This window comes from Heterodontus francisci, chromosome 39 (genome assembly GCF_036365525.1).
Source record: "Heterodontus francisci isolate sHetFra1 chromosome 39, sHetFra1.hap1, whole genome shotgun sequence".
NCBI classification, from domain to species: Eukaryota; Metazoa; Chordata; class Chondrichthyes; order Heterodontiformes; family Heterodontidae; genus Heterodontus; species Heterodontus francisci.
Genome location: NC_090409.1, coordinates 10,240,874 through 10,312,962, shown reverse-complemented (window position 1 = coordinate 10,312,962; position 72,089 = coordinate 10,240,874).

Here is a 72,089-nt window from a genome sequence, read left to right as displayed (position 1 = left end):
CAGTAACACAGAGAAACACTAATAAACAGTAACAAAGTCATACACCGACACCAAGTCACAAAGACATACATTGATACCAAGTCACAAAGACATACACTGATACCCAGTAACACAGACATACACTGACACCAAGTGACAAAGAAATACACTGACACCAAGTAACAAAGACATACACTTATACCAAGTAACAAAGACAGACAATTACACGAAGTAACAAAGACATACACTTACACCAAGTATATTGAAATACACTGACACCAAGTAACAAAGACATACACTGATACCCAGTAACACAGACACACACTTACACCAAGTAACAAAGACATACATTGACACCAAGTCACAAAGACACACACTGACGCCCAGTAACAAAGACATGCACTGACACCAAGTCACAAAGACATACACTGATAACCAGTAACACAGACAGACACTTACTCCACGTAACACAGACATACACTGACACCAAGTAACAAAGACATACACTGATACCCTGTAACACAGACACACACTTACACCAAGTAACAAAGACATACACTGACACCCAGTAACAAAGACATACACTGACACCCAGTAACACAGACACACATGGACACCAAGTAACAAAGACACACACTTGCACCAAGTAACACAGACACACACTGACACCCAGTAACACAGACGCACACTTACACCAAGTAACACAGACATACACTGACACCAAGTAACAAAGACATACACTGATACCCAGTAACACAGACACACACTTCCACCAAGTAACACAGACATACACTGATACCCAGGAACACAGACACACACTTACACCAAGTAACACAGACACACACTTACACCAAGTAACAAAGACATACACTTACACCAAGTAACACAGGCATACACTTACACCAAGTAACAAATACATGCACTGATACCCAGTAACACAGACACACACTGACACCCAGTTAGAAACACACACTGGTCCCCAGTAACACAGACACACACTGACCCCCAGTAACACAGACATCCACTGACACCAAGTAATAAAGACACACACTTACACCAGGTAACACAGACACACACTGACACCCAGTAACACAGACACACAATTACACCAAGTAAGTCAGACATACACTGACACCCATTAAGAAAGACATACACTGACACCCAGTAACACAGACACACACTGACACCAAGTCACAAAGACATACACTGACACCAAGTCACAAAGACATACACTGATAAATAGTAACACAGACAGACACTTACTCCAAGTAACATAGACATACACTGGCACCAAGTAACAAAGACATACACTGATACCCTGTAACACAGACACACACTTACACCAAGCAACAAAGACAGACACTGATACCCAGTAACACAGACACACACTTACACCAAGTAACAAAGACATACACTGACACACATTAAGAAAGACATACACTGACACCCAGAAACACAGACACACACTTACATCAAGTAACACAGACATACACTGACACCAAGTAACAAACACATACACTGATACCCAGTAACACAGACAGACACTTACACCAAATATTTTGACATACACTGACACAAAGTAACAAAGATATACACTGATACCCAGTAACACAGACACACACTTACATCAAGTAACACAGACATACACTGACACCAAGTAACAAAGACGTGCACTGATACCCAGTAACACAGACACACACTTACACCGAGTAAAATGACAGACACTGATACCCAGTAACGCAGACACACACTTACACCAAGTAACAAAGACATACACTGACACCGAGTAACAAAGACATACGCTGACACCCAGTAACACAGACACACACGGACACCAAGTAACAAAGACACACACTTACACCAAGTAACACAGACACACACTGACACCCAGTAACACAACAAACACACTGACACCAAGTAACACAGACATACACTGACACCAAGTCACAAAGACATACACTGATACCCAGTCACAAAGACAGATACTGATGCCCAGTAACACAGATACACACTGACACCAAGTAACAAAGACATACACTGACGCCAAGTAACAAAGACATACACTTACACCAAGTAAACAAAGACACACACTTACACCTAGTAACACAGACATACACTGACACCAAGTAACAAAGACAGACAATTACACCAAGTAACAAAGACATACCCTTACATCAAGTATTTTGACATCCACTGACACCAGGTAACAAAGACATACACTGATACCCAGTAACACAGGCACATACTGACACCCAGTAAAAAATACATACACTGACACCAAGTCACAAAGACATACACTGATACCAAGTCACAAAGACATACACAGATGCCCAGTTGCACAGACACACACTGACACCAAGTAACAAAGACATACACTGACACCAAGTAACAAAGACATACACTTACACCAAATATTTTGACATACACTGACACCAAGTCACAAAGACATACACTGATACCAAGTCACAAAGACATACACAGATGCCCAGTTACACAGACACACACTGACACCCAGTAACAAAGACATGCACTGACACCAAGTCACAAAGACAAACAGTGATACCAAGTCACAAAGACATACACTTACACCAAGTAACAAAGACACACATTTACACCAAGTAACTCAGACATACACTGACACCAAGTCACAAAGACAGACAATTACACCAATTAACAAAGACACACACTTACTCCAAGTATTTTGACATACACTGACACCAAGTAACAAAGACATGCACTGATACCCAGTAACACAGACACACACTTACACCAAGTAACACAGACATACAATGACTCCAAGTAACACAGACTTGCACTGATACCCAGTAACACAGACACACACTTACACCAAGTCACAAAGACATACACTGATACCAAGTAACACAGGCACTCACTGGGGGGGGTGCACATTGGCGCAGTGGTTAGCACCGCAGCCTCACAAGTCCAGGGACCCGGTTTCGATTCTGGGTACTGCCTGTGCGGAGTTTGCAAGTTCTCCCTGTGTCAGCGTGGGTTTCCTCCCGGTGCTCCGGTTTCCTCCCACATGCCAAAGAACAGCAGGTTGATAGGTTAATTGGCCATAATAAATTCCCCCCAGTATAGGTAGGTGGTCGGGAAATATGTAGGGATAGGTGGGGATGTGATAGGAAAACGGGATTAGGGTAGGATTAGTATAAATGGGTTGTTGATGGTCGGCAAAGACTCGGTGGGCCGAAGGGCCTGTTTAAGTACTGTATCTCTAAACTAAACTAAATACTGACACCTAGTGTCACAGACACACACTGACACCCAGTAACACAAACAAACACACACTGACACCCAGTAACACAGAGAAACACTGATACACAGTAACAAAGACATGCACTGACACCAAGTAACACAGACACACACTGACACCCAGTAAAAAAGACATACAGTGACACCAAGTCACAAAGACATACACTGATACCAAGTCACAAAGTCATGCACTGATGCCCAGTAACAAAGACACACACCTTCACCAAGTAACACAGACATACACTGACACCAAGTAAAAAAGACAGGCAATTACACCAAGTAACAAAGACATACACTTACACCAAGTATTTTGACATACACTGACACCAAGTAACAAATACATACACTGATACCCAGTAACGCAGACACACACTTACACCCATTAAAAAGACATACACTGACACCAAGTAACAAAAACATACACTGACACCAAGTAACAAAGACAGACACTTACACCAAATATTTTGACATACACTGACACCAAGTAACAAAGATATACACTGATACCCAGTAACACAGACACACACTTACATCAAGTAAAACAGACATACACTGACACCAAGTAACAAAGACATGCACTGATACCCAGTAACACAGACATACACTGACACCAGGTAACAAAGACATGCACTGATACCCAGTAACACAGACACACACTTACACCGAGTAAAATGACAGACACTGATACCCAGTAACACAGACATACACTTACACCAAGTAACAAAGACATACACTGACACCCAGTAACAAAGACATACACTGACACCCAGTAACACAGACACACACGGACACCAAGTAACAAAGACACACACTTACACCAAGTAACACAGACACACACTGACACCCAGTAACACAACAAACACACTGACACCAAGTAACACAGACATACACTGACACCAAGTCACAAAGACATACAGTGATACCCAGTCACAAAGACAGATACTGATGCCCAGTAACACAGATACACACTGACACCAAGTAACAAAGACATACACTTCCACCAAGTATTTTGACATACACTGACACCAAGTAACAAAGACATACACTGATACCCAGTAACGCAGACACACACTTACACCCAGTAAAAAAGACATCCACTGACACCAAGTCACAAAGACATACACTGATACCAAGTCACAAAGTCATGCACTGATGCCCAGTAACAAAGACACACACTTACACCAAGTAACACAGACATACACTGACACCAAGTAAAAAAGACAGGCAATTACACCAAGTAACAAAGACATACACTTACACCAAGTATTTTGACATACACTGACACCAAGTAACAAATACATACACTGATACCCAGTAACGCAGACACACACTTACACCCAGTAAAAAGACATACACTGAAACCAAGTAACAAAAACATACACTGACACCAAGTAACAAAGACAGACACTTACACCAAATATTTTGACATACACTGACACCAAGTAACAAAGATATACACTGATACCCAGTAACACAGAAACACACTTACATCAAGTAAAACAGACATACACTGACACCAAGTAACAAAGACATGCACTGATACCCAGAAACACAGACATACACTGACACCAAGTAACAAAGACATGCACTGATACCCAGTAACACAGACACACACTTACACCGAGTAAAATGACAGACACTGATACCCAGTAACACAGACACACACTTACACCAAGTAACAAAGACATACACTGACACCCAGTAACAAAGACATTCACTGACACCCAGTAACACAGACACACACGGACACCAAGTAACAAAGACATACACTGACACCGAGTAACAAAGACATACGCTGACACCCAGTAACACAGACACACACGGACACCAAGTAACAAAGACACACACTTACACCAAGTAACACAGACACACACTGACACCCAGTAACACAACAAACACACTGACACCAAGTAACACAGACATACACTGACACCAAGTCACAAAGACATACACTGATACCCAGTCACAAAGACAGATACTGATGCCCAGTAACACAGATACACACTGACACCAAGTAACAAAGGCATACACTGACACCAAGTAACAAAGACATACACTTACACCAAGTAAACAAAGACACACACTTGCACCTAGTAACACAGACATACACTGACACCAAGTAACAAAGACAGACAATTACACCAAGTAACAAAGACATACCCTTACATCAAGAATTTTGACATCCACTGACACCAAGTAACAAAGACATACACTGATACCCAGTAACACAGGCACATACTGACACCCAGTAAAAAATACATACACTGACACCAAGTCACAAAGACATACACTGATACCAAGTCACAAAGACATACACAGATGCCCAGTTACACAGACACACACTGACACCAAGTAACAAAGACATACACTGACACCAAGTAACAAAGATATACACTGATACCCAGTAACACAGACACACACTTACATCAAGTAACACAGACATACACTGACAAAAAGTAACAAAGACATGCACTGATACCCAGTAACACAGACATACACTGACACAAGTAACAAAGACATGCACTGATACCCAGTAACACAGACACACACTTACACCGAGTAAAATGACAGACACTGATACCCAGTAACACAGACACACACATACACCAAGTAACAAAGACATACACTGACACCCAGTAACAAAGACATACAGTGACACCCAGTAACACCGACACACACTTACAACAAGTAACACAGACACACACTGACACCCAGTAACACAACAAACACACTGACACCAAGTAACACAGACATACACTGACACCAAGTCACAAAGACATACAGTGATACCCAGTCACAAAGACAGATACTGATGCCCAGTAACACAGATACACACTGACAACAAGTAACAAAGACATACACTTACACCAAGTATTTTGACTTACACTGACACCAAGTAACAAAGACATACACTGATACCCAGTAACGCAGACACACACTTACACCCAGTAAAAAAGACATCCACTGACACCAAGTCACAAAGACATACACTGATACCAAGTCACAAAGTCATGCACTGATGCCCAGTAACAAAGACACACACTTACACCAAGTAACACAGACATACACTGACACCAAGTAAAAAAGACAGGCAATTACACCAAGTAACAAAGACATACACTTACACCAAGTATTTTGACATACACTGACACCAAGTAACAAATACATACACTGATACCCAGTAACGCAGACACACACTTACACCCAGTAAAAAGACATACACTGACACCAAGTAACAAAAACATACACTGACACCAAGTAACAAAGACAGACACTTACACCAAATATTTTGACATACACTGACACCAAGTAACAAAGATATACACTGATACCCAGTAACACAGACACACACTTACATCAAGTAAAACAGACATACACTGACACCAAGTAACAAAGACATGCACAGATACCCAGTAACACAGACATACACTGACACCAAGTAACAAAGACATGCACTGATACCCAGTAACACAGACTCACACTTGCACCGAGTAAAATGACAGACACTGATACCCAGTAACACAGACACACACTTACACCAAGTAACAAAGACATACACTGACACCCAGTAACAAAGACATACACTGACACCCAGTAACACAGACACACACGGACACCAAGTAACAAAGACATACACTGACACCGAGTAACAAAGACATACGCTGACACCCAGTAACACAGACACACACGGACACCAAGTAACAAAGACACACACTTACACCAAGCAACACAGACACACACTGACACCCAGTAACACAACAAACACACTGACACCAAGTAACACAGACATACACTGACACCAAGTCACAAAGACATACACTGATACCCAGTCACAAAGACAGATACTGATGCCCAGTAACACAGATACACACTGACACCAAGTAACAAAGACATACACTGACACCAAGTAACAAAGACATACACTTACACCAAGTAAACAAAGACACACACTTACACCTAGTAACACAGACATACACTGACACCAAGTAACAAAGACACACACTTACACCAAGTAACAAAGACATACCCTTACATCAAGAATTTTGACATCCACTGACACCAAGTAACAAAGACATACACTGATACCCAGTAACACAGGCACATACTGACACCCAGTAAAAAATACATACACTGACACCAAGTCACAAAGACATACACTGATACCAAGTCACAAAGACATACACAGATGCCCAGTTACACAGACACACACTGACACCAAGTAACAAAGACATACACTGACACCAAGTAACAAAGATATACACTGATACCCAGTAACACAGACACACACTTACATCAAGTAACACAGACATACACTGACAAAAAGTAACAAAGACATGCACTGATACCCAGTAACACAGACATACACTGACACCAAGTAACAAAGACATGCACTGATACCCAGTAACACAGACACACATTTACACCGAGTAAAATGACAGACACTGATACCCAGTAACACAGGCACACACTTACACCAAGTAACAAAGGCATACACTGACACCCAGTAACAAAGACATACACTGACACCCAGTAACACAGACACACACGGACACCAAGTAACAAAGACACACACTTACACCAAGTAACACAGACACACACTGACACCCAGTAACACAACAAACACACTGACACCAAGTAACACAGACATACACTGACACCAAGTCACAAAGACATACACTGATACCCAGTCACAAAGACAGATACTGATGCCCAGTAACACAGATACACACTGACACCAAGTAACAAAGACATACACTGACACCAAGTAACAAAGACATACACTTACACCTAGTAAAAAAGACACACACTTACACCAAGTAACACAGACATACACTGACACCAAGTAACAAAGACAGACAATTACACCAAGTAACAAAGACATACCCTTACATCAAGTATTTTGACATCCACTGACACCAAGTAACAAAGACATACACTGATACCCAGTAACACAGGCACATACTGACACCCAGTAAAAAATACATACACTGACACCAAGTCACAAAGACATACACTGATACCAAGTCACAAAGACATACACTGATGCCCAGTTACACAGAAACACACTGACACCAAGTAACAAAGACATACACTGACACCAAGTAACAATGACACACACTTGCACCAAGTAACACAGACATACACTGACACCAAGTAAGAAAGACAGACAATTACACCAAGTAACAAAGACATACACTTACACCAAGTATTTTGACATACACTGACACCAAGTAACAAAGACATACACTGATACCCAGTAACACAGACACACACTTACACCAAGTAACACAGACATACAATGACTCCAAGTAACATAGACATACACTGACACCAAGTAAGAAAGACATACACTGATACCCAGTAACACAGGCACACACTGGGGGGTGCACATTGGCGCAGTGTTTAGCACCGCAGCCTCACAAGTCCAGGGACCCGGTTTCGATTCTGGGTACTGCCTGTGCGGAGTTTGCAAGTTCTCCCTGTGTCAGCGTGGGTTTCCTCCCGGTGCTCCGGTTTCATCCCACATGCCAAAGAACAGCAGGTTGATAGGTTAATTGGCTATCATAAATTCCCCCCAGTATAGGTAGGTGGTAGGGAAATATATAGGGATAGGTGGGGATGTGATAGGAATACGGGATTAGTGTAGGATTAGTATTAATGGGTTACTGATGGTCGGCAAAGACTCGGTGGGCCGAAGGGCCTGTTTAAGTGCTGTCTCTCGAAACTAAACTAAATACTGACACCTAGTGTCACAGACACACACTGACACCCAGTAACACAAACAAACACACACTGACACCCAGTAACACAGAGAAACACTGATACACAGTAACAAAGACATGCACTGACACCAAGTAACACAGACACACACTGACACCCAGTAAAAAAGACATACACTGACACCAAGTCACAAAGACATACACTGATACCAAGTCACAAAGCCATACACTGATGCCCAGTAAAAAAGACACACACTTACACCAAGTAACAAAGACATACACTTACACCAAGTATTTTGACATACACTGACACCAAGTAACAAAGACATACACTGATACCCAGTAACGCAGACACACACTTACACCCAGTAAAAAAGACATCCACTGACACCAAGTCACAAAGACATACACTGATACCAAGTCACAAAGTCATACACTGATGCCCAGTAACAAAGACACACACTGACAACAAGTAACAAAGACATACACTGACACCAAGTCACAAAGACATACATTGACGCCCAGTAACACAGACACACACTGACACCAAGTAACAAAGACATACACTGAAAACAAGTAAAAACGACAGGCAATTACACCAAGTAACAAAGACATACACTTACACCAAGTATTTTGACATACACTGACACCAAGTAACAAATACATACACTGATACCCAGTAACGCAGACACACACTTACACCCAGTAAAAAGACATACACTGACACCAAGTAACAAAAGCATACACTGACACCAAGTAACAAAGACAGACACTTACACCAAATATTTTGACATACACTGACACCAAGTAACAAAGATATACACTGATACCCAGTAACACAGACACACACTTACATCAAGTAAAACAGACATACACTGACACCAAGTAACAAAGACATGCACTGATACCCAGTAACACAGACATACACTGACACCAAGTAACAAAGACATGCACTGATACCCAGTAACACAGACACACACTTACACCGAGTAAAATGACAGACACTGATACCCAGTAACACAGACACACACTTACACCAAGTAACAAAGACATATACTGACACCCAGTAACAAAGACATACACTGACACCCAGTAACACAGACACACACGGACACCAAGTAACAAAGACACACACTTACACCAAGTAACACAGACACACACTGACACCCAGTAACACAACAAACACACTGACACCAAGTAACACAGACATACACTGACACCAAGTCACAAAGACATACACTGATACCCAGTCACAAAGACAGATACTGATGCCCAGTAACACAGATACACACTGACACCATGTAACAAAGACATACACTGACACCAAGAAACAAAGACATACACTTACACCAAGTAAACAAAGACACACACTTGCACCTAGTAACACAGACATACACTGACACCAGGTAACAAAGACAGACAATTACACCAAGTAACAAAGACATACCCTTACATCAAGAATTTTGACATCCACTGACACCAAGTAACAAAGACATACACTGATACCCAGTAACACAGGCACATACTGACACCCAGTAAAAAATACATACACTGACACCAAGTCACAAAGACATACACTGATACCAAGTCACAAAGACATACACAGATGCCCAGTTACACAGACACACACTGACACCAAGTAACAAAGACATACACTGACACCAAGTAACAAAGATATACACTGATACCCAGTAACACAGACACACACTTATATCAAGTAACACAGACATACACTGACAAAAAGTAACAAAGACATGCACTGATACCCAGTAACACAGACATACACTGACACCAAGTAACAAAGACATGCACTGATTCCCAGTAACACAGACACACACTTACACCGAGTAAAATGACAGACACTGATACCCAGTAACACAGACACACACTTACACCAAGTAACAAAGACATACACTGACACCCAGTAACAAAGACATACAGTGACACCCAGTAACACAGACACACACTTACAACAAGTAACACAGACACACACTGACACCCAGTAACACAACAAACACACTGACACCAAGTAACACAGACATACACTGACACCAAGTCACAAAGACATACAGTGATACCCAGTCACAAAGACAGATACTGATGCCCAGTAACACAGATACACACTGACACCAAGTAACAAAGGCATACACTTACACCAAGTATTTTGACATACACTGACACCAAGTAACAAAGACATACACTGATACCCAGTAACGCAGACACACACTTACACCCAGTAAAAAAGACATCCACTGACACCAAGTCACAAAGACATACACTGATACCAAGTCACAAAGTCATGCACTGATGCCCAGTAACAAAGACACACACTTACACCAAGTAACACAGACATACACTGACACCAAGTAAAAAAGACAGGCAATTACACCAAGTAACAAAGACATACACTTACACCAAGTATTTTGACATACACTGACACCAAGTAACAAATACATACACTGATACCCAGTAACGCAGACACACACTTACACCCAGTAAAAAGACATACACTGACACCAAGTAACAAAAACATACACTGACACCAAGTAACAAAGACAGACACTTACACCAAATATTTTGACATACACTGACACCAAGTAACAAAGATATACACTGATACCCAGTAACACAGACACACACTTACATCAAGTAAAACAGACATACACTGACACCAAGTAACAAAGACATGCACAGATACCCAGTAACACAGACATACACTGACACCAAGTAACAAAGACATGCACTGATACCCAGTAACACAGACTCACACTTGCACCGAGTAAAATGACAGACACTGATACCCAGTAACACAGACACACACTTACACCAAGTAACAAAGACATACATGACACCCAGTAACAAAGACATACACTGACACCCAGTAACACAGACACACACGGACACCAAGTAACAAAGACATACACTGACACCGAGTAACAAAGACATACGCTGACACCCAGTAACACAGACACACACGGACACCAAGTAACAAAGACACACACTTACACCAAGCAACACAGACACACACTGACACCCAGTAACACAACAAACACACTGACACCAAGTAACACAGACATACACTGACACCAAGTCACAAAGACATACACTGATACCCAGTCACAAAGACAGATACTGATGCCCAGTAACACAGATACACACTGACACCAAGTAACAAAGACATACACTGACACCAAGTAACAAAGACATACACTTACACCAAGTAAACAAAGACACACACTTACACCTAGTAACACAGACATACACTGACACCAAGTAACAAAGACAGACAATTACACCAAGTAACAAAGACATACCCTTACATCAAGAATTTTGACATCCACTGACACCAAGTAACAAAGACATACACTGATACCCAGTAACACAGGCACATACTGACACCCAGTAAAAAATACATACACTGACACCAAGTCACAAAGACATACACTGATACCAAGTCGCAAAGACATACACAGATGCCCAGTTACACAGACACACACTGACACCAAGTAACAAAGACATACACTGACACCAAGTAACAAAGATATACACTGATACCCAGTAACACAGACACACACTTACATCAAGTAACACAGACATACACTGACAAAAAGTAACAAAGACATGCACTGATACCCAGTAACACAGACATACACTGACACCAAGTAACAAAGACATGCACTGATACCCAGTAACACAGACACACATTTACACCGAGTAAAATGACAGACACTGATACCCAGTAACACAGGCACACACTTACACCAAGTAACAAAGGCATACACTGACACCCAGTAACAAAGACATACACTGACACCCAGTAACACAGACACACACGGACACCAAGTAACAAAGACACACACTTACACCAAGTAACACAGACACACACTGACACCCAGTAACACAACAAACACACTGACACCAAGTAACACAGACATACACTGACACCAAGTCACAAAGACATACACTGATACCCAGTCACAAAGACAGATACTGATGCCCAGTAACACAGATACACACTGACACCAAGTAACAAAGACATACACTGACACCAAGTAACAAAGACATACACTTACACCTAGTAAAAAAGACACACACTTACACCAAGTAACACAGACATACACTGACACCAAGTAACAAAGACAGACAATTACACCAAGTAACAAAGACATACCCTTACATCAAGTATTTTGACATCCACTGACACCAAGTAACAAAGACATACACTGATACCCAGTAACACATGCACATACTGACACCCAGTAAAAAATACATACACTGACACCAAGTCACAAAGACATACACTGATACCAAGTCACAAAGACATACACTGATGCCCAGTTACACAGAAACACACTGACACCAAGTAACAAAGACATACACTGACACCAAGTAACAAAGACACACACTTGCACCAAGTAACACAGACATACACTGACACCAAGTAAGAAAGACAGACAATTACACCAAGTAACAAAGACATACACTTACACCAAGTATTTTGACATACACTGACACCAAGTAACAAATACATACACTGATACCCAGTAACACAGACACACACTTACACCAAGTAACACAGACATACAATGACTCCAAGAAACATAGACATACACTGACACCAAGTAACAAAGACATACACTGATACCCAGTAACACAGGCACACACTGGGGGGTGCACATTGGCGCAGTGTTTAGCACCGCAGCCTCACAAGTCCAGGGACCCGGTTTCGATTCTGGGTACTGCCTGTGCGGAGTTTGCAAGTTCTCCCTGTGTCAGCGTGGGTTTCCTCCCGGTGCTCCGGTTTCATCCCACATGCCAAAGAACAGCAGGTTGATAGGTTAATTGGCCATCATAAATTCCCCCCAGTATAGGTAGGTGGTAGGGAAATATATAGGGATAGGTGGGGATGTGATAGGAATACGGGATTAGTGTAGGATTAGTATAAATGGGTTACTGATGGTCGGCAAAGACTCGGTGGGCCGAAGGGCCTGTTTAAGTGCTGTATCTCGAAACTAAACTAAATACTGACACCTAGTGTCACAGACACACACTGACACCCAGTAACACAAACAAACACACACTGACACCCAGTAACACAGAGAAACACTGATACACAGTAACAAAGACATGCACCGACACCAAGTAACACAGACACACACTGACACCCAGTAAAAAAGACATACACTGACACCAAGTCACAAAGACATACACTGATACCAAGTCACAAAGCCAGACACTGATGCCCAGTAAAAAAGACATACACTTACACCAAGTAACAAAGACATACACTTACACCAAGTATTTTGACATACACTGACACCAAGTAACAAAGACATACACTGATACCCAGTAACGCAGACACACACTTACACCCAGTAAAAAAGACATCCACTGACACCAAGTCACAAAGACATACACTGATACCAAGTCACAAAGTCATACACTGATGCCCAGTAACAAAGACACACACTGACAACAAGTAACAAAGACATACACTGACACCAAGTCACAAAGACATACATTGACGCCCAGTACCACAGACACACACTGACACCAAGTAACAAAGACATACACTGAAAACAAGTAAAAAAGACAGGCAATTACACCAAGTAACAAAGACATACACTTACACCAAGTATTTTGACATACACTGACACCAAGTAACAAATACATACACTGATACCGAGTAACGCAGACACACACTTACACCCAGTAAAAAGACATACACTGACACCAAGTAACAATAACATACACTGACACCAAGTAACAAAGACAGACACTTACACCAAATATTTTGACATACACTGACACCAAGTAACAAAGATATACACTGATACCCAGTAACACAGACACACACTTACATCAAGTAAAACAGACATACACTGACACCAAGTAACAAAGACATGCACTGATACCCAGTAACACAGACATACACTGACACCAAGTAACAAAGACATGCACTGATACCCAGTAACACAGACACACACTTACACCGAGTAAAATGACAGACACTGATACCCAGTAACACAGACACACACTTACACCAAGTAACAAAGACATATACTGACACCCAGTAACAAAGACATACACTGACACCCAGTAACACAGACACACACGGACACCAAGTAACAAAGACATACACTGACACCGAGTAACAAAGACATACGCTGACACCCAGTAACACAGACACACACGGACACCAAGTAACAAAGACACACACTTACACCAAGTAACACAGACACACACTGACACCCAGTAACACAACAAACACACTGACACCACGTAACACAGACATACACTGACACCAAGTCACAAAGACATACACTGATACCCAGTCACAAAGACAGATACTGATGCCCAGTAACACAGATACACACTGACACCAAGTAACAAAGACATACACTGACACCAAGTAACAAAGACATACACTTACACCAAGTAAACAAAGACACACACTTGCACCTAGTAACACAGACATACACTGACACCAAGTAACAAAGACAGACAATTACACCAAGTAACAAAGACATACCCTTACATCAAGAATTTTGACATCCACTGACACCAAGTAACAAAGACATACACTGATACCCAGTAACACAGGCACATACTGACACCCAGTAAAAAATACATACACTGACACCAAGTCACAAAGACATACACTGATACCAAGTCACAAAGACATACACAGATGCCCAGTTACACAGACACACACTGACACCAAGTAACAAAGACATACACTGACACCAAGTAACAAAGATATACACTGATACCCAGTAACACAGACACACACTTACATCAAGTAACACAGACATACACTGACAAAAAGTAACAAAGACATGCACTGATACCCAGTAACACAGACATACACTGACACCAAGTAACAAAGACATGCACTGATACCCAGTAACACAGACACACACTTACACCGATTAAAATGACAGACACTGATACCCAGTAACACAGACACACACTTACACCAAGTAACAAAGACATACACTGACACCCAGTAACAAAGACATACAGTGACACCCAGTAACACAGACACACACTTACAACAAGTAACACAGACACACACTGACACCCAGTAACACAACAAACACACTGACACCAAGTAACACAGACATACACTGACACCAAGTCACAAAGACATACAGTGATACCCAGTCACAAAGACAGATACTGATGCCCAGTAACACAGATACACACTGACACCAAGTAACAAAGGCATACACTTACACCAAGTATTTTGACATACACTGACACCAAGTAACAAAGACATACACTGATACCCAGTAACGCAGACACACACTTACACCCAGTAAAAAAGACATCCACTGACACCAAGTCACAAAGACATACACTGATACCAAGTCACAAAGTCATGCACTGATGCCCAGTAACAAAGACACACACTTACACCAAGTAACACAGACATACACTGACACCAAGTAAAAAAGACAGGCAATTACACCAAGTAACAAAGACATACACTTACACCAAGTATTTTGACATACACTGACACCAAGTAACAAATACATACACTGATACCCAGTAACGCAGACACACACTTACACCCAGTAAAAAGACATACACTGACACCAAGTAACAAAAACATACACTGACACCAAGTAACAAAGACAGACACTTACACCAAATATTTTGACATACACTGACACCAAGTAACAAAGATATACACTGATACCCAGTAACACAGACACACACTTACATCAAGTAAAACAGACATACACTGACACCAAGTAACAAAGACATGCACTGATACCCAGTAACACAGACATACACTGACACCAAGTAACAAAGACATGCACTGATACCCAGTAACACAGACTCACACTTACACCGAGTAAAATGACAGACACTGATACCCAGTAACACAGACACACACTTACACCAAGTAACAAAGACATACACTGACACCCAGTAACAAAGACATACACTGACACCCAGTAACACAGACACACACGGACACCAAGTAACAAAGACATACACTGACACCGAGTAACAAAGACATACGCTGACACCCAGTAACACAGACACACACGGACACCAAGTAACAAAGACACACACTTACACCAAGTAACACAGACACACACTGACACCCAGTAACACAACAAACACACTGACACCAAGTAACACAGACATACACTGACACCAAGTCACAAAGACATACACTGATACCCAGTCACAAAGACAGATACTGATGCCCAGTAACACAGATACACACTGACACCAAGTAACAAAGACATACACTGACACCAAGTAACAAAGACATACACTTACACCAAGTAAACAAAGACACACACTTACACCTAGTAACACAGACATACACTGACACCAAGTAACAAAGACAGACAATTACACCAAGTAACAAAGACATACCCTTACATCAAGAATTTTGACATCCACTGACACCAAGTAACAAAGACATACACTGATACCCAGTAACACAGGCACATACTGACACCCAGTAAAAAATACATACACTGACACCAAGTCACAAAGACATACACTGATACCAAGTCACAAAGACATACACAGATGCCCAGTTACACAGACACACACTGACACCAAGTAACAAAGACATACACTGACACCAAGTAACAAAGATATACACTGATACCCAGTAACACAGACACACACTTACATCAAGTAACACAGACATACACTGACAAAAAGTAACAAAGACATGCACTGATACCCAGTAACACAGACATACACTGACACCAAGTAACAAAGACATGCACTGATACCCAGTAACACAGACACACATTTACACCGAGTAAAATGACAGACACTGATACCCAGTAACACAGGCACACACTTACACCAAGTAACAAAGACATACACTGACACCCAGTAACAAAGACATACACTGACACCCAGTAACACAGACACACACGGACACCAAGTAACAAAGAAACACACTTACACCAAGTAACACAGACAAACACTGACACCCAGTAACACAACAAACACACTGACACCAAGTAACACAGACATACACTGACACCAAGTCACAAAGACATACACTGATACCCAGTCACAAAGACAGATACTGATGCCCAGTAACACAGATACACACTGACACCAAGTAACAAAGACAGACAATTACACCAAGTAACAAAGGCAGACCCTTACATCAAGTATTTTGACATCCACTGACACCAAGTAACAAAGACATACACTGATACCCAGTAACACAGGCACATATTGACACCCAGTAAAAAATACATACACTGACACCAAGTCACAAAGACATACACTGATACCAAGTCACAAAGACATACACTGATGCCCAGTTACACAGAAACACACTGACACCAAGTAACAAAGACATACACTGACACCAAGTAACAAAGACACACACTTACACCAAGTAACTCAGACATGCACTGACACCAAGTAAGAAAGACAGACAATTACACCAAGTAACAAAGACATACACTTACACCAAGTATTTTGACATACACTGACACCAAGTAACAAAGACATACACTGATACCCAGTAACACAGACACACACTTACACCAAGTAACACAGACATACAATGACTCCAAGTAACACAGACATACACTGACACCAAGTAACAAAGACATACACTGATACCCAGTAACACAGGCACACACTGGGGGGTGCACATTGGCGCAGTGTTTAGCACCGCAGCCTCACAAGTCCAGGGACCCGGTTTCGATTCTGGGTACTGCCTGTGCGGAGTTTGCAAGTTCTCCCTGTGTCAGCGTGGGTTTCCTCCCGGTGCTCCGGTTTCATCCCACATGCCAAAGACTTGCAGGTTGATAGGTTAATTGGCCATAATAAATTCCCCCAGTATAGGTAGGTGGTAGGGAAATATGTAGGGATAGGTGGGGATGTGATAGGAAAACGGGATTAGGGTAGGATTAGTATAAATGGGTTGTTGATGGTCGGCAAAGACTCGGTGGGCCGAAGGGCCTGTTTAAGTGCTGTATCTCTAAACTAAACTAAATACTGACACCTAGTGTCACAGACACACACTGACACCCAGTAACACAAACAAACACACACTGACACCCAGTAACACAGAGAAACACTGATACACAGTAACAAAGACATGCACTGACACGAAGTGACACAGACACACACTGACACCCAGTAAAAAAGACATACACTGACACCAAATCACAAAGACAAATTCTGATACCAAGTCACAAAGCCATACACTGATGCCCAGTAACAAAGACACACACTTACAACAAGTAACAAAGACATACACTTACACCAAGTATTTTGACATACACTGACAACAAGTAACAAAGACATACACTGATACCCAGTAACGCAGACACACACTTACACCCAGTAAAAAAGACATCCACTGACACCAAGTCACAAAGACATACACTGATACCAAGTCACAAAGTCATACACTGATGCCCAGTAACAAAGACACACACTGACAGCAAGTAACAAAGACATACACTGACACCAAGTCACAAAGACATACATTGACGCCCAGTAACACAGACACACACTGACACCAAGTAACAAAGACATACACTGACACCAAGTAACAAAGACAGACACTTAAACCAAATATTTTGACATACACTGACACCAAGTAACAAAGATATACACTGATACCCAGTAACACAGACACACACTTACATCAAGTAACACAGACATACACTGACACCAAGTAACAAAGACATGCACTGATACCCAGTAACACAGACATACACTGACACCAAGTAACAAAGACATGCACTGATACCCAGTAACACAGACAAACACTTACACCGAGTAAAATGACAGACACTGATACCCAGTAACGCAGACACACACTTACACCAAGTAACAAAGACATACACTGACACCGAGTAACAAAGACATACACTGACACCCAGTAACACAGACACACACGGACACCAAGTAACAAAGACACACACTTACACCAAGTAACTCAGACATGCACTGACACCAAGTAAGAAAGACAGACAATTACACCAAGTAACAAAGACATACACATACACCAAGTATTTTGACATACACTGACACCAAGTAACAAAGAAATACACTGATACCCAGTAACACAGACACACACTTACACCAAGTAACACAGACATACAATGACTCCAAGTAACACAGACATACACTGACACCAAGTAACAAAGACATACACTGATACCCAGTAACACAGGCACACACTGGGGGGTGCACATTGGGGCAGTGTTTAGCACCGCAGCCTCACAAGTCCAGGGACCCGGTTTCGATTCTGGGTACTGCCTGTGCGGAGTTTGCAAGTTCTCCCTGTGTCAGCGTGGGTTTCCTCCCGGTGCTCCGGTTTCATCCCACATGCCAAAGAACAGCAGGTTGATAGGTTAATTGGCCATCATAAATTCCCCCCAGTATAGGTAGGTGGTAGGGAAATATATAGGGATAGGTGGGGATGTGATAGGAATACGGGATTAGTGTAGGATTAGTATAAATGGGTTACTGATGGTCGGCAAAGACTCGGTGGGCCGAAGGGCCTGTTGAAGTGCTGTATCTCTAAACTAAACTAAATACTGACACCTAGTGTCACAGACACACACTGACACCCAGTAACACAAACAAACACACACTGACACCCAGTAACACAGAGAAACACTGATACACAGTAACAAAGACATGCACTGACACCAAGTAACACAGACACACACTGACACCCAGTAAAAAAGACATACACTGACACCAAATCACAAAGACATACACTGATACCAAATCACAAAGCCATACACTGATGCCCAGTAACAAAGACACACACTTACACCAAGTAACAAAGACATACACTTACACCAAGTATTTTGACATACACTGACACCAAGTAACAAAGACATACACTGATACCCAGTAACGCAGACACACACTTACACCCAGTAAAAAAGACATCCACTGACACCAAGTCACAAAGACATACACTGATACCAAGTCACAAAGTCATGCACTGATGCCCAGTAACAAAGACACACACTGACAGCAAGTAACAAAGACATACACTGACACCAAGTCACAAAGACATACATTGACGCCCAGTAACACAGACACACACTGACACCAAGTAACAAAGACATACACTGACACCAAGTAACAAAGACAGACACTTACACCAAATATTTTGACATACACTGACACCAAGTAACAAAGATATACTCTGATACCCAGTAACACAGACACACACTTACATCAAGTAACACAGACATACACTGACACCAAGTAACAAAGACATGCACTGATACCCAGTAACACAGACATACACTGACACCAAGTAACAAAGACATGCACTGATACCCAGTAACACAGACACACACTTACACCGAGTAAAATGACAGACACTGATACCCAGTAACGCAGACATACACTTACACCAAGTAACAAAGACATACACTGACACCGAGTAACAAAGACATACGCTGACACCCAGTAACACAGACACACACGGACACCAAGTAACAAAGACACACACTTACACCAAGTAACACAGACACACACTGACACCCAGTAACACAACAAACACACTGACACCAAGTAACACAGACATACACTGACACCAAGTCACAAAGACATACACTGATACCCAGTCACAAAGACAGATACTGATGCCCAGTAACACAGATACACACTGACACCAAGTAACAAAGACATACACTGACACCAAGTAACAAAGACATGCACTTACACCAAGTAAACAAAGACACACACTTACACCTAGTAACACAGACATACACTGACACCAAGTAACAAAGACAGACAATTACACCAAGTAACAAAGACATACCCTTACATCAAGTATTTTGACATCCACTGACATCAAGTAACAAAGACATACACTGATACCCAGTAACACAGGCACATACTGACACCCAGTAAAAAATACATACACTGACACCAAGTCACAAAGACATACACTGATACCAAGTCACAAAGACATACACAGATGCCCAGTTGCACAGACACACACTGACACCAAGTAACAAAGACATACACTGACACCAAGTAACAAAGACATACACTTACACCAAATATTTTGACATACACTGACACCAAGTCACAAAGACATACACTGATACCAAGTCACAAAGACATACACAGATGCCCAGTTACACAGACACACACTGACACCCAGTAACAAAGACATGCACTGACACCAAGTCACAAAGACAAACGGTGATACCAAGTCACAAAGACATACACTTACACCAAGTAACAAAGACACACATTTACACCAAGTAACTCAGACATACACTGACACCAAGTCACAAAGACAGACAATTACACCAAGTAACAAAGACATACACTTACACCAAGAATTTTGACATACACTGACACCAAGTAACAAAGACATGCACTGATACCCAGTAACACAGACATACACTGACACCAAGTAACAAAGACATGCACTGATACCCAGTAACACAGACACACACTTACACCGAGTAAAATGACAGACACTGATACCCAGTAACGCAGACACACACTTACACCAAGTAACAAAGACATACACTGACACCGAGTAACAAAGACATACGCTGACACCCAGTAACACAGACACACACGGACACCAAGTAACAAAGACACACACTTACACCAAGTAACACAGACACACACTGACACCCAGTAACACAACAAACACACTGACACCAAGTAACACAGACATACACTGACACCAAGTCACAAAGACATACACTGATACCCAGTCACAAAGACAGATACTGATGCCCAGTAACACAGATACACACTGACACCAAGTAACAAAGACATACACTGACACCAAGTAACAAAGACATGCACTTACACCAAGTAAACAAAGACACACACTTACACCTAGTAACACAGACATACACTGACACCAAGTAACAAAGACAGACAATTACACCAAGTAACAAAGACATACCCTTACATCAAGTATTTTGACATCCACTGACACCAAGTAACAAAGACATACCCTTACATCAAGTATTTTGACATCCACTGACATCAAGTAACAAAGACATACACTGATACCCAGTAACACAGGCACATACTGACACCCAGTAAAAAATACATACACTGACACCAAGTCACAAAGACATACACTGATACCAAGTCACAAAGACATACACAGATGCCCAGTTGCACAGACACACACTGACACCAAGTAACAAAGACATACACTGACACCAAGTAACAAAGACATACACTTACACCAAATATTTTGACATACACTGACACCAAGTCACAAAGACATACACTGATACCAAGTCACAAAGACATACAGCGATACCAAGTCACAAAGACATACACTTACACCAAGTAACAAAGACACACATTTACACCAAGTAACTCAGACATACACTGACACCAAGTCACAAAGACAGACAATTACACCAAGTAACAAAGACATACACTTACACCAAGTATTTTGACATACACTGACACCAAGTAACAAAGACATGCACTGATACCCAGTAACACAGACACACACTTACACCAAGTAACACAGACATACAATGACTCCAAGTAACACAGACTTGCACTGATACCCAGTAACACAGACACACACTTCCACCAAGTCACAAAGACATACACTGATACCAAGTAACACAGGCACACACTGGGGGGGGTGCACATTGGCGCAGTGGTTAGCACCGCAGCTTCACAAGTCCAGGGACCCGGTTTCGATTCTGGGTACTGCCTGTGCGGAGTTTGCAAGTTCTCCCTGTGTCAGCGTGGGTTTCCTCCCGGTGCTCCGGTTTCCTCCCACATGCCAAAGAACAGCAGGTTGATCGGTTAATTGGCCATAATAAATTCCCCCCAGTATAGGTAGGTGGTAGGGAAATATGTAGGGATAGGTGGGGATGTGATAGGAAAACGGGATTAGGGTAGGATTAGTATAAATGGGTTGTTGATGGTCGGCAAAGACTCGGTGGGCCGAAGGGCCTGTTTAAGTGCTGTATCTCTAAACTAAACTAAATACTGACACCTAGTGTCACAGACACACACTGACACCCAGTAACACAAACAAACACACACTGACTCCCAGTAACACAGAGAAACACTGATACACAGTAACAAAGACATGCACTGACACCAAGTAACACAGACACACACTGACACCCAGTAAAAAAGACATACACTGACACCAAGTCACAAAGACATACACTGATACCAAGTCACATAGTCATGCACTGATGCCCAGTAACAAAGACACACACTTACACCAAGTAACACAGACATACACTGACACCAAGTAAAAAAGACAGGCAATTACACCAAGTAACAAAGACATACACTTACACCAAGTATTTTGACATACACTGACACCAAGTAACAAATACATACACTGATACCCAGTAACGCAGACACACACTTACACCCAGTAAAAAGACATACACTGACACCAAGTAACAAAAACATACACTGACACCAAGTAACAAAGACAGACACTTACACCAAATATTTTGACATACACTGACACCAAGTAACAAAGATATACACTGATACCCAGTAACACAGACATACACTTACATCAAGTAAAACAGACATACACTGACACCAAGTAACAAAGACATGCACTGATACCCAGTAACACAGACATACACTGACACCAATTAACAAAGACATGCACTGATACCCAGTAACACAGACACACACTTACACCGAGTAAAATGACAGACACTGATACCCAGTAACACAGACACACACTTACACCAAGTAACAAAGACATACACTGACACCCAGTAACAAAGACATACACTGACACCTAGTAACACAGGCACATACTGACACCCAGTAAAAAATACATACACTGACACCAAGTCACAAAGACATACACTGATACCAAGTCACAAAGACATACACAGATGCCCAGTTGCACAGACACACACTGACACCAAGTAACAAAGACATACACTGACACCAAGTAACAAAGACATACACTTACACCAAATATTTTGACATACACTGACACCAAGTCACAAAGACATACACTGATACCAAGTCACAAAGACATACACAGATGCCCAGTTACAGAGACACACACTGACACCCAGTAACAAAGATTTGCACTGACACCAAGTCACAAAGACAAACAGTGATACCAAGTCACAAAGACATACACTTACACCAAGTAACAAAGACAGACAATTACACCAAGTAACAAAGACATACACTTACACCAAGTATTTTGACATACACTGACACCAAGTAACAAAGACATGCACTGATACCCAGTAACACAGACACACACTTACACCAAGTAACACAGACATACAATGACTCCAAGTAACACAGACTTGCACTGATACCCAGTAACACAGACACACACTTCCACCAAGTCACAAAGACATACACTGATACCAAGTAACACAGGCACACACTGGGGGGTGCACATTGGCGCAGTGGTTAGCACCGCAGCTTCACAAGTCCAGGGACCCGGTTTCGATTCTGGGTACTACCTGTGCGGAGTTTGCAAGTTCTCCCTGTGTCAGCGTGGGTTTCCTCCCGGTGCTCCGGTTTCCTCCCACATGCCAAAGAACAGCAGGTTGATCGGTTAATTGGCCATAATAAATTCCCCCCAGTATAGGTAGGTGGTAGGGAAATATGTAGGGATAGGTGGGGATGTGATAGGAAAACGGGATTAGGGTAGGATTAGTATAAATGGGTTGTTGATGGTCGGCAAAGACTCGGTGGGCCGAAGGGCCTGTTTAAGTGCTGTATCTCTAAACTAAACTAAATACTGACACCTAGTGTCACAGACACACACTGACACCCAGTAACACAAACAAACACACACTGACACCCAGTAACACAGAGAAACACTGATACACAGTAACAAAGACATGCACTGACACCAAGTAACACAGACACACACTGACACCCAGTAAAAAAGACATACACTGACACCAAGTCACAAAGACATACACTGATACCAAGTCACAAAGTCATGCACTGATGCCCAGTAACAAAGACACACACTTACACCAATGAACACAGACATACACTGACACCAAGTAAAAAAGACAGGCAATTACACCAAGTAACAAAGACATACACTTACACCAAGTATTTTGACATACACTGACACCAAGTAACAAATACATACACTGATACCCAGTAACGCAGACACACACTTACACCCAGTAAAAAGACATACACTGACACCAAGTAACAAAAACATACACTGACACCAAGTAACAAAGACAGACACTTACACCAAATATTTTGACATACACTGACACCAAGTAACAAAGATATACACTGATACCCAGTAACACAGACATACACTTACATCAAGTAAAACAGACATACACTGACACCAAGTAACAAAGACATGCACTGATACCCAGTAACACAGACATACACTGACACCAATTAACAAAGACATGCACTGATACCCAGTAACACAGACACACACTTACACCGAGTAAAATGACAGACACTGATACCCAGTAACACAGACACACACTTACACCAAGTAACAAAGACATACACTGACACCCAGTAACAAAGACATACACTGACACCCAGTAACACAGACACACACGGACACCAAGTAACAAAGACACACACTTACACCAAGTAACACAGACACACACTGACACCCAGTAACACAACAAACACACTGACACCAAGTAACACAGACATACACTGACACCAAGTCACAAAGACATACAGTGATACCCAGTGACAAAGACAGATACTGATGCCCAGTAACACAGATACACACTGACACCAAGTAACAAAGACATACACTGACACCAAGTAACAACGACATACACTTACACCAAGTAAACAAAGACACACACTTACACCTAGTAACACAGACATACACTGACACCAAGTAACAAAGACAGACAATTACACCAAGTAACAAAGACATACCCTTACATCAAGTATTTTGACATCCACTGACACCAAGTAACAAAGACATACACTGATACCAAGTCACAAAGACATACACAGATGCCCAGTTACACAGACACACACTGACACCAAGTAACAAAGACATACACTGACACCAAGTAACAAAGACATACACTTACACCAAATATTTTGACATACACTGACACCAAGTAACAAAGATATACACTGATACACAGTAACACAGACACACACTTACATCAAGTAACACAGAGATACACTGATACCAAGTCACAAAGACATACACTGATGCCCAGTTACACAGACACACACTGACACCAAGTAACAAAGACATACACTGACACCAAGTAACAAAGACACACACTTAGACCAAGTAACTCTGACATGCACTGACACCAAGTAAGAAAACAGACAATTACACGAAGTAACAAAGACATACACTTACACCAAGTATTTTGACATACACTGACACCAAGTAACAAAGACATACACTGATACCCAGTAACACAGACACACACTTACACCAAGTAACACAGACATACAATGACTCCAAGTAACACAGACATACACTGACACCAAGTAACAAAGACATACACTGATACCCAGTAACACAGGCACACACTGGGGGGTGCACATTGCCGCAGTGTTTAGCACCGCAGCCTCACAAGTCCAGGGACCCGGTTTCGATTCTGGGTACTGCCTGTGCGGAGTTTGCAAGTTCTCCCTGTGTCAGCGTGGGTTTCCTCCCGGTGCTCCGGTTTCATCCCACATGCCAAAGAACAGCAGGTTGATAGGTTAATTGGCCATCATAAATTCCCCCCAGTATAGGTAGGTGGTAGGGAAATATATAGGGATAGGTGGGGATGTGATAGGAATACGGGATTAGTGTCGGATTAGTATAAATGGGTTGTTGATGGTCGGCAAAGACTCGGTGGGCCGAAGGGCCTGTTTAAGTGCTGCAGCTCTAAACTAAACTAAATACTGACACCTAGTGTCACAGACACACACTGACACCCAGTAACACAAACAAACACACACTGACACCCAGTAACACAGAGAAACACTGATACACAGTAACAAAGACATGCACTGACACCATGTAACACAGACACACACTGACACCAAGTAAAAAAGACATACACTGACACCAAATCACAAAGACATACACTGATACCAAGTCACAAAGCCATACACTGATGCCCAGTAACAAAGACACACACTTACACCAAGTAACACAGACATCCACTGACACCAAGTAAAAAAGACAGGCAATTACACCAAGTAACAAAGACATACACTTACACCAAGTGTTTTGACATACACTGACACCAAGTAACAAAGACATACACTGATACCCAGTAACGCAGACACACACTTACACCCAGTAAAAAAGACATCCACTGACACCAAGTCACAAAGACATACACTGATACCAAGTCACAAAGTCATACACTGATGCCCAGTAACAAAGACACACACTGACAGCAAGTAACAAAGACATATACTGACACCAAGTCACAAAGACATACATTGACGCCCAGTAACACAGACACACACTGACACCAAGTAACAAAGATATACACTGACACCAAGTAACAAAGACAGACACTTACACCAAATATTTTGACAGACACTGACACCAAGTAACAAAGAGATACACTGATACCCAGTAACACAGACACACACTTACATCAAGTAACACAGACATACACTGACACCAAGGAACAAAGACATGCACTGATACCCAGTAACACAGACATACACTGACACCAAGTAACAAAGACATGCACTGATACCCAGTAACACAGACACACACTTACACCGAGTAAAATGACAGACACTGATACCCAGTAACACAGACACACACTTACACCAAGTAACAAAGACATACACTGACACCGAGTAACAAAGACATACGCTGACACCCAGTAACACAACAAACACACTGACACCAAGTAACACAGACATACACTGACACCAAGTAACAAAGACATACACTTACACCGAGTAACAAAGACATACGCTGACACCCAGTAACACAACAAACACACTGACACCAAGTAACACAGACATACACTGACACCAAGTAACAAAGACACACACTTACACCAAGTAACACAGACACACACTGACACCCAGTAACACAACAAACACACTGACACCAAGTAACACAGACATACACTGACACCAAGTAACAAAGACATACACTTACACCAAGTAAACAAAGACACACACTTACACCTAGTAACACAGACTTACACTGACACCAAGTAACAAAGACAGACAATTACACCAAGTAACAAAGACATACCCTTACATCAAGAATTTTGACATCCACTGACACCAAGTAACAAAGACATACACTGATACCCAGTAACACAGGCACATACTGACACCCAGTAAAAAATACATACACTGACACCAAGTCACAAAGACATACACTGATACCAAGTCACAAAGACATACACAGATGCCCAGTTACACAGACACACACTGACACCAAGTAACAAAGACATACACTGACACCAAGTAACAAAGATATACACTGATACCCAGTAACACAGACACACACTTACATCAAGTAACACAGACATACACTGACAAAAAGTAACAAAGACATGCACTGATACCCAGTAACACAGACATACACTGACACCAAGTAACAAAGACATGCACTGATACCCAGTAACACAGACACACATTTACACCGAGTAAAATGACAGACACTGATACCCAGTAACACAGGCACACACTTACACCAAGTAACAAAGACATACACTGACACCCAGTAACAAAGACATACACTGACACCCAGTAACACAGACACACACGGACACCAAGTAACAAAGACACACACTTACACCAAGTAACACAGACACACACTGACACCCAGTAACACAACAAACACACTGACACCAAGTAACACAGACATACACTGACACCAAGTCACAAAGACATACACTGATACCCAGTCACAAAGACAGATACTGATGCCCAGTAACACAGATACACACTGACACCAAGTAACAAAGACATACACTGACACCAAGTAACAAAGACATACACTTACACCAAGTAAAAAAGACACACACTTACACCAAGTAACACAGACATACACTGACACCAAGTAACAAAGACAGACAATTACACCAAGTAACAAAGACATACCCTTACATCAAGTATTTTGACATCCACTGACACCAAGTAACAAAGACATACACTGATACCCAGTAACACAGGCACATACTGACACCCAGTAAAAAATACATACACTGACACCAAGTCACAAAGACAAACACTGATACCAAGTCACAAAGACATACACTGATGCCCAGTTACACAGAAACACACTGACACCAAGTAACAAAGACATCCACTGACACCAAGTAACAAAGACACACACTTGCACCAAGTAACACAGACATACACTGACACCAAGTAAGAAAGACAGACAATTACACCAAGTAACAAAGACATACACTTACACCAAGTATTTTGACATACACTGACACCAAGTAACCAAGACATACACTGATACCCAGTAACACAGACACACACTTACACCAAGTAACACAGACATACAATAACTCCAAGTAACATAGACATACACTGACACCAAGTAACAAAGACATACACTGATACCCAGTAATACAGGCACACACTGGGGGGTGCACATTGGCGCAGTGTTTAGCACCGCAGCCTCACAAGTCCAGGGACCCGGTTTCGATTCTGGGTACTGCCTGTGCGGAGTTTGCAAGTTCTCCCTGTGTCAGCGTGGGTTTCCTCCCGGTGCTCCGGTTTCATCCCACATGCCAAAGAACAGCAGGTTGATAGGTTAATTGGCCATCATAAATTCCCCCCAGTATAGGTAGGTGGTAGGGAAATATATAGGGATAGGTGGGGATGTGATAGGAATACGGGATTAGTGTAGGATTAGTATAAATGGGTTACTGATGGTCGGCAAAGACTCGGTGGGCCGAAGGGCCTGTTTAAGTGCTGTATCTCGAAACTAAACTAAATACTGACACCTAGTGTCACAGACACACACTGACACCCAGTAACACAAACAAACACACACTGACACCCAGTAACACAGAGAAACACTGATACACAGTAACAAAGACATGCACTGACACCAAGTAACACAGACACACACTGACACCCAGTAAAAAAGACATACACTGACACCAAGACACAAAGACATACACTGATACCAAGTCACAAAGCCATACACTGATGCCCAGTAAAAAAGACACACACTTACACCAAGTAACAAAGACATACACTTACACCAAGTATTTTGACATACACTGACACAAAGTAACAAAGACATACACTGATACCCAGTAACGCAGACACACACTTACACCCAGTAAAAAAGACATCCACTGACACCAAGTCACAAAGACATACACTGATACCAAGTCACAAAGTCATACACTGATGCCAGTAACAAAGACACACACTGACAACAAGTAACAAAGACATACACTGACACCAAGTCACAAAGACATACATTGACGCCCAGTAACACAGACACACACTGACACCAAGTAACAAAGACATACACTGACACCAAGTAACAAAGACAGACACTTACACCAAATATTTTGACATACACTGACACCAAGTAACAAAGATATACACTGATACCCAGTAACACAGACACACACTTACATCAAGTAACACAGACATACACTGACACCAAGTAACAAAGACATGCACTGATACCCAGTAACACAGACATACACTGACACCAAGTAACAAAGACATGCACTGATACCCAGTAACACAGACACACACTTACACCGAGTATAATGACAGACACTGATACCCAGTAACGCAGACACACACTTACACCAAGTAACAAAGACATACACTGACACCGAGTAACAAAGACATACGCTGACACCCAGTAACACAGACACACACGGACACCAAGTAACAAAGACACACACTTACACCAAGTAACGCAGACACACACTGACACCCAGTAACACAACAAACACACTGACACCAAGTAACACAGACATACACTGACACCAAGTCACAAAGACATACACTGATACCCAGTCACAAAGACAGATACTGATGCCCAGTAACACAGATACACACTGACACCAAGTAACAAAGACATACACTGACACCAAGTAACAAAGACATACACTTACACCAAGTAAACAAAGACACACACTTACACCTAGTAACACAGACATACACTGACACCAAGTAACAAAGACAGACAATTACACCAAGTAACAAAGACATACCCTTACATAAGGTATTTTGACATCCACTGACACCAAGTAACAAAGACATACACTGATACCCAGTAACACAGGCACATACTGACACCCAGTAAAAAATACATACACTGACACCAAGTCACAAAGACATACACTGATACCAAGTCACAAAGACATACACAGATGCCCAGTTGCACAGACACACACTGACACCAAGTAACAAAGACATACACTGACACCAAGTAACAAAGACATACACTTACACCAAATATTTTGACATACACTGACACCAAGTCACAAAGACATACACTGATACCAAGTCACAAAGACATACACAGATGCCCAGTTACACAGACACACACTGACACCCAGTAACAAAGACATGCACTGACACCAAGTCACAAAGACAAACAGTGATACCAAGTCACAAAGACATACACTTACACCAAGTAACAAAGACACACATTTACACCAAGTAACTCAGACATACACTGACACCAAGTCACAAAGACAGACTATTACACCAAGTAACAAAGACATACACTTACACCAAGTATTTTGACATACACTGACACCAAGTAACAAAGACATGCACTGATACCCAGTAACACAGACACACACTTACACCAAGTAACACAGACATACAATGACTCCAAGTAACACAGACTTGCACTGATACCCAGTAACACAGACACACACTTACACCAAGTCACAAAGACATACACTGATACCAAGTAACACAGGCACACACTGGGGGGTGCACATTGGCGCAGTGGTTAGCACCGCAGCCTCACAAGTCCAGGGACCCGGTTTCGATTCTGGGTACTGCCTGTGCGGAGTTTGCAAATTCTCCCTGTGTCAGCGTGGGTTTCCTCCCGGTGCTCCGGTTTCCTCCCACATGCCAAAGAACAGCAGGTTGATAGGTTAATTGGCCATAATAAATTCCCCCCAGTATAGGTAGGTGGTAGGGAAATATGTAGGGATAGGTGGGGATGTGATAGGAAAACGGGATTAGGGTAGGATTAGTATAAATGGGTTGTTGATGGTCGGCAAAGACTCGGTGGGCCGAAGGGCCTGTTTAAGTGCTGTATCTCTAAACTAAACTAAATACTGACACCTAGTGTCACAGACACACACTGACACCCAGTAACACAAACAAACACACACTGACACCCAGTAACACAGAGAAACACTGATACACAGTAACAAAGACATGCACTGACACCAAGTAACACAGACACACACTGACACCCAGTAAAAAAGACATACACTGACACCAAGTCACAAAGACATACACTGATACCAAGTCACAAAGTCATGCACTGATGCCCAGTAACAAAGACACACACTTACACCAATGAACACAGACATACACTGACACCAAGTAATAAAGACAGGCAATTACACCAAGTAACAAAGACATACACTTACACCAAGTATTTTGACATACACTGACACCAAGTAACAAATACATACACTGATACCCAGTAACGCAGACACACACTTACAACCAGTAAAAAGACATACACTGACACCAAGTAACAAAAACATACACTGACACCAAGTAACAAAGACAGACACTTACACCAAATATTTTGACATACACTGACACCAAGTAACAAAGATATACACTGATACCCAGTAACACAGACACACACTTACATCAAGTAAAACAGACATGCACTGACACCAAGTAACAAATAAATGCACTGATACCCAGTAACGCAGACATACACTGACACCAAGTAACAAAGACATGCACTGATACCCAGTAACACAGACACACACTTACACCGAGTAAAATGACAGACACTGATACCCAGTAACACAGACACACACTTACACCAAGTAACAAAGACATACACTGACACCCAGTAACAAAGACATACACTGACACCCAGTAACACAGACACACACGGACACCAAGTAACAAAGACACACATTTACACCAAGTAACACAGACACACACTGATACCCAGTAACACAACAAACACAATGACACCAAGTAACACAGACATACACTGACACCAAGTCACAAAGACATACAGTGATACCCAGTCACAAAGACAGATACTGATGCCCAGTAACACAGATACACACTGACACCAAGTAACAAAGACATACACTGACACCAAGTAACAACGACATACACTTACACCAAGTAAACAAAGACACACACTTACACCTAGTAACACAGACATACACTGACACCAAGTATCAAAGACAGACAATTACACCAAGTAACAAAGACATACCCTTACATCAAGTATTTTGACATCCACTGACACCAAGTAACAAAGACATACACTGATACCAAGTCACAAAGACATACACAAATGCCCAGTTACACAGACACACACTGACACCAAGTAACAAAGACATACACTGACACCAAGTAACAAAGACATACACTTACACCAAATATTTTGACATACACTGACACCAAGTAACAAAGATATACACTGATACCCAGTAACACAGACACACACTTACATCAAGTAACACAGACATACACTGATACCAAGTCACAAAGACATACACTGATGCCCAGTTACACAGACACACACTGACACCAAGTAACAAAGACATACACTGACACCAAGTAACAAAGACACACACTTACACCAAGTAACTCAGACATGCACTGACACCAAGTAAGAAAACAGACAATTACACCAAGTAACAAAGACATACACTTACACCAAGTATTTTGACAGACACTGACACCGAGTAACAAAGACATGCACTGATACCCAGTAAAACAGGCACACACTTACACCAAGTAACACAGACATACAATGACTCCAATCACACAAACTTGCACTGATACCCAGTAACACAGACACACACTTACACCAAGTCACAAAGACATACACTGATACCAAGTCACAAAGGCATATACTGATGCCCAGTAACAAAGACATACACTGACACCAATTAACAAAGACATACACTTACCCCAAGTATTTTGACATACACTTACACCAAGTAACAAAGACACACAATGTTACCCAGTAACGCAGACACATACTTACACCCAGTAAAAAAGACATACACTGACACCAAGTCACAAAGACATACACTGATAACAAGTCACAAAGACATACACTGATGCCCAGTAACACAGACACACACTGACACCAAGTAACAAAGACATACACTGACACCAAGTAACAAAGACATACACTTACACCAAGTAACAAAGACACACACTTACACCAAGTAACACAGACATACACTGACACCAAGTAACAAAGACAGGCAATTCCACCAAGTAACAAAGACATACACTTACACCAAGTATTTTGACATCCACTGACACCAAGTAACAAAGACATGTACTGATACCGAGTAACGCAGACACACACACACCCAGTAAAAAAGACATGCACTGACACCAAGTCACAAAGACATACACTGATACCAAGTCACAGAGACATACACTGATGCCCAGTAGCACAGACACACACTTACACCAAGTAACACAGACATACAATGACGCCAAGTAACAAAGACATGCACTGATACCCAGTAACACAGACACACACTTACACCAAGTAAAAAAGACAGACAATGATACCCAGTAACACAGACACATACTTATTACAAGTAACAAAGACATACACTGACACCCAGTAACAAAGACAGACTCTGACACCCAGTAGCACAGACACACACGGACACCAAGTAACAAAGACACACACTTACACCAAGTTACACAGACACACACTGACACCCAGTAACACAAAAAACACAATGACACCAAGTAACAAAGACATACACTGACACCAAGTAACAAAGACATACAATGATACCCAGTAACACAAACAAACACTCACTGACACCCAGTCACACAGAGAAACACTGATGCAATGGCACCAAGTAACACAGACACACACTGAAACCCAGTAACAAAGACATACACTGATACCAAGTCACAAAGACATACACTGATACCCAGTAACACAAACAAACACACACTGACACCCAGTAACACAGACAAACACTGATACACAGTAACAAAGGCATAAACTGACACCAAGTAACACAGACACACACTGACATCCAGTAAAAAAGACATACACTGACACCAAGTAACAAAGACATACACTGATACCCAGGAACACAGATACACAGTGACACCCAGTAACACAGAGAAACACTGACACCAAGTAACAAAGACACACACTGACACCAAGTAACACAGACATACACTGACACCAAGTAACAAAGACATGCACTTACACCAAATATTTTGACATACACTGACACCAAGTCACAAAGACATACACTGATACCAAGTCACAAAGACATACACAGATGCCCAGTTACACAGACACACACTGACACCAAGTAACAAAGACACACATTTACACCAAGTAACTCAGACATACACTGACACCAAGTCACAAAGACAGACAATTACAGCAAGTAACAAAGACATACACTTACACCAAGTATTTTGACATACACTGACACCAAGTAACAAAGACATGCACTGATACCCAGTAACACAGACACACACTTACACCAAGTAACACAGACATACAATGACTCCAAGTAACACAGACTTGCACTGATACCCAGTAACACAGACACACACTTACACCAAGTCACAAAGACATACACTGATACCAAGTAACACAGGCACACATGGGGGGTGCACATTGGCGCAGTGGTTAGCACCGCAGCCTCACAAGTCCAGGGACCCGGTTTCGATTCTGGGTACTGCCTGTGCGGAGTTTGCAAATTCTCCCTGTGTCAGCGTGGGTTTCCTCCCGGTGCTCCGGTTTCCTCCCACATGCCAAAGAACAGCAGTTTGGTAGGTTAATTGGCCATAATAAATTCCCCCCAGTATAGGTAGGTGGTAGGGAAATATGTAGGGATAGGTGGGGATGTGATAGGAAAACGGGATTAGGGTAGGATTAGTATAAATGGGTTGTTGATGGTCGGCAAAGACTCGGTGGGCCGAAGGGCCTGTTTAAGTGCTGTATCTCTAAACTAAACTAAATACTGACACCTAGTGTCACAGACACACACTGACACCCAGTAACACAAACAAACACACACTGACACCCAGTAACACAGAGAAACACTGATACACAGTAACAAAGACATGCACTGACACCAAGTAACACAGACACACACTGACACCCAGTAAAAAAGACATACACTGACACCAAGTCACAAAGACATACACTGATACCAAGTCACAAAGTCATGCACTGATGCCCAGTAACAAAGACACACACTTACACCAATGAACACAGACATACACTGACACCAAGTAAAAAAGACAGGCAATTACACCAAGTAACAAAGACATACACTTACACCAAGTATTTTGACATACACTGACACCAAGTAACAAATACATACACTGATACCCAGTAACGCAGACACACACTTACAACCAGTAAAAAGACATACACTGACACCAAGTAACAAAGACAGACACTTACACCAAATATTTTGACATACACTGACACCAAGTAACAAAGATATACACTGATACCCAGTAACACAGACACACACTTACATCAAGTAAAACAGACATACACTGACACCAAGTAACAAAGACATGCACTGATACCCAGTAACACAGACATACACTGACACCAAGTAACAAAGACATGCACTGATACCCAGTAACACAGACACACACTTACACCGAGTAAAATGACAGACACTGATACCCAGTAACACAGACACACACTTACACCAAGTAACAAAGACATACACTGACACCCAGTAACAAAGACATACACTGACACCCAGTAACACAGACACACACGGACACCAAGTAACAAAGACACACACTTACACCAAGTAACACAGACACACACTGACACCCAGTAACACAACAAACACACTGACACCAAGTAACACAGACATACACTGACACCAAGTCACAAAGACATACAGTGATACCCAGTCACAAAGACAGATACTGATGCCCAGTAACACAGATGCACACTGACACCAAGTAACAAAGACATACACTGACACCAAGTAACAAAGACACACACTTACACCTAGTAACACAGACATACACTGACACCAAGTAACAAAGACAGACAATTACACCAAGTAACAAAGACATACCCTTACATCAAGTATTTTGACATCCACTGACACCAAGTAACAAAGACATACACTGATACCAAGTCACAAAGACATACACAAATGCCCAGTTACACAGACACACACTGACTCCAAGTAACAAAGACATACACTGACACCAAGTAACAAAGACATACACTTACACCAAATATTTTGACATACACTGACACCAAGTAACAAAGATACACACTGATACCCAGTAACACAGACACACACTTACATCAAGTAACACAGACATACACTGATACCAAGTCACAAAGACATACACTGATGCCCAGTTACACAGACACACACTGACACCAAGTAACAAAGACATACACTGACACCAAGTAACAAAGACACACACTTACACCAAGTAACTCAGACATGCACTGACACCAAGTAAGAAAACAGACAATTACACCAAGTAACAAAGACATACACTTACACCAAGTATTTTGACAGACACTGACACCAAGTAACAAAGACATGCACTGATACCCAGTAACACAGACACACACTTACACCAAGTAACACAGACATACAATGACTCCAAGTCACACAGACTTGCACTGATACCCAGTAACACAGACACACACTTACACCAAGTCACAAAGACATACACTGATACCAAGTCACAAAGGCATATACTGATGCCCAGTAACAAAGACATGCACTGACACCAAGTAACAAAGACATACACTTACCCCAAGTATTTTGACATACACTTACACCAAGTAACAAAGACACACAATGTTACCCAGTAACGCAGACACATACTTACACCCAGTAAAAAAGACATACACTGACACCAAGTCACAAAGACATACACTGATAACAAGTCACAAAGACATACACTGATGCCCAGTAACACAGGCACACACTGACACCAAGTAACAAAGACATACACTGACACCAAGTAACAAAGACATACACTTACACCAAGTAACAAAGACACACACTTACACCAAGTAACACAGACATACACTGACACCAAGTAACAAAGATAGGCAATTACACCAAGTAACAAAGACATACACTTACACCAAGTATTTTGACATCCACTGACACCAAGTAACAAAGACATGCACTGATACCGAGTAACGCAGACACACACACACCTAGTAAAAAAGACATGCACTGACACCAAGTCACAAAGACATACACTGATACCAAGTCACAGAGACATACACTGATGCCCAGTAGCACAGACACACACTTACACCAAGTAACACAGACATACAATGACGCCAAGTAACAAAGACATGCACTGATACCCAGTAACACAGACACACACTTACACCAAGTAAAAAAGACAGACAATGATACCCAGTAACACAGACACATACTTACTACAAGTAACAAAGACATACACTGACACCCAGTAACAAAGACAGACTCTGACACCCAGTAGCACAGACACACACGGACACCAAGTAACAAAGACACACACTTACACCAAGTTACACAGACACACACTGACACCCAGTAACACAAAAAACACAATGACACAAAGTAACAAAGACATACACTGACACCAAGTAACAAAGACATACAATGATACCCAGTAACACAAACAAACACTCACTGACACCCAGTCACACAGAGAAACACTGATGCAATGGCACCAAGTAACACAGACGCACACTGAAACCCAGTAACAAAGACATACACTGATACCAAGTCACAAAGACATACACTGATACCCAGTAACACAAACAAACACACACTGACACCCAGTAACACAGACAAACACTGATACACAGTAACAAAGGCATAAACTGACACCAAGTAACACAGACACACACTGACATCCAGTAAAAAAGACATACACTGACACCAAGTAACAAAGACATACACTGATACCCAGGAACACAGATACACAGTGACACCCAGTAACACAGAGAAACACTGACACCAAGTAACAAAGACATACACTGACACCAAGTAACACAGACATACACTGACACCAACTAACAAAGACATGCACTCATACCCAGTGACACAGACAAACAATTACAGCAAGTACACAGACATACACTGAGACCAAGTAACAAAGACATACACTTACACCAAATAACACAGACATGCACTGACACCAAGTAACAAAGATATACACTTACACCAACTAACAAAGACACACACTTACACCAAGTAACACAGACATACACTGACAACAATTAACATAGACATCAACTGATACCCAGCAACACAGACACACTCTTACACCAAGTAACAAGGACAGACACTGACATCCAGTAACACAGACACACACTTACACCAAGTCACAAAGACACACACTGATACCCAGTAACAAAGACATACACTGACACACAGTAACAAAGACACACACTGACACCAAGTAACAAAGACATACACTGATACCCAGTAACACAGACACACAATTACACCAAGTAACAAATACATGCACTGACACCAAGTAACAAAGACATCCACTGACACCAATTAACAAAGACATACACTGATACCCAGTAACACAGACACACACGTACTCCAAGTAAGAAAGACATACATTGAAACCAAGTAACAAAGACATACACTGATACCCAGTAACACAGACACACACTTACACCAAGTAACAAAGACATACACTAATACCCAGTAACACAGATACATAGTGACACCCATTAACACAGAGAAACACTGATAACAAGTAACAAAGACACACACTGACACCAAGTAACAAAGACATCCACTTATACCAAATACAAAGACAAACACTGACACGAAGCAACAAAGACATACAATGATACCCGGTATCACAGACACGCACTGACACCCAGTAACAAAGACATACATTGACACCAAGTAACAAAGACAGACACTGATACCCAGTAACACAGACACACACTTCCACCAAGTAGCAAAGACATACACTAATACCCAGGAACACATTCACACACTTACACCAAGTAGCAAAGACATACACTGATGCCCAGTAACACAGACACACACTTACACCAAGTAACAAAGACATACACTGACACAAAGTAACAAAGACATACACATACACCAAGTAACAATGACATACCCCGACACCAAGTAACAAAGACATACACTGATACCCAGTAACACAGACACACACTTACACCAAGTAACAATGACATACACTGATACCCAATCACACAGACACACACTTACACCAAGTAACAAAGACAGACACTGATATCCAGTAACACAGACACACACTGACACCCAGTAACACAGAGAAACACTTACTCCAAGTAACAAAGACATACACTGATACCCAGTAACACAGACACGCACTTACACCAAGTCACAAAGACATACACTGTCACCCAGTAACAAAGACTTGCACTGACACCCAGTAACACAGACACACACAGACACGAAGTAACAAAGACGTACACTGATACCCAGTAAAACACACACACACTTACACCAAGTAACAAAGACATACACTGACACCAAGTAACAAAGACAGACACTGATAACCAGTAACACAGACACACACTTACACCAAGTAACAAAGAAATACACTGATGCCCAGCAACACAGACAGACACTTACACCAAGTAACAAAGACAGTCACTGATACCCAGTAACCCAGACACACACTTACACCAAGTAACAAAGACATACACTGATGCCCAGCAACACAGACACACACTTACACCAAGTATCAAGGACATACACTGACACCATGTAGCAAAGACATACACTTACACGAAGTAACAAAGACATATACTGACACCAAGTAACAAAGACATACACATATACCAAGTAACAAAGACATACACTGACACCAAGTAACAAAGACATACAGTTACACCAAGTAACACAGACATACACTGACACCAAGTAACAAAGACATACACTGACACCAAGTAACGAAGTCATACACTGATAACCAGTAACACAGACACACACTTACACCAAGTAACACAGACACACACTTACACCAAGTAACAAAGACAGGCAATGACACCAAGTAACAAAGACATACACTGATGCACAGTAACACAGACACACACTTACACCAAGTAACAGAGACATACACTGACACCAAGTAACAAAGACATACACTTACACCAAGTAACAAAGACATGCACTGACCCCAAGTAACAAAGACAGACACTTACACCAAGTAACAAAGACATACACTGACACCAAGTAACAAAGACATACACTTGCACCAAGAAACACAGACATACACTGACACCAAGTAACAAAGACACACACATACACCAAGTACACAGACATACACTGACACCAAGTAACAAAGACATACACTGATACCCAGTAACACAGACACACACTTACACCAAGTAACAAAGACAGACACTGATACCCAGTAACACAGACACACACTAACTTTTTTTTTTCTTTCTTTTTGGGCCTCCTTATCTCGAGAGACAATGGATACGCGCCTGGAGGTGGTCAGTGGTTTGTGAAGCAGCGCCTGGAGTGGCTATAAAGGCCAATTCTGGAGTAACAGGCTCTTCCACAGGTGCTGCAGAGAAATTTGTTTGTTGGGGCTGTTGCACAGTTGGCTCTCCCCTTGCGCCTCTGTCTTTTTTCCTGCCAACTACTAAGTCTCTTCGACTCGCCACAATTTAGCCCTGTCTTTATGGCTGCCCGCCAGCTCTGGCGAATGCTGGCAACTGACTCCCACGACTTGTGATCAATGTCACACGATTTCATGTCGCGTTTGCAGACGTCTTTATAACGGAGACATGGACGGCCGGTGGGTCTGATACCAGTGGCGAGCTCGCTGTACAATGTGTCTTTGGGGATCCTGCCATCTTCCATGCGGCTCACATGGCCAAGCCATCTCAAGCGCCGCTGACTCAGTAGTGTGTATAAGCTGGGGATGTTAGCCGCTTCAAGGACTTCTGTGTTGGAGATATAGTCCTGCCACCTGATGCCAAGTATTCTCCGAAGGCAGCGAAGATGGAATGAATTGAGACGTCGCTCTTGGCTGGCATACGTTGTCCAGGCCTCGCTGCCGTAGAGCAAGGTACTGAGGACACAGGCCTGATACACTCGGACTTTTGTGTTCCGTGTCAGTGCGCCATTTTCCCACACTCTCTTGGCCAGTCTGGACATAGCAGTGGAAGCCTTACCCATGCGCTTGTTGATTTCTGCATCTAGAGACAGGTTACTGGTGATAGTTGAGCCTAGGTAGGTGAACTCTTGAACCACTTCCAGAGCGTGGTCGCCAATATTGATGGATGGAGCATTTCTGACATCCTGCCCCATGATGTTCGTTTTCTTGAGGCTGATGGTTAGGCCAAATTCATTGCAGGCAGACGCAAACCTGTCGATGAGACTCTGCAGGCATTCTTCAGTGTGAGATGTTAAAGCAGCATCGTCAGCAAAGAGGAGTTCTCTGATGAGGACTTTCCGTACTTTGGACTTCGCTCTTAGACGGGCAAGGTTGAACAACCTGCCCCCTGATCTTGTGTGGAGGAAAATTCCTTCTTCAGAGGATTTGAACGCATGTGAAAGCAGCAGGGAGAAGAAAATCCCAAAAAGTGTGGGTGCGAGAACACAGCCCTGTTTCACACCACTCAGGATAGGAAAGGGCTCTGATGAGGAGCCACCATGTTGAATTGTGCCTTTCATATTGTCATGGAATGAGGTGATGATACTTAGTAGCTTTGGTGGACATCCGATCTTTTCTAGTAGTCTGAAGAGACCACGTCTGCTGACGAGGTCAAAGGCTTTGGTGAGATCAATGAAAGCAATGTAGAGGGGCATCTGCTGTTCACGGCATTTCTCCTGTATCTGACGAAGGGAGAACAGCATGTCAATAGTCGATCTCTCTGCACGAAAGCCACACTGTGCCTCAGGGTAGACGCGCTCGGCCAGCTTCTGGAGCCTGTTCAGAGCGACTCGAGCAAAGACTTTCCCCACTATGCTGAGCAGGGAGATTCCACGGTAGTTGTTGCAGTCACCGTGGTCACCTTTGTTTTTATAGAGGGTGATGATGTTGGCATCGCGCATGTCCTGGGGTACTGCTCCCTCGTCCCAGCACAGGCATAGCAGTTCATGTAGTGCTGAGAGTATAGCAGGCTTGGCACTCTTGATTATTTCAGGGGTAATGCTGTCATTCCCAGGGGCTTTTCCGCTGGCTAGGGAATCAATGGCATCACTGAGTTCCGATTTGGTTGGCTGTATGTCCAGCTCATCCATGACTGGTAGAGGCTGGGCTGCATTGAGGGCAGTCTCAGTGACAGCATTCTCCCTGGAGTACAGTTCTAGGTAGTGCTCTACCCAGCGGTCCATCTGTTTGCGTTGGTCAGTGATTATGTCCCCCGATTTAGATTTGAGGGGGGTGATCTTCTTGATGGTTGGCCCAAGAGCTCTCTTCATGCCATCATACATTCCTCTGATGTTTCCGGTGTCTGAGGCCAGCTGAATATGACTGCATAGGTGTTGCCAGTAGTCGTTTGCGCAACGCCTAGCTGTTCTTTGTGCAGTACTTCTGGCTGCTTTAAGTGCTGCGGATGTTAAATCGCTGGGGGCTTTCTTGTAGTTCAAAAGTGCAATGCGCTTAGCGGCTATGACAGGTTCCAGCTCTTCATTATGAGATTGAAACCAGTCTGCATTTCTCTTCGCACTTTTGCCGTAGGTGGTCAAAGCTGACTCATAGATGGCGTCTCCGATGTGGGCCCACTTGGTCTCAGCATCCCCTGTGGGAGTGTTTTGAAGGGCTGTTACAAGTGAATTTAGAAATTTTTGTAACAGCTGTGGGTGAGAAATTCTGCTCGTGTTGATGCGCGGGTGGCCCTTCTGCTTGGAATGATGCAACTTCTTTGGTCTGAGTCTAACCTTGCTGCACACCAGGGAGTGGTCGGTCACCAAGTGACAAAGACATACACTGACACCCAGTAACAAAGACATACACTGACACCCAGTAACAAAGACACACACTTACACCAAGTAACACAGACACACACTGACACCAAGTAACAAAGACATACACAGACACCAAGTAACAAAGACAGACACTCATACCCAGTAAAACAGACACACACTTACACCAAGTAATAAAGACATACATTGATACCCAGCAACACAGACACACACTGACAGCAAGTAACAAAGACAGACACTGATACCCAGGAACACAGACATACACTTGCACCAGGTATAAAAGACATACACTGACACCAAGCAGCAACGACATACACTTACACCAAGTAACAAAGACATACACTGACACCAAGTAACAAAGACATACACTTACACCAAGTAACAAAGACATACACTGACACCAAGTAACAAAGACATACAATTACACCAAGTAACACAGACATACACTGACACCAAGTAACAAAGACATACACTTACACCAAGTAACAAAGACATACACTGATACCCAATAACACAGACAAACACTTACACCAAGTAACACAGACACACACAGACACCAAGTAACAAAGACGTACACTGATACCCAGTAACACACACACACACTTACACCAAGTAACAAAGACATACACTGACACCAAGTAACAAAGACAGACACTGATAACCAGTAACACAGGCACACACTTACACCAAGTAACAAAGAAATACACTGATGCCCAGCAACACAGACACAAACTTACACCAAGTATCAAGGACATACACTGACACCATGTTGCAAAGACATACACTTACACCAAGTAACAAAGACATACACTGACACCAAGTAACAAAGACATACACTTATACCAAGTAACAAAGACAAACACTGACACCAAGTAACAAAGACATACAGTTACACCAAGTAACACAGACCTACACTAACACCAAGTAACAAAGACATGCACTTACACTAAGTAACAAAGACATACACTGACACCAAGTAACGAAGTCATACACTGATAACCAGTAACACAGACACACACTTACACCAAGTAACACAGACACACACTTACACCAAGTAACAAAGACAGGCAATGACACCAAGTAACAAAGACATACACTGATACACAGTAACACAGACACACACTTACACCAAGTAACAAAGACATACACTGACACCAAGTAACAAAGACAGACACTGATAACCAGTAACACAGGCACACACTTACACCAAGTAACAAAGAAATACACTGATGCCCAGCAACACAGACACAAACTTACACCAAGTATCAAGGACATACACTGACACCATGTAGCAAAGACATACACTTACACCAAGTAACAAAGACATACACTGACACCAAGTAACAAATACATACACTGATACCCAGGAACACAGACACACACTTCCACCAAGTAACACAGACATACACTGACACCAAGTAACAAAGACATACACTGACACAAAGTAACAAAGAGACACACTGACACCAAGTAACACAGACACACTCTTACACCAAGTAACACAGACATACACTGACACCCAGTAACAAAGACACACACTTACACCAAGTAACAAAGACACACACTGACACCAAGTAACAAAGACATACACTGATACCCAGTAACACAGACACACACTTGCACCAAATCGCAAAGACATGCACTGACACCAAGTAACAAAGTCATACACTTACACCAATTAAAAAAGACATACACTGATACCAAGTAACAAAGACATACACTGATACCCAATAACACAGACAAACACTTACACCAAGTAACACAGACACACACAGACACCAAGTAACAAAGACGTACACTGATACCCAGTAACACACACACACACTTACACAAAGTAACAAAGACATACACTGACACCAAGTAACAAAGACAGACACTGATAACCAGTAACACAGGCACACACTTATACCAAGTAACAAAGAAATACACTGATGCCCAGCAACACAGACACAAACTTACACCAAGTATCAAGGACATACACTGACACCATGTAGCAAAGACATACACTTACACCAAGTAACAAAGACATACACTGACACCCAGTAACAAAGACATACACTTATACCAAGTAACAAAGACAGACACTGACACCAAGTAACAAAGACATACAGTTACACCAAGTAACACAGACCAACACTAACACCAAGTAACAAAGACATACACTTACACTAAGTAACAAAGACATACACTGTCACCAAGTAACGAAGTCATACACTGATAACCAGTAACACAGACACACACTTACACCAAGTAACACAGACACACACTCACACCAAGTAACAAAGACATACAATGACACCAAGTAACAAAGACAGACACTGATAACCAGTAACACAGGCACACACTTACACCAAGTAACAAAGAAATACACTGATGCCCAGCAACACAGACACAAACTTACACCAAGTATCAAGGACATACACTGACACCATGTAGCAAAGACATACACTTACACCAAGTAACAAAGACATACACTGACACCAAGTAACAAAGACATACACTTATACCAAGTAACAAAGACAGACACTGACACCAAGTAACAAAGACATACAGTTACACCAAGTAACACAGACCTACACTAACACCAAGTAACAAAGACATACACTTACACTAAGTAACAAAGACATACACTGACACCAAGTAACGAAGTCATACACTGATAAACAGTAACACAGACACACACTTACACCAAGTAACACAGACACACACTTACACCAAGTAACAAAGACAGGCAATGACACCAAGTAACAAAGACACACACTGATACACAGTAACACAGACACACACTTACACCAAGTAACAGAGACATACACTGACACCAAGTAACAAATACATACACTTACACCAAGTAACAAAGACATACACTGATACCCAGTAACACAGACACACACTTACACCAAGTAACAAAGACAGACACTAATACCCAGTAACACAGACACACACTAACACCAAGTGACAAAGACATACACTGACACCCAGTAACAAAGACATACACTGACACCCAGTAACAAAGACACACACTTACACCAAGTAACAAAGACACACACTGACACCAAGTAACAAAGACATACACAGACACCAAGTAACAAAGACAGACACTCATACCCAGTAAAACAGACACACACTTACACCAAGTAATAAAGACATACACTGATACCCAGCAACACAGACACACACTTACACCAAGTAACAAAGACAGACACTGATACCCAGGAACACAGACATACACTTACACCAAGTATCAAAGACATACACTGACACCAAGCAGCAAAGACATACACTTACACCAAGCAACAAAGACATACACTGACACCAAGTAACAAAGACATACACTTACACCAAGTAACAAAGACATACACTGACACCAAGTAACAAAGGCATACAATTACACCAAGTAACAAAGACATACACTGACACCAAGTAACAAAGACATACACTGATACCCAGTTACACAGACGCACACTTCCACCAAGTAACACAGACATAAACTGACACCAAGTAACAAAGACATACACTGACACCAAGTAACAAAGACATACACTGACACAAAGTAACAAAGAGATACTCTGACACCGAGTAACAAAGACATACACTGATACCCAGTAACACAGACACACACTTCCACCAAGGAACACAGACACACACAGACACCAAGTAACAAAGACGTACACTGATACCCAGTAACACACACAAACACACTTACACCAAGTAACACAGACATACACTGACACCAAGTAACACAGACACACTCTTACACCAAGTAACACAGACATACACTGACACCAAGTAACAAAGACATACACTGACACCAAGTAACAAAGACATACGCTGATACTCATATCACAGGCCCACACTTACACCAAGTAACAGAGACATACACTGACACCAAGTAACAAAGATATACACTTCCACCAAGTAACAAAGACATGCACTGACACCAAGTAACAAAGACATACACTGACACCCAGGAACACAGATACACACTGACACCCAGCAACACAGAGAAAAACTTACTCCAAGTAACAAAGACATACACTGATACCCAGTAACACAGAAACGCACTTACACCAAGTCACATTGACATACACTGACACCCAGTAACAAAGACATGCACTGACACCCAGTAACAGAGACAAACACTGACACCAAGTAACAAAGACATACAATGATACCCAGTAACACAGACACACACTTACACCACGTAACAAAGACATACACTGACACCAATTAACAAAGACATACACTGATACCCAGTAACACAGACACACACTTACACCAAGTAACAAAGACATACACTGACACAAAGTAACAAAGACATACAATTACACAAATTAAAAAAGAATACACTGACACCAAGTAACAAAGACATACACTGATACCCAATAACACAGACACACACTTACACCAAGTAACACAGACACACACAGACACCAAGTAGCAAAGACGTACACTGATACCCAGTAACACACACACACACTTACACCAAGTAACAAAGACATACACTGACACCAAGTAACAAAGACATACACTGATACCCAGTAACACAGACACACACTTCCACCAAGTAACACAGACATACACTTACACCAAGTAACAAAGACATACACTGACACCAAGTAACAGAGACATACACTGACACAAAGTAACAAAGAGATACACTGACACCAAGTAACACAGACACACTCTTACACCAAGTAACACAGACATACACTGACACCCAGTAACAAAGACACACACTTACACCAAGTAACAAAGACACACACTGACACCAAGTAACAAAGACATACACTGACACCAATTAACAAAGACATACACTGATACCCAGTAACACAGACACACACTTGCACCAAATCGCAAAGACATGCACTGACACCAAGTAACAAAGTCATACACTTACACCAATTAAAAAAGGCATACACTGATACCAAGTAACAAAGACATACACTGATACCCAATAACACAGACAAACACTTACACCAAGTAACACAGACACACAGAGACACCAAGTAACAAAGACGTACACTGACACCAAGTAACAAAGACAGACACTGATAACCAGTAACACAGACACACACTTACACCAAGTAACAAATAAATACACTGATGCCCAGCAACACAGACACACACTTACACCAAGTAACAAAGACAGACACTGATACCCAGTAACACAGACACACACTTACACCAAGTAACAAAGACATACACTGATGCCCAGCAACACAGACACACACTTACACCAAGTATCAAGGACATACACTGACACCATGTAGCAAAGACATACACTTACACCAAGTAACAAAGACATACACTTATACCAAGTAACAAAGACATACACTGACACCAAGTAACAAAGACATACAGTTACACAAAGTAACACAGACCGACACTGACACCAAGTAACAAAGACATACACTTACACCAAGTAACAAAGACATACACTGACACCAAGTAACGAAGTCATACACTGATAACTAGTAACACAGACACACACTTACACCAAGTAACACAGACACACACTTACACCAAGTAACAAAGACAGGCAATGACACCAAGTAACAAAGACATACACTGATACACAGTAACACAGACACACACTTACACCAAGTAACAGAGACATACACTGACACCAAGTAACAAAGACATACACTTACACCAAGTAACAAAGACATGCACTGACCCCAAGTAACAAAGACAGACACTTACACCAAGTTAGAAAGACATACACTGACACCAAGTAACAAAGACATACACTAACACCAAGAAAGACAGATATACACTGACACCAAGTAACAAAGACACACACATACACCAAGTACACAGACATACACTGACACCCAGTAACACAGACACACACTTACACCAAGTAACAAAGACAGACACTAATACCCAGTAACACAGATACACACTAACACCAAGTGACAAAGACATACACTGACACCCAGTAACAAAGACATACACTGACACCCAGTAACAAAGACACACACTTACACCAAGTAACAAAGACACACACTGACACCAAGTAACAAAGACATACACTGACACCAAGTAACAAAGACAGACACTCATACCCAGTAAAACAGACACACACTTACACCAAGTAATAAAGACATACACTGATACCCAGCAACACAGACACACACTTACACCAAGTAACAAAGACAGACACTAATACCCAGGAACACAGACATACACTTACACCAAGTATCAAAGACATACACTGACACCAAGCAGCAAAGACATACACTTACACCAAGTAACAAAGACATACACTGACACCAAGTAACAAAGACATACACTTACACCAAGTAACAAAGACATACACTGACATCAAGTAACAAAGGCATACAATTACACCAGGTAACACAGACATACACTGACACCAAGGAACAAAGACATACACTTACACCGAGTAACAAAGACATACACTGACAGCAAGTAACAAAGACATACACTGATACCCAGTAACACAGACACACACTTCCACCAAGTAACACAGACATACACTGACACCAAGTAACAAAGACATACACTGACACCAAGTATCAAAGAGATACACTGACACCGAGTAACTCAGACACACTCTTACACCAAGTAACGCAGACATACACTGATAACCAGTAACACAGACACACACTTACACCAAGTAACAAATAAATACACTGATGCCCAGCAACACAGACACACACTTACACCAAGTAACAAAGACAGACACTGATACCCAGTAACACAGACACACACTTACACCAAGTAACAAAGACATACACTGATGCCCAGCAACACAGACACACACTTACACCAAGTATCAAGGACATACACTGACACCATGTAGCAAAGACATACACTTACACCAAGTAACAAAGACATACACTTATACCAAGTAACAAAGACATACACTGACACCAAGTAACAAAGACATACAGTTACACAAAGTAACACAGACCGACACTGACACCAAGTAACAAAGACATACACTTACACCAAGTAACAAAGACATACACTGACACCAAGTAACGAAGTCATACACTGATAACTAGTAACACAGACACACACTTACACCAAGTAACACAGACACACACTTACACCAAGTAACAAAGACAGGCAATGACACCAAGTAACAAAGACATACACTGATACACAGTAACACAGACACACACTTACACCAAGTAACAGAGACATACACTGACACCAAGTAACAAAGACATACACTTACACCAAGTAACAAAGACATGCACTGACCCCAAGTAACAAAGACAGACACTTACACCAAGTTAGAAAGACATACACTGACACCAAGTAACAAAGACATACACTAACACCAAGAAACACAGATATACACTGACACCAAGTAACAAAGACACACACATACACCAAGTACACAGACATACACTGACACCCAGTAACACAGACACACACTTACACCAAGTAACAAAGACAGACACTAATACCCAGTAACACAGATACACACTAACACCAAGTGACAAAGACATACACTGACACCCAGTAACAAAGACATACACTGACACCCAGTAACAAAGACACACACTTACACCAAGTAACAAAGACACACACTGACACCAAGTAACAAAGACATACACTGACACCAAGTAACAAAGACAGACACTCATACCCAGTAAAACAGACACACACTTACACCAAGTAATTAAGACATACACTGATACCCAGCAACACAGACACACACTTACACCAAGTAACAAAGACAGACACTAATACCCAGGAACACAGACATACACTTACACCAAGTATCAAAGACATACACTGACACCAAGCAGCAAAGACATACACTTACACCAAGTAACAAAGACATACACTGACACCAAGTAACAAAGACATACACTTACACCAAGTAACAAAGACATACACTGACATCAAGTAACAAAGGCATACAATTACACCAAGTAACACAGACATACACTGACACCAAGGAACAAAGACATACACTTACACCGAGTAACAAAGACATACACTGACAGCAAGTAACAAAGACATACACTGATACCCAGTAACACAGACACACACTTCCACCAAGTAACACAGACATACACTGACACCAAGTAACAAAGACATACACTGACACCAAGTATCAAAGAGATACACTGACACCGAGTAACACAGACACACTCTTACACCAAGTAACGCAGACATACACTGACACCAAGTAACAAAGACATACACTGACACCAAGTAACAAAGACATACGCTTCCACCAAGTAACAAAGACATGCACTGACACCAAGTAACAAAGACAGACAATTACACCAAGTAACAAAGACATCCACTGATACCCAGTAACACAGACACACACTTACACCAAGTAACACAGACATACAATGACACCAAGTAACAAAGACATACACTGACACCCAGTAACACAGACACTCACGGACACCAAGTAACAAAGACACACACTTCCACCAAGTAACAAAGACACACACTGACACCCATTAACACAAACAAACACACTGAAATCCAGTAACACAGCATACACTGCGGGGGGATGGGGCGGGGGGGCACATTGGCGCATTGGTTAGCACCGCAGCCTCACAGCTCCAGGGACCCGGGTTCGATTCTGGGTACTGCCTGTGCGGAATTTGCAAGTTGTCCCTGTGTCTGCATGTGTTTCCTCCCGGTGCTCCGGTTTCCTCCCACATGCCAAAGACTTGCAGGTTGATTGGTTAATTGGCCATCATAAATTGCCCCTAGTATAGGTACGTGGCAGCGAAATATATAGGGATAGGTGGGGATGTGATAGGAATACGGGATTAGTGTAGGATTAGTATAAATGGGTTGCTGATGGTCGGCACAGACTCGGTGGGCCGAAGGGCCTGTTGAAGTGCTGTATCTCGAAACTAAACTAAATACTGACACCTAGTGTCACAGACACACACTGACGCCCAGTCCCACAAACAAACACACACTGACACCCAGTAACAAAGACATGCACTGACACCAAGTCACAAAGACATACAGTGGTACCAAGTCACAAACATATACACTTACACGAAGTAACAAAGACACACACTTACACCAAGTAACACAGACATACACTTACACCAAGTATTTTGACATACACTGACACCAAGTAACAAAGACATACACTGATACCCAGTAACGCAGACACACACTTACACCCAGTAAAAAAGACAAACCCTGACACCAAGTCACAAAGACATACACTGATACCAAGTCACAAAGACATACACTGATACCAAGTCACAAAGACATACACTGATGCCCAGGAACAAAGACGCACACTGTCAACAAGTAACAAAGACATACACTGACACCAAGTAACAAAGACATACACTTACACCAAGTAACAAAGACACACACTTACACCAAGTAACACAGACATACACTGACACCAAGTAACAAAGACATACAATTACACCAAGTAACAAAGACATACACTTACACCAAGTATTTTGACATACAGTGACACCAAGTAACAAAGACATACACTGATACCAAGTCACAAAGACTTACACTTACACCAAGTAACAAAGACACACACTTACACCAAGTAACACAGACAGACAATTACACCAAGTAACAAAGACATACACTTACACCAAGTATTTTGACATACACTGACACCAAGTAACACAGACATACAATGACACCAAGTAACAAAGACATACACTGACACCCAGTAACACAGACACTCACGGACACCAAGTAACAAAGACACACACTTCCACCAAGTAACAAAGACACACACTGACACCCATTAACACAAACAGACACACTGAAACCCAGTAACACAGCACAAACTGCGGGGGCGTTGGGGGGGGGGGGGCGCACATTGGCGCATTGGTTTGCACCGCAGCCTCACAGCTCCAGGGACCCGGCTTCGATTCTGGGTACTGCCTGTGCGGAATTTGCAAGTTGTCCCTGTGTCTGCGTGGGTTTCCTCCCGGTGCTCCGGTTTCCTCCCACATGCCAAAGACTTGCAGGTTGATTGGTTAATTGGCCATCATAAATTGCCCCTAGTATAGGTACGTGGCAGCGAAATATATAGGGATAGGTGGGGATGTGATAGGAATACGGGATTAGTGTAGGATTAGTATAAATGGGTTGTTGATGGTCGGCACAGACTCGGTGGGCCGAAGGGCCTGTTTCAGTGCTGTATCTCGAAACTAAACTAAATACTGACACCTAGTGTCACAGACACACACTGACAATCAGTACCACAAACAACACACACTGACACCCAGTAACAAAGACATGCACTGACACCAAGTCACAAAGACAAACAGTGATACCAAGTCACAAAGACATACATTACACCAAGTAACAAAGACACACACTTACACCAAGTAACACAGACATACACTGACACCAAGTAACAAAGACAGACAATTACACCAAGTAACAAAGACATACACTTACACCAAGTATTTTGACATACAGTTACACCAAGTAACAAAGACATACACTGATACCAAGTCACAAAGACATACACTGATGCCCAGTAACAAAGACACACACTTACACCATGTAACACAGACATACACTGACACCAAGTAACAAAGACATACAATTACACCAAGTAACAAAGACATACACTTACACCAAGTATTTTGACATACAGTGACACCAAGTAACAAAGACATACACTGATACCAAGTCACAAAGACATACACTGATGCCCAGTAACAAAGACACACACTTACACCATGTAACACAGACATACACTGACACCAAGTAACAAAGACAGACAATTACACCAAGTAACACAGACATACACTGACACCAAGTAACAAAGACAGACAATTACACCAAGTAACAAAGACATACACTTACAACAAGTAACAAAGACATACACTTACACCAAGTAACAAAGACACACACTTACACCAAGTAACAAAGACATACACTGAAACCAAGTAACAAATACAGACAGTTACACCAAGTAACAAAGACATACACTTGCACCAAGTATTTTGACATACACTGACACCAAGTAACAAAGAAATACACTGATACCCAGTAACACAGACACACACTTACACCAAGTAACACAGACATACAATGACACCAAGTAACAAAGATCTGCACTGATACCCAGCAACACAGACACACACTTACACCAAGAAAAAAGACAGACACTGATACCCAGTAACACAGACACAAACTTACACCAAGTAACAAAGACATACACTGAAACCCAATAACGAAGACATACTCTGACACTCAGTAACACAGACACACACTTACACCAAGTAACACAGACATACAATGACACCAAGTAACAAAGACATACACTGACACCCAGTAACACAGACACTCACGGACACCAAGTAACAAAGACACACACTTCCACCAAGTAACAAAGACACACACTGACACCCATTAACACAAACAAACACACTGAAATCCAGTAACACAGCATACACTGCGGGGGGATGGGGGGGGGGGGCACATTGGCGCATTGGTTAGCACCGCAGCCTCACAGCTCCAGGGACCCGGGTTCGATTCTGGGTACTGCCTGTGCGGAATTTGCAAGTTGTCCCTGTGTCTGCATGTGTTTCCTCCCGGTGCTCCGGTTTCCTCCCACATGCCAAAGACTTGCAGGTTGATTGGTTAATTGGCCATCATAAATTGCCCCTAGTATAGGTACGTGGCAGCGAAATATATAGGGATAGGTGGGGATGTGATATGAATACGGGATTAGTGTAGGATTAGTATAAATGGGTTGCTGATGGTCGGCACAGACTCGGTGGGCCGAAGGGCCTGTTGAAGTGCTGTATCTCGAAACTAAACTAAATACTGACACCTAGTGTCACAGACACACACTGACGCCCAGTCCCACAAACAAACACACACTGACACCCAGTAACAAAGACATGCACTGACACCAAGTCACAAAGACATACAGTGGTACCAAGTCACAAACATATACACTTACACGAAGTAACAAAGACACACACTTACACCAAGTAACACAGACATACACTTACACCAAGTATTTTGACATACACTGACACCAAGTAACAAAGACATACACTGATACCCAGTAACGCAGACACACACTTACACCCAGTAAAAAAGACAAACCCTGACACCAAGTCACAAAGACATACACTGATACCAAGTCACAAAGACATACACTGATACCAAGTCACAAAGACATACACTGATGCCCAGGAACAAAGACGCACACTGTCAACAAGTAACAAAGACATACACTGACACCAAGTAACAAAGACATACACTTACACCAAGTAACAAAGACACACACTTACACCAAGTAACACAGACATACACTGACACCAAGTAACAAAGACATACAATTACACCAAGTAACAAAGACATACACTTACACCAAGTATTTTGACATACAGTGACACCAAGTAACAAAGACATACACTGATACCAAGTCACAAAGACTTACACTTACACCAAGTAACAAAGACACACACTTACACCAAGTAACACAGACAGACAATTACACCAAGTAACAAAGACATACACTTACACCAAGTATTTTGACATACACTGACACCAAGTAACACAGACATACAATGACACCAAGTAACAAAGACATACACTGACACCCAGTAACACAGACACTCACGGACACCAAGTAACAAAGACACACACTTCCACCAAGTAACAAAGACACACACTGACACCCATTAACACAAACAGACACACTGAAACCCAGTAACACAGCACAAACTGCGGGGGCGTTGGGGGGGGGGGCGCACATTGGCGCATTGGTTTGCACCGCAGCCTCACAGCTCCAGGGACCCGGCTTCGATTCTGGGTACTGCCTGTGCGGAATTTGCAAGTTGTCCCTGTGTCTGCGTGGGTTTCCTCCCGGTGCTCCGGTTTCCTCCCACATGCCAAAGACTTGCAGGTTGATTGGTTAATTGGCCATCATAAATTGCCCCTAGTATAGGTACGTGGCAGCGAAATATATAGGGATAGGTGGGGATGTGATAGGAATACGGGATTAGTGTAGGATTAGTATAAATGGGTTGTTGATGGTCGGCACAGACTCGGTGGGCCGAAGGGCCTGTTTCAGTGCTGTATCTCGAAACTAAACTAAATACTGACACCTAGTGTCACAGACACACACTGACAATCAGTACCACAAACAACACACACTGACACCCAGTAACAAAGACATGCACTGACACCAAGTCACAAAGACAAACAGTGATACCAAGTCACAAAGACATACATTACACCAAGTAACAAAGACACACACTTACACCAAGTAACACAGACATACACTGACACCAAGTAACAAAGACAGACAATTACACCAAGTAACAAAGACATACACTTACACCAAGTATTTTGACATACAGTTACACCAAGTAACAAAGACATACACTGATACCAAGTCACAAAGACATACACTGATGCCCAGTAACAAAGACACACACTTACACCATGTAACACAGACATACACTGACACCAAGTAACAAAGACATACAATTACACCAAGTAACAAAGACATACACTTACACCAAGTATTTTGACATACAGTGACACCAAGTAACAAAGACATACACTGATACCAAGTCACAAAGACATACACTGATGCCCAGTAACAAAGACACACACTTACACCATGTAACACAGACATACACTGACACCAAGTAACAAAGACAGACAATTACACCAAGTAACACAGACATACACTGACACCAAGTAACAAAGACAGACAATTACACCAAGTAACAAAGACATACACTTACAACAAGTAACAAAGACATACACTTACACCAAGTAACAAAGACACACACTTACACCAAGTAACAAAGACATACACTGAAACCAAGTAACAAATACAGACAGTTACACCAAGTAACAAAGACATACACTTGCACCAAGTATTTTGACATACACTGACACCAAGTAACAAAGAAATACACTGATACCCAGTAACACAGACACACACTTACACCAAGTAACACAGACATACAATGACACCAAGTAACAAAGATCTGCACTGATACCCAGCAACACAGACACACACTTACACCAAGAAAAAAGACAGACACTGATACCCAGTAACACAGACACAAACTTACACCAAGTAACAAAGACATACACTGAAACCCACTAACGAAGACATACTCTGACACTCAGTAACACAGACACACACGGACACCAAGTGACAAGGACACACACTTACACCAAGTAACACAGACACACACTGACACCCAGTAACACAAACAAACACACTGACACCAAATAACACAGACACACACTGACACCAAGTAACAAAGACATACACTGATACCAAGTAACACAGACATTCACTGACACCAAGGAACAAAGACAGACAATTACACCAAGTAACAAAGACATACACTTACACCAAGTATTTTGACATACACTGACACCAAGTAACAAAGACATACACTGATACCCAGTAACGCAGACACACACTTACACCCAGTAAAAAAGACATACAATGACACCAAGTCACAAAGACATACACTGATACCAAGTCATACACTGATGCCCAGTAACAAAGACACACACTGACACCAAGTAACAAAGTCATCCACTGACACCAAGTAACAAAGACACACACTTACACCAAGTAACACAGACATACACTGACACCAAGTAACAAAGACATACAATTACACCAAGTAACAAAGACATACACTTACACCAAGTATTTTGACATACAGTGACACCAAATAACAAAGACATACACTGATACCAAGTCACAAAGAAATACACTGATGCCCAGTAACAAAGACACACACGGACACCAAGTGACAAGGACACACACTTACACCAAGTAACGCAGACACACACTTACACCCAGGAAAAAGACATACACTGACACCAAGTCACAAAGACATACACTGATACCAAGTCACAAAGATATACATTGATGCACAGTAACACAGACACACACTGACACCAAGTAACAAAGACATACACTGACAGCAAGTAACAAAGACATACACTTACACCAAGTAACAAAGACACACACTTACACCAAGTAACACAGACATACACTGACACCAAGTAACAAATACAGACAATTACACCAGGTAACAAAGACATACACTTACACCAAGTATTTTGACAGACACTGACACCAAGTAACAAAGACATACACTGATACCCACTAACACAGACAAACACTTACACCAAGTAACACAGACATACAATGACACCAAGTAACAAAGATCTGCACTGATACCCAGCAACACAGACACTCACTTACACCAAGAAAAAAGACAGACACTGATACCCAGTAACACAGACACACACTTACACCAAGTAACAAAGACATACACTGAAACCCAGTAACAAAGACATACTCTGACACTCAGTAACACAGACACACACGGACACCAAGTGACAAGGACACACACTTGCACCAAGTAACACAAACACACACTGACACCCAGTAACACAAACAAACACACTGACACCAAATGACACAGACACACACTGACACCAAGTAACAAAGACATACACTGATACCCAGTAACACAGGCACACAATGGGTGGGGGGGGGGGCACATTGGCGCAGTGGTTAGCACCGCAGCCTCTCAGCTCCAGGGACCCTGGTTCGATTCTCGGTACTGCCTGTGCGGAGTTTGCAAGTTCTCCCTGTGTCTGCATGGTTTTCCTCCCGGTGCTCCGGTTTCCTCCCACATGCCAAAGACTTGCAGGTTGATAAGTTAATTGGCCATCATAAATTGCCCCGAGCATAGGTAGGTGGTCGGGAAATATATAGGGATAGATGGGGATGTGAGAGAAATACGGGATTAGTGTAGGATTAGTATAAATGGGTTGTTGATGGTCGGCACAGACTCGGTGCGCCGAAGGGCCTGTTTCAGTGCTGGATCTCGAAACTAAACTAAATACTGACACCTAGTGTCAAGGACACACACTGACACCCAGTAACACAAACAAACATACACTGACACCAAGTCACACAGACACAAACTGACACCCAGTAAAAAAGACATACACTGACACAAAGTCACAAAGACATACACTGTTACCAAGTCACAAAGACGTACACTGATGCCCAGTAACAAACACACAAACTTACACCAAGTAACACAGACATGCACTGACACCAAGTGTTTTGACATACACTGACACCAAGTAACAAAGACATACACTGATACCCAGTAACGCAGACACACACTTACACCCAGTAACACAGACACACACTGACACCAAGGAACAAAGACATACACTGACACCAAGTAACAAAGACATACAATTACACCAAGTAACAAAGACACACACTTACACCAAGTATTTTGACATACAGTTACACCAAGTAACAAAGACATACACTGATACCAAGTCACAAAGACATACACTGATGCCCAGTAACAAAGACACACACTTACACCATGTAACACAGACATACACTGACACCAAGTAACAAAGACAGACAATTACACCAAGTAACACAGACATACACTGACACCAAGTAACAAAGACAGACAATTACACCAAGTAACAAAGACATACACTTACAACAAGTAACAAAGACATACAATTACACCAAGTAACAAAGACATACACTTACACCAAGTATTTTGACATACAGTGACACCAAGTAACAAAGACATACACTGATACCAAGTCACAAAGACATACACTGATGCCCAGTAACAAAGACACACACTTACACCATGTAACACAGACATACACTGACACCAAGTAACAAAGACAGACAATTACACCAAGTAACACAGACATACACTGACACCAAGTAACAAAGACAGACAATTGCACCAAGTAACAAAGACATACACTTACAACAAGTAACAAAGACATACACTTACACCAAGTAACAAAGACACACACTTACACCAAGTAACAAAGACATACACTGACACCAAGTAACAAATACAGACAGTTACACCAAGTAACAAAGACATACACTTGCACCAAGTATTTTGACATACACTGACACCAAGTAACAAAGAAATACACTGATACCCAGTAACACAGACACACACTTACACCAAGTAACACAGACATACAATGACACCAAGTAACAAAGATCTGCACTGATACCCAGCAACACAGACACACACTTACACCAAGAAAAAAGACAGACACTGATACCCAGTAACACAGACACACACTTACACCAAGTAACAAAGACATACACTGAAACCCACTAACGAAGACATACTCTGACACTCAGTAACACAGACACACACGGACACCAAGTGACAAGGACACACACTTACACCAAGTAACACAGACACACACTGACACCCAGTAACACAAACAAACACACTGACACCAAATAACACAGACACACACTGACACCAAGTAACAAAGACATACACTGATACCAAGTAACACAGACATTCACTGACACCAAGGAACAAAGACAGACAATTACACCAAGTAACAAAGACATACACTTACACCAAGTATTTTGACATACACTGACACCAAGTAACAAAGACATACACTGATACCCAGTAACGCAGACACACAATTACACCCAGTAAAAAAGACATACAATGACACCAAGTCACAAAGACATACACTGATACCAAGTCATACACTGATGCCCAGTAACAAAGACACACACTGACACCAAGTAACAAAGTCATCCACTGACACCAAGTAACAAAGACACACACTTACACCAAGTAACACAGACATACACTGACACCAAGTAACAAAGACATACACTGACACCCAGTAACAAAGACATGCACTGACACCCAGTAACACAGACACACACGGACACCAAGTAAAAAAGACGCACACTTACACCAAGTAACACAGACACACACTGACACCCTGTAACACAGACGCACACTTACACCAAGTAACACAGATATACACTGACACCAAGTAAAATAGACGCACACTTACACCAAGTAACACAGACACACACTGACACCAAGTAACAAAGACATACACTGACACCAAGTAACAAAGACAGAAAATTACACCAAGTAACAAAGACATAAATTAACACCAAGTATTTTGACATAAAATGACACCAAGTAACAAAGACATACACTGATACCAAGTCACAAAGACACACACTGACACCCAGGAACAAAGACATAAACTGACACCAAGTCACAAAGACATACACTGATACCCAGTAACACAGACACACACTTACACCAAGTAACACAGACATACACTGACACCCAGTAACACAGACACACACTTACACCAAGTAACAAAGAAATACACTGACACCCAGTAACAAAGACATACACTGATACCAAGTAACATTGACACACACTGACACCCAGTAACAAAGACATACACTGACACCAAGTCACAAAGACATACACTGATACCCAGTAACACAGACACACACTGACACCAAGTAACAAAGACGTACACTGACACCAAGTAACAAAGACATACACTGACACCAAGTAACAAAGACAGAAAATTACACCAAGTCACAAAGACATACATTAACACGAAGTATTTTGACATACACTGACACCAAGTAACAAAGACATACACTGATACCCAGGAACACAGACACACACTTACACCAAGTAACAAAGACATACACTGATACCAAGTCACAAAGACACACACTGACACCCAGTAACAAAGACATACACTGACAGCAAGTCACAAAGACATACACTGATACCCAGTAACACAGACACACACTTACACCAAGTAACACAGACATACACTGACACCAAGTAACAAAGACATGCACTGATACCCATTAACACAGACACACACTTACACCAAGTAACAAAGACATACACTGATACCCAGTAACACAGACACACACTGACACCAAGTAACAAAGACATACACTGACACCCAGTAACAAAGACATGCACTGACACCCAGTAACACAGACACACACGGGCACCAAGTAAAAAAGACGCACACTTACACCAAGTAACACAGACACACACTGACACCCTGTAACACAGACACACACGTACACCAAGTAACACAGATTTTCACTGACACCAAGTAACAAATACATCCACTGATACCCAGTAACACAGACACACACTTTCACCAAGTAACACAGACATACACTGACACTAAGTAACAAAGACATACACTGATACCCAGTAACACAGACACACAGTTACACCAAGTAACACAGACACACATTAACACCAAGTATTTTGACATACACTGTCACCAAGTAACAAAGACATACACTGATACCCAGTAACACAGACACACACTTACACCAAGTAACAAAGACATACACTGATACCAAGTCACAAAGACACACACTGACACCCAGTAACACAGACAGACACTTACACCAAGTAACAAAGACATACACTGACACCCAGTAACAAAGACATGCACTGACACCCAGTAACACAGACACACACGGACACCAAGGAAAAAAGACGCACACTTACACCAAGTAACACAGACACACACTGACACCCTGTAACACAGACACACACTTACACCAAGAAACACAGATATACACTGACACCAAGTAACAAAGACATCCACTGATAACCAGTAACACAGACACACACTTTCACCAAGTAACACAGACATACACTGATACCCAGGAACACAGACACACAGTTACACCAAGTAACACAGACACACACTTACACCAAGTAACAAAGACATACACTGACAGCCAGTAACACAAACAAACACACACTGTCACCCAGTAACCCAGAGAAACACGAAAAACAGTAACCAAGACATACACTGACGCCAAGTAACATTGACGCACACTGACACCCAGTAACAAAGACATACACTGACACCAAGTCACAAAGACATACACTGATAGCAAGTCACAAAGACATGCACTGATACCCAGTAACACAGACACACACTGACACCAAGTAACAAAGACATACACTGACACCAAGTAACAAATACATACACTTACACCAAGTAACAAAGACAGAAAATTACACCAAGTAACAAAGACATAGATTAACACCAAGTATTTTGACATACACTGACACCAAGTAACAAAGACATACACTGATACCCAGTAACACAGACACACACTTACACCAAGTAACAAAGACATACACTGATACCAAGTCACAAAGACACACACTGACACCCAGTAACAAAGACATAAACTGACACCAAGTCACAAAGACATACACTGATACCCAGTAACACAGACACACACATACACCAAGTAACACAGACATACACTGACACACAGTAACACAGACACACACTTACATCAAGTAACAAAGAAATACACTGACACCCAGTAACAAAGACATACACTGATACCAAGTAACATTGACACACACTGACACCCAGTAACAAAGACATACACTGACACCAAGTCACAAAGACATACACTGATAGCAAGTCACAAAGACATACACTGATACCCAGTAACACAGACACACACTGACACCAAGTAACAAAGACATACACTGACACCAAGTAACAAAGACATACACTTCCACCAAGTATTTTGACATACACTGACACCAAGTAACAAAGACATACACTGATACCCAGGAACACAGACACACACTTACACCAAGTAACAAAGACATACACTGATACCAAGTCACAAAGACACACACTGACACCCAGTAACAAAGACATAAACTGACACCAAGTCACAAAGGCATACACTGATACCCAGTAACACAGACTCACACTTACACCAAGTAACACAGACATACACTGACACCCAGTAACACAGACACACACTGACACCAAGTAACAAAGACATACACTGACACCCAGTAACAAAGACATACACTGACACCCATTAACACAGACACACACTTACACCAAGTAACACAGACATACACTGACACCAAGTAACACAGACATACACTGAAAGCAAGTAACAAAGACATACACTGATACCCAGTAACACAGGCACACACTGTGGGGGGGGGGGGGTGGGGAGAGGGGGGTGTGGCTCGTTGGCGCAGTGGTTAGCACCGCAGCCTCACAGCTCCAGGGACCCAGGTTCGATTCTGGGTACTGCCTGTGCGGAGTTTGCAAGTTCTCCCTGTGTCTGCGTGGTTTTCCTCCGGGTGCTCCGGTTTCCTCCCACATGCCAAAGACTTGCAGGTTGATAGGTTAATTGGCCATCATAAATTGCCCCTAGTATAGGTAGGTGGGAGGGAAATATATAGGGACAGGAGGGGATGTGATAGTAATACGGGATTAGTGTAGGATTAGTATAAATGGGTGGTTGATGGTCGGCACAGACTCGGTGGGCTGAAGGGCCTGTTAAAGTGCTGCATCTCTAAACTAAACCAAATACTGACAACTCGTGTCACAGATACACAATGACACCCAGTAACACAAACAAACACACACTGGCACCCAGTAACACAGAGAAACACTAATAAACAGTAACAAAGATATACAGTGACACCAAGTCACAAACACATACACTGACACCAAGTAACAAAGAAGTACACTTACACAAAGTAACACAGACATATACTGACACCAAGTAACAAAGACATACCCTGACACCAAGTAACAAAGACTTACACTTACACCAAGTAACAAAGACATACACTTACACCAAGTATTTTGACATGCACTGACACCAAGTAACAAAGACATACACTGATACCCAGTAACAAAGACACACATTTACACCAAGTAACAAAGACATACACGGACACCAAGTCACATAGACACACACTGACACCCAGTAACAAAGACATACACTGACAGCAAGTCACAAAGACATACACTGATACCCAGTAACACAGACACACACTTACACCAAGTAACACAGACATACACTGATACCCAGTAACATAGACACACACTTACACCAAGTAACAAAGACATGCACTGACACCCAGTAACAAAGACATACACTGACACCCAGTAACACAGACACACACGGACACCAAGTAACAAAGACACACACTTACACCAAGTAACAAAGACACACACTGACACCCAGTAACACAGACACACACTTACACCAAGTAACACAGACAGACACTGACACCAAGTAGCAATGAAATACACTGATAACCAGTAACACCGACACACACTTACACTAAGTAACACAGACATGCACTGACACCAAGTAACAAATACATACACTGATACCCAGGAACACAGACGCACACTTACACCAAGTAACACAGACACACACTTGCACCAAGTAACAAAGACATACACTTACACCAAGTAACACAGTCATACACTGACACCAAGTAATAAAGACATACAATTACACCAAGTAACAAAGAAACACACTTACACCAAGTAACACTGATATACACTGACACCAAGTCACAAAGACTTGCACTGACACCCAGTTCCACAGACACACACGGACACCAAGTAACAAAGACGCACACTTACACCAAGTAACACAGACACACGCTGACACCCAGTAACACAGACACACACTTACAACAAGTAACACAGATATACACTGACACCAAGTAACAAAGACATCCACTGATACCCAGTAACACAGACACACAATTTCACCAAGTAACACAGACACACACTTACACCAAGTAACAAAGACAAACACTGACACCCAGTAACACAAACAATCACACACTGACACCAAGTAACACAGAGAAACACTAATAAACAGTAACCAAGACAAGCACTGTCACCAACTAACACAGACACACATGACACCCAGTAACAAAGACATACACTGACACCAAGTCACAAAGACATACACTGATACCAAGTCACAAAGACCTACACTGATACCCAGTAACACAGACACACACTGACACCAAGTAACAAAGACATACACTGACACCAAGTAACAAAGACATACACTTACACCAAGTAACAAAGACAGAAAATTACACCATGTAACAAAGACATACACTTACACCAAGTATTTTGACATACACTGAGACCAAGTAACAAAGACATACACTGCTGCCCAGTAACACAGACACACACTTACACCATGTAACAAAGCCGTACACTGACACCAAGTCACAAAGACACACACTGACACCCAGTAACAAAGACATAAACTGACACCAAGTCACAAAGACATACACTGATACCCATTAACACAGACACACACTTACACCAAGTAACACAGACATACACTGACACCAAGTAACACAGACACACACTTACACCAAGTAACAATGACATACACTGACACCCAGTAACAAAGACATACACTGACACCCAGAAACACAGACACACACTTACACCAAATAACAAAGACACTCACTTACACCAAGTAACACAGACACACACTGACACCCAGTAACACAGACACACACTTACACCAAGTAACACAGACATACACTGACACCAAGTAACAAATACATGCACTGACACCCAGTAACACAGGCATACACGGACACCAAGTAACAAAGATATACACTGACACCAAGTCACAAAGACATCCACTGATACCCAGACACACACACACACATTTTTCACCAAGTAACACAGACAAACACTGACACCAAGTAACAAAGACAAACACTGATACCCAGGAACACAGACACACACTTACACCAAGTAACACAGACACACACTTACACCAAGTAACAAAGACATACACTGATACCAAGTCACAAAGACACACACTGACACCCAGTAACACAGACAGACACTTACACCAAGTAACAAAGACATACACTGACACCCAGTAACAAAGACATGCACTGACACCCAGTAACACAGACACACACGGACACCAAGGAAAAAAGACGCACACTTACACCAAGTAACACAGACACACACTGACACCCTGTAACACAGACACACACTTACACCAAGAAACACAGATATACACTGACACCAAGTAACAAAGACATCCACTGATAACCAGTAACACAGACACACACTTTCACCAAGTAACACAGACATACACTGATACTCAGGAACACAGACACACAGTTAAACCAAGTAACACAGACACACACTTACACCAAGTAACAAAGACATACACTGACAGCCAGTAACACAAACAAACACACACTGTCACCCAGTAACCCAGAGAAACACGAAAAACAGTAACCAAGACATACACTGACGCCAAGTAACATTGACGCACACTGACACCCAGTAACAAAGACATACACTGACACCAAGTCACAAAGACATACACTGATAGCAAGTCACAAAGACATACACTGATACCCAGTAACACAGACACACACTGACACCAAGTAACAAAGACATACACTGACACCAAGTAACAAAGACATACACTTACACCAAGTAACAAAGACAGAAAATTACACCAAGTAACAAAGACATAGATTAACACCAAGTATTTTGACATACACTGACACCAAGTAACAAAGACATACACTGATACCCAGTAACACAGACACACACTTACACCAAGTAACAAAGACATACACTGATACCAAGTCACAAAGACATACACTGATACCCAGTAACACAGACACACACTTACACCAAGTAACACAGACATACACTGACACACAGTAACACAGACACACACTTACATCAAGTAACAAAGAAATACACTGACACCCAGTAACAAAGACATACACTGATACCAAGTAACATTGACACACACTGACACCCAGTAACAAAGACATACACTGACACCAAGTCACAAAGACATACACTGATAGCAAGTCACAAAGACATACACTGATACCCAGTAACACAGACACACACTGACACCAAGTAACAAAGACATACACTGACACCAAGTAACAAAGACATACACTTCCACCAAGTATTTTGACATACACTGACACCAAGTAACAAAGACATACACTGATACCCAGGAACACAGACACACACTTACACCAAGTAACAAAGACATACACTGATACCAAGTCACAAAGACACACACTGACACCCAGTAACAAAGACATAAACTGACACCAAGTCACAAAGGCATACACTGATACCCAGTAACACAGACTCACACTTACACCAAGTAACACAGACATACACTGACACCCAGTAACACAGACACACACTTACACCAAGTAACAAAGACATACACTGACACCCAGTAACAAAGACATACACTGACACCCATTAACACAGACACACACTTACACCAAGTAACACAGACATACACTGACACCAAGTAACACAGACATACACTGAAAGCAAGTAACAAAGACATACACTGATACCCAGTAACACAGGCACACACTGGGGGGGGGGGGTGGGGAGAGGGGGGTGTGGCTCGTTGGCACAGTGGTTAGCACCGCAGCCTCACAGCTCCAGGGACCCAGGTTCGATTCTGGGTACTGCCTGTGCGGAGTTTGCAAGTTCTCCCTGTGTCTGCGTGGTTTTCCTCCGGGTGCTCCGGTTTCCTCCCACATGCCAAAGACTTGCAGGTTGATAGGTTAATTGGCCATCATAAATTGCCCCTAGTATAGGTAGGTGGGAGGGAAATATATAGGGACAGGAGGGGATGTGATAGTAATACGGGATTAGTGTAGGATTAGTATAAATGGGTGGTTGATGGTCGGCACAGACTCGGTGGGCTGAAGGGCCTGTTAAAGTGCTGCATCTCTAAACTAAACCAAATACTGACAACTCGTGTCACAGATACACAATGACACCCAGTAACACAAACAAACACACACTGGCACCCAGTAACACAGAGAAACACTAATAAACAGTAACAAAGATATACAGTGACACCAAGTCACAAACACATACACTGACACCAAGTAACAAAGAAGTACACTTACACAAAGTAACACAGACATATACTGACACCAAGTAACAAAGACATACCCTGACACCAAGTAACAAAGACTTACACTTACACCAAGTAACAAAGACATACACTTACACCAAGTATTTTGACATGCACTGACACCAAGTAACAAAGACATACACTGATACCCAGTAACAAAGACACACATTTACACCAAGTAACAAAGACATACACGGACACCAAGTCACATAGACACACACTGACACCCAGTAACAAAGACATACACTGACAGCAAGTCACAAAGACATACACTGATACCCAGTAACACAGACACACACTTACACCAAGTAACACAGACATACACTGATACCCAGTAACATAGACACACACTTACACCAAGTAACAAAGACATGCACTGACACCCAGTAACAAAGACATACACTGACACCCAGTAACACAGACACACACGGACACCAAGTAACAAAGACACACACTTACACCAAGTAACAAAGACACACACTGACACCCAGTAACACAGACACACACTTACACCAAGTAACACAGACAGACACTGACACCAAGTAGCAATGAAATACACTGATAACCAGTAACACCGACACACACTTACACTAAGTAACACAGACATGCACTGACACCAAGTAACAAATACATACACTGATACCCAGGAACACAGACGCACACTTACACCAAGTAACACAGACACACACTTACACCAAGTAACAAAGACATACACTTACACCAAGTAACACAGTCATACACTGACACCAAGTAATAAAGACATACAATTACACCAAGTAACAAAGAAACACACTTACACCAAGTAACACTGATATACACTGACACCAAGTCACAAAGACTTGCACTGACACCCAGTTCCACAGACACACACGGACACCAAGTAACAAAGACGCACACTTACACCAAGTAACACAGACACACGCTGACACCCAGTAACACAGACACACACTTACAACAAGTAACACAGATATACACTGACACCAAGTAACAAAGACATCCACTGATACCCAGTAACACAGACACACAATTTCACCAAGTAACACAGACACACACTTACACCAAGTAACAAAGACAAACACTGACACCCAGTAACACAAACAATCACACACTGACACCAAGTAACACAGAGAAACACTAATAAACAGTAACCAAGACAAGCACTGTCACCAACTAACACAGACACACATGACACCCAGTAACAAAGACATACACTGACACCAAGTCACAAAGACATACACTGATACCAAGTCACAAAGACCTACACTGATACCCAGTAACACAGACACACACTGACACCAAGTAACAAAGACATACACTGACACCAAGTAACAAAGACATACACTTACACCA